Source organism: Rosa rugosa, chromosome 4 (genome assembly GCF_958449725.1).
Source record: "Rosa rugosa chromosome 4, drRosRugo1.1, whole genome shotgun sequence".
Classification (NCBI taxonomy): domain Eukaryota; kingdom Viridiplantae; phylum Streptophyta; class Magnoliopsida; order Rosales; family Rosaceae; genus Rosa; species Rosa rugosa.
The window spans coordinates 49,746,947-49,806,870 of record NC_084823.1 but is presented as its reverse complement, the minus strand read 5'-3'; the positions used below and the strand labels follow the sequence as shown (position 1 = coordinate 49,806,870).

General features: G+C 38.9%; 5 protein-coding genes and 1 non-coding gene across 9 annotated transcripts in view; 4 read left to right on the top strand and 2 right to left on the bottom strand.

Moving 5' to 3' along the window:
- The first annotated feature begins 3,440 nt into the window (after window positions 1-3,440).
- Window positions 3,441-6,341, top strand: LOC133746231 (malate synthase, glyoxysomal). Its single transcript, XM_062174408.1, has 4 exons — window positions 3,441-3,972; window positions 4,395-4,723; window positions 4,825-5,155; window positions 5,569-6,341. The coding sequence occupies exons 1-4, from the start codon at window positions 3,571-3,573 to the stop codon at window positions 6,226-6,228; spliced, it is 1,722 nt and encodes a 573-aa protein (XP_062030392.1). The 5' UTR covers window positions 3,441-3,570; the 3' UTR covers window positions 6,229-6,341.
- A 1,597-nt stretch (window positions 6,342-7,938) lies between these two features.
- On the top strand, window positions 7,939-8,017 carry LOC133707567 (small nucleolar RNA J33). The gene has a single exon (XR_009845183.1). It is a non-coding gene; the product is annotated as a small nucleolar RNA J33 (small nucleolar RNA).
- Window positions 8,018-20,462: 12,445 nt separating this feature from the next.
- LOC133745287 (uncharacterized) lies at window positions 20,463-21,535 on the bottom strand. The gene has a single exon (XM_062173345.1). It carries the CDS (start codon window positions 21,479-21,481, stop codon window positions 20,657-20,659), a length of 825 nt encoding a protein of 274 aa, XP_062029329.1. The 5' UTR covers window positions 21,482-21,535; the 3' UTR covers window positions 20,463-20,656.
- A 12,218-nt stretch (window positions 21,536-33,753) lies between these two features.
- LOC133745131 (transcription factor GTE10-like) lies at window positions 33,754-40,166 on the top strand. Of its 4 annotated transcripts, none has more exons than XM_062173125.1 (11): window positions 33,754-34,073; window positions 34,611-35,946; window positions 36,070-36,112; window positions 36,227-36,385; window positions 37,987-38,060; window positions 38,169-38,238; window positions 38,321-38,401; window positions 38,484-38,599; window positions 38,683-38,749; window positions 38,865-38,995; window positions 39,074-40,166. In XM_062173125.1, the coding sequence occupies exons 2-11, from the start codon at window positions 34,642-34,644 to the stop codon at window positions 39,719-39,721; spliced, it is 2,694 nt and encodes an 897-aa protein (XP_062029109.1). In that variant the 5' UTR covers window positions 33,754-34,073; window positions 34,611-34,641; the 3' UTR covers window positions 39,722-40,166. The 4 variants fall into 4 exon arrangements, with proteins under 4 accessions (XP_062029109.1, XP_062029106.1, XP_062029107.1 ...); XM_062173122.1 differs by having other exon boundaries at window positions 36,070-36,118; XM_062173124.1 differs by having other exon boundaries at window positions 33,759-33,896; window positions 36,070-36,118.
- A 429-nt stretch (window positions 40,167-40,595) lies between these two features.
- Window positions 40,596-43,544, top strand: LOC133745133 (3-oxoacyl-[acyl-carrier-protein] reductase 4-like). Its single transcript, XM_062173126.1, has 11 exons — window positions 40,596-40,921; window positions 41,027-41,169; window positions 41,262-41,315; window positions 41,583-41,663; window positions 41,752-41,797; window positions 41,884-41,978; window positions 42,070-42,102; window positions 42,192-42,326; window positions 42,553-42,646; window positions 43,064-43,146; window positions 43,251-43,544. The coding sequence occupies exons 1-11, from the start codon at window positions 40,759-40,761 to the stop codon at window positions 43,281-43,283; spliced, it is 960 nt and encodes a 319-aa protein (XP_062029110.1). The 5' UTR covers window positions 40,596-40,758; the 3' UTR covers window positions 43,284-43,544.
- A 14,035-nt stretch (window positions 43,545-57,579) lies between these two features.
- Window positions 57,580-59,924, bottom strand: part of LOC133746121 (protein PLASTID TRANSCRIPTIONALLY ACTIVE 10) — a 4,570-nt gene continuing 2,225 nt past the window's right edge. The window contains exons 8-12 of the mRNA XM_062174282.1: window positions 59,691-59,783; window positions 59,377-59,553; window positions 59,249-59,299; window positions 58,450-58,601; window positions 57,580-58,230 (exon numbers count right to left, since the gene is read on the bottom strand). Of these exons, the coding sequence (XP_062030266.1) occupies window positions 57,804-58,230; window positions 58,450-58,601; window positions 59,249-59,299; window positions 59,377-59,553; window positions 59,691-59,783 (900 nt within the window). The 3' untranslated portion in view covers window positions 57,580-57,803. The remainder of the gene's footprint in view (window positions 58,231-58,449; window positions 58,602-59,248; window positions 59,300-59,376; window positions 59,554-59,690; window positions 59,784-59,924) is intronic.

The following is a 59,924-nucleotide window of genomic DNA, read 5'->3' as shown; positions in this document are numbered from 1 at the left end:
CATAAAAACACTCCTGATTCCCTTCCTTACCCTATCCCTTCGAAATCTCTCCTCCTAGATTTCGATTCTCCTCCTATAATCTCTCCACAAGATTCCACTCCTCTATTTTCTCCACAGCTCACGTTGCCTCCTGATTCTCCTCCTTCAACTCAACCCAACACCACCTTTTCTCCTACCTCTTCCGCTGATAATTCTCACGATCTCCTTTCCTCTCCTAACTCTTCTCCTCCCTCTCCTCTTGCCACAGAATCTCCACCTTCACCCACAATCTCGACCTCACATCCGCCAATCTCCACGTTACCAGTTCGACGCTCCACTCGCGCCACTAAAGTCCCTACGGTACTGCGCGACTTTCATGTTGAGGCGGCCCTCCCAACACGTTCCGTCACTTCATCTTCTCCGGGCGAGGTCGTCAATTCTGGTATGGCTCACAGCCTCTCTCATGTATTGTCTTATTCTCATCTTTCTACACCCCATCGGGTTTTCACTGCTAACATTAGCTTGCACCGAGAACCATCCTCTTTCTCACAGGCAGTACAAGACCCTAAATGGAGAGAGGCAATGCGCTTGGAAATAGAGGCATTACAAGTCAACAAAACGTGGAGTTTGGTGTCTCCCCCAGCACACAAGCAACCCATTGGATGTAAATGGGTCTACAAAATCAAGCACAATCCGGATGGAACCATCGAACGATATAAGGCGCGCTTAGTGGCCAAGGGTTATAGCCAAGTTGAGGGACTTGATTATCGCGAGACATTTGCTCCTGTTGCCAAGCTCACCACCGTGCGTGTTTTGTTAAGTTTGGCTGCTCTCCAAAATTGGCACCTCCATCAATTAGACGTCAACAATGCTTTTCTGCATGGTGATCTTCATGAAGATGTTTATATGCAATTGCCACCCGGATTTGAACGAAAGGGGGAGAAACCCGTTGTCTGCAAGCTACACAAGTCGTTATATGGACTGAAACAAGCCTCTAGGCAATGGTTTTTGAAGCTTTCGGCAGCACTCAAGGCTGCCGGCTTTCGACAGTCATGGTCAGATTATTCTTTATTCGTTCACAATCATGGTGGCACCTTTACCGCTCTCTTAGTCTACGTGGATGATGTAATTCTGGCGGGAAATAGTTTGGATGATATCACAAAGACTAAAGCCTTCTTGTCAAGTCAATTCAAGTTAAAGGATATGGGCAACTTGAAGTTCTTCCTTGGATTAGAGGTGGCACGATCAAAGCGAGGCATTGTATTAAGTCAACGGAAATACGCCTTAGAAATTCTGGAGGATACGGGGTTTCTAGGAGCCAAGTCTTCGCATTTTCCCATTGAACAAAACATATGTCTCACGCAAGGTGATGGAAAATTGCTACAAGATGCATCAAGGTACAGAAGGTTAGTTGGACGTCTCATCTACCTTACTATCACAAGGCCAGACTTGGTTTATGCAGTGCACACTCTTAGTCAATTCATGGACAAGCCACGAGAGCCTCACTTGGAAGCAGCTTATAGAGTATTACGGTACCTTAAACACACTCCTGGGCAAGGCATACTTCTACCCTCTAGTGGGTCTTTGGAGCTAACGGCATATTGTGATGCGGATTGGGCAAGATGTAAGGATACAAGAAGATCAATTACAGGATATTGCATATTTCTTGGTAATGCCCCAATTTCATGGAAGACAAAGAAGCAAAGCACGGTCTCTCGCTCAAGTGCTGAAGCCGAGTATCGTTCCATGGCAACAACTTGCTGCGAGGTAACATGGTTGCTATATATTTTACGTGATTTGAATGTTAGGCAAATACAACCAGTGAGCTTATATTGTGACAACAAAGCAGCAATTCACATAGCTTCTAATCCTGTATTTCATGAGAGAACAAAGCATATTGAGATTGATTGTCATGTGGTGAGAGAGAAGATGCAAAGGGGGATGATAAAGACACAATATGTTAAGACCCAAGAGCAGCCGGCAGACATTTTTACAAAGCCGTTGAACTCGAATCAACTTCTGACATTGTTAAGCAAGTTGGGAGTGATTAACATCCACTCCAACTTGAGGGGGAGTGTTAAGAGTGAAGATTCTTAACATTGGCATTACATTATTTCATCACATGTTCCTACTGTTGCTTTCTACCTTTTGCTTTTCCTTCGGCTACTTTTACTCTCCCTTGTCTCCTGCTGCTTTTGTTCCCTTTGTCTCCTCCTTAATTGAAGGAGGGTTGTAACTCTTGTATATATTGGCAGAGCCTTTAATCAATTAAAGACATAAAAACAGTTAAGCTCTTTCTCTGTTTCTTTACGTTATGATGGTTTTGGGAGCTGGCGGGTGAATATATAGGTCTTGGTGTCGGTTGGAATTTACATGTATTTTGCTGTCATATAGTACTTTTCTTAACCGTCAAGGAATAGGATTTTCTGTTTAGCCCAATTTGTGTTGTCAAGAAATCATATAGACAGGGGAGGATCCAGAGCACCGACGTGCACTTGCACCAACATGAATGGATAATTAGATTACACTAAATTCTTGATTATTAAAAAAAAGTTTGATTATAAATATCAAAGGTTTGAGATCACCTTATAATAATCACTTGCACCGTCAATGTGTATGTAGAAAAATTTCTAGTTGTGGAATTCTATTGGTTGGATAACCGTATATCACTTCAAAAATAATAAAGTTGTAAACAATAATTGATAAAATTTGAGCATTTCGATTACTAATTGATTTTGGGTTGAATGTATAGATGCTTGTTTGTGATATTCAACGACATTATGGGGCTCGTGTATACATGTATGCATCTAGTCATTTGTTGAGAGGGGGTGTTGGAAAAGTGTGTAACAAATCTTGCAAATGTAAAGCTTGAGATATCTTTTGTAATGAAACTCAAATAACTCACACATTAAGAAAATTATCAAAACAATTTGCTTTATGCTAAAACCATGTTTTGGTTACTCTTCCATCCTTCTATACTTGTTTAGCGAATTTGAGGTTGGGTTCCTAATAATGACCATGTCATTTTGAATTTTCTTAACTTCTTTCTATTTGAACCGCCTCATAATTTCATATAATCTCACATGCATCAAAATTGTAAAGTTTTAACTCTTAATATATTCTCCCTCACAAAAATTATTCGATAAAATGTCTCTGAGCTTCATCAAATTCCCATAAAAACCACAAATACTGTTTGCTAGTTAAGCATGTGCAACACATTATCAACAGCATCAGAGTTGAATTGCTACTCCTACGGTCCTATCCAAAGGAATGATAAAACTTTTTTGATGATATCAAAATCATCAATACACCAATCCTCTATATCCTAATTGTCTCGACCCCCTAGGCAGGCACAAAATTCAAGGCACCGCCACCCCTTATCTCCTCCTCCATGATTTAATCACTTGCATCACATCCCTCATCACCTTACGCACATAACGCCATGCACCGAAACCATTCAGCCCATGACGATAGTACTCTTCGCCCCTATCCACTGCTTCACATACGCCTCTATATATCTGACTATACCATTCCTCATTTCCACTATTCCATAACAAGCATAGCATAGATTCTTAGAGGGGAAGGGAAAACATGATGGGAGTTGGCTCGTACGGGTACCCTGCACCAGCGACGAACATGAACACCGGTGCAAGAGGGGGCTACGATGCCCCCGATGGAGTTGAAATTTGGGGACGGTATGACCAAGACTATGCGAAGATTCTGAGCAAGGAGGCTTTGCAGTTCGTGGTGGAGTTGCAGAGGGAGTTCAGGAACAGGATTAAGTATGCATTGGAGTGTAGGAAGGAAGCTAAGAGGAGGTACAATGAGGGTGGTCTACCCGGGTTTGACCCCGCCACGAAGTTCATAAGGGAAGGGGATTGGGTTTGTGCACCAGTCCCGAAAGCGGTGGCTGATCGGAGGGTGGAGATTACAGGACCTGTGGAGAGGAAGATGGTCATCAATGCTCTCAATTCTGGAGCAAAAGTTTTCATGGTGAGAATAACACACTTTATTTATGATCAGTTTTAACTTTGGTACATATATATTAGTTAATCTCTATAGGTGTCACGCCTTGCTGAGGTGTTTCCGCCTGCACAAAATGACAGGCATAGTAAAATTTCAATAATAATTTAGATATTTCTTCATTACGTGTTTATGTTATACTCTTTTAACACATTTTAGAAGTTCTATCAATATTTTATATATATCTTCAAACTCTAGACTGACTACTCGATAGTTAATACTTTTGAAGAATTTCTTAAAAATCATACCGTATTTACCGACTATATCTATTTCCTGCATGTAAGACCCACCTAGCTAGAGAAGTGAATATAAGTACCGAGTATGAACTCAAGTCACAAATAATCATAAACTGATGTTAGTACGACATGAAGCGACTTTTTTTACTTGGTTAGGCTGATTTTGAAGATGCACTTTCACCAAGCTGGGAGAATCTAATAAGAGGCCAAGTGAACCTGAAAGATGCTGTGGATGGGAGCATAACTTTCCATGATAAGGCCAGAAACAGAGTCTACAAGCTCAACGATCACAACATAGCCAAGCTTTTTGTGCGTCCAAGAGGTTGGCACTTGCCTGAGGCTCATATTCTCATTGATGGAGAGCCTGCAACTGGTTGCCTTGTCGACTTTGGTCTCTACTTCTACCACAACTATGCAGCATTCCGCCGCACCCAAGGTGAAGGGTCTGGACCTTTCTTCTACCTCCCTAAAATGGAGCATTCACGGTAAGGAATATTCATTATTTATACTTGTTTGTTGACAGTTCAAACAGAGTTTTCCAATTGATAATGGAAGACTGACACAAGCTGCACAATTTTGGCTGCAGGGAAGCGAAGATATGGAATTGTGTGTTCAAGAAGGCAGAGAAGATGGTAGGGATAGAGAGAGGAAGCATCAGAGCCACTGTTCTGATCGAAACACTTCCAGCTGTGTTTCAAATGGATGAAATCCTGTATGAGCTTAGGGATCACTCTGTTGGTTTGAACTGTGGAAGATGGGATTACATTTTCAGCTATGTCAAGACCTTCCAGGCTCACCCTGACCGCCTATTGCCTGACCGGGTTCTAGTTGGCATGAATCAACATTTCATGAGGAGTTACTCTGATCTCCTCATCAGGACCTGCCATAGGCGCGGTGTCCACGCCATGGGAGGCATGGTATGTGATTCTTGATCTCCATTATTTGTGTATGCCTAGCTATAGGCATTTCTGTCACACATATATAGCATCATTATGCAGTCATACACAGGCTCTGTGCATTTCATACCGGTCATAATGGCCTAAAAGTCTTTATTCCCTGGCTAATCGAATGATATGGAATTACAAAGTAATGTTCCCTCGCGAAACAACCTAGTATGTTAAGTTGTTAGACTAAGGATCCAGACCATAAATTGAAGAAACAGCCATGGATATGCAGAACCATATACAAGCTTTGTGCATCTCTTGTAGTCGTACACACGTATGGGACTAGCTAGTTCTTTCTTAGCTATATAAAGTTTTGTTGTTTGAAATGTTGAATACATAATTGCATGAGTATTAATGAAGGATGTTTATTTTGAATTGATGAGCAGGCAGCTCAGATTCCAATCCGAGATGATCCAGTAGCAAATGAAGCAGCATTGGATTTGGTGAGGAAGGACAAGCTAAGAGAAGTGAAAGCAGGACATGATGGAACTTGGGCAGCACATCCAGGACTAATCCCAGCCTGCATGGAAATCTTCACAAACAACATGGGCCACAACACCCCCAACCAAATCCAAACCATGAGGCGAGAAGATGCATCCTCCATAACCGAAGAAGACCTCTTGCAGAGGCCTAGAGGAGTCCGAACCCTGGAGGGTCTCCGGCTGAACACCCGGGTGGGAATCCAGTACCTGGCAGCATGGCTAACTGGAGCTGGTTCGGTGCCACTTTACAATCTCATGGAAGATGCTGCAACAGCTGAGATAAGCAGGGTTCAGAACTGGCAGTGGATCAAGTATGGAGTGGAGTTGGATGGAGATGGACTTGGAGTGAGAGTGGGGAAGGAGCTGTTTGGTAGAGTGGTGGAAGACGAAATGGAGAGGATTGAAAGAGAGGTCGGGAAGGACAAATTTAAGAAGGGAATGTACAAAGAGGCTTGCAAGATGTTCACAAGGCAATGCACAGCACAAACTCTAGACGATTTTCTGACTCTCGATGCTTATAATCATATCGTCTTGCACCACCCCAAGGCATCATCCAGGCTCTAAATGCACCTCATCAACATCATCATCATCGTCTAGTTTTACCTCTGTTGTTGTAGTCAAATCAATAATGTACTCTCTCTTCAATAACTGGATCGACTTTCAGTTTTACATAATGGAGGATGTGTAAGACCTTATTGAACTAGACATCAACACTTTCTGCAAATTGACATTGTGAGGAGTTTTAGAGTTTCAGTTTGTAACATCAGAGTATTTAATAAAGCTTGTAATCGAAAATAGTTTTATTAATGCAGTCTGTTTTTGAATTTGAATTCAAACATGTATGGTTATTTAGATTAATCCATTCAGATAAACATAAGGAAGTTATAAGGCAGTTGCTTAATGGAAGGAACTGCCACAACAGTTTTTCTGATATAAGGAGGATTACAACGTCCTCATTTGATCCCTGCTAGAACACCAAACCTCAAACAAAATTGTCCCATTAACAATCTGAGATTGAGGGTGCATCTAGGAGAAGCATCAATGGATTCTGGAACTACATCCTGTTAGTATCATATACTTTTATCAGTTTTGTTTTCTAGATATAATGTTCAATATGCAGCAGATTCTTGATTCATGTTGTTCTAGAATTACAATCTTATATTTGGCATAGCCTTGTTAATAATCAAGTATTTAGATGTTCAGAAATAAATTGCATTCTAACAATTGGTATCAGAGCCTACTATGCTCAAATTAAGATTGTTAAGATATTCATGTTTCGGTTCAAGTCTCATGATCACATCTTACATATTGCTACATAACAGTTTCATGTTCTGGAATCCTTACTGTAATTCAAATTTGTTCGATTAATGCATAAATGTTGCTTATATATGTTCAATTTGTGATTTTCAATTACACTACAAGATTGATAAAATCATCATGCTTTATTTATGATACATATCTCTGCAAGTTGATTAGATGGTGTATTACAATATTCCTGAATATGTGTTTGACAGAATATAATTTCAGAAATCGCTGCATATATGATCACAACATAGTATGCTGCCAAAGTAGCCATGTATTCATGATTATATGCAAACTGAAGTGTTTTCTGGATCATGATTATGCATATATATATATCCTGCCATCAAAATGGTTGTTATGTAAATGCATAAACTGATTCATTTATCAACAGAAAACAAAAGACTAACTTATACTTAAAATTAATTTGATTCTAGTTTCCAAAGAAATTAGTATTCAAACATTTGGCTATTTGAGTAGCATATACATGTCATTAGACATTCATATGATATCAAAGAAAAGTGTGTCACAAATGACACCAAAATTCTTGAAAATACCATAGTCTGCTGATCAATGTATTTGCACTTCATTAAAATGTTGTTCAAAATTTGAATTAACATTTGGGACATATATTTCTAGTGCATAATTTCAGTTTTACAGCACTAGTATGACTGACTTAGATTGAATTGCATACAGCCATGCATTTTCTTATAAGTATCAATCAGATTCAGTTGCTCAATGAATTGAACTTAAGAAATAGAAAGGTGGAGTTGAACTGCATCTAAGAATCCAAGATTTTGATCATATGTTGAGGGAGGAACCACCTGCAAAATTAATTGTAAATAAAGCAGATGCAAGAGTCTAACATGGAGAGGATGCGTCGAGAAGGAATAGGCAATGATGATGAGATACGGACAACGATGTTGAGGGAACTCAGGCTTTGGGCATCTTAAAGAGGGCATACACTTACTCGAACTGTAAAGGGGATGATATATTATTTTTGAGCTCTTAAGATGTTGGTTTTCTGGATTCTGCATTAGAGATGGACATTCGGGAAGGTTCACAAGAAATTGGTTCTATGATGCGAGACATTGGTTTGGACGGTTTGACCTCGGAGAGGTCACATTCTTCCAGGAGTTTAAGTAGAACAAGCAGTTGTGTGAACTCATTGTACAAAGGTCATGAAGTTGGAACTGCTTTGATGAAATATATATATATATATATATATATATATATATATATATATATGTATATGATTGCATGCCAGATATATGGAAAACAAAAGGCAAAGAAAGATCTCCATGCTGATGAAATTTTATATCTGATGAAAACTAAGGAAGCACTTCGAATTGCCTATATTGATGAGGTTTCAACTGGCACGAATGAGAAGGAATATTATTCTGTTCTTGTCAAAAAGTATGATAATTAATTAGAGAAAGTAGTTGAATTCTATTGCATTAAGTTGCCTAGTCCCTTAAAGCTCGGAGAGGGAAAACCAGAGAATCAAAATCATGATATTATGTTCAATCCTGTTGATATGAACCAAGACAATAACTTTGAGGAGGCATGCAAAATGCAGAATCTATTGGAAGAATACAGGCACTATCATGGTATCCGGAAGCTTACGATCTTGGGAGTTAGGGAGCATGTCTTTACTGGTTTTGTTTCACACTTGCTTGGTTTATGTCAGGTCAGGAAACAAGTTGTCATCTTAGGACAGCAGGTGTTGGTAAATCCTTTGAAAGTTCGAATGCATTATGGTCATCCAGATGTCTTTGATTGATTTTGGTTCTTGAATTGAGGTGGCATCAGTAAAACTTTCAGGGTGATTAACATCAGTGAAGACATTTTTGCTGGCTTTAATTGTACTTATTTGCATGGAGGCAACGTCACCCACCATGAATACATCCAATATTTGGACTATCTCAACTAGTGCATATTTTATTGAACATTCAGAAAAGTCAAAAATTTCAAATTCTGCAGTTCAGAACGAGGGATAAGAATTTTTAGAACTCATAGAGCAACTTGTTATAATGAGATGTTCGACCAAAGTGAAATAGAAGAAAAAAAAAAAGAAGTTCAAGAGCAGAACATACAAACCAGAGTTTAGAAGAAATGAAATGTCTCACAGTAGCCCAACTTTTGTGAAGAGAGATGATCGATAGATGAAATTGTTTGAGCAACTGTGCAGCGAGCTATGCGCTCTAAAAGTGGCCTCTTGATATTAAGAACAAGTGATATGTCTTTTGCAAGAAGATATTTCTGAGCATCTCAAGAAATAGATTTCTCCACCAGAAGGATCAGGGTGGCGTGCTTCGATCTTTGCTACTGTCATCTTTAAATGGTCCATCTCCTGCTGTAAAAGAGTATCAAAACTTGACAATAGGTTAGAAACTCGCTGGTACTCAAGACCACCACCAAGAATCATGAACCGAGGTTTCTCCATTTGAGATGAAGAGAAGTTTTTACTCTTCGCATAAGCACTCAATGAAGGTAAGAATGAAGCTACAACACTTCCTCCTGGGCACTTCCACGAGCATAATATTTCAGCAGCAAGCCAGGATCGAGTCGGCTTTTCATTTGTTGCTTCCACAAAGAGAGGGAGAGTATATCTAACATAACCCCCAACAGCTCTATCAATCCCAATTTCTGATATCATCTTGTCAATAAATGAAATTAACTTGCAGTGGCCAAAGTCTTGGATAAAAAAATCCTTGGCAATTATTCCCTCTGGCCTGCAAAAATTATGAACTATCAACAAAGGCCATCTATCACCTCAGCAGAGAAGTTGGTCCAGCAGATTTTGTTCCTTATAGGGACCCTGAGAGAGACAGTCCAGAATTTCAAGCTGATTATATTGTGTGAAGTACTATCAGGTAATGTATCTTCTTTAGTCGATCAGTCAGTCATTTATGAAGTCATCATTTGATATCTATCATTTGAATAAAATTAAGTTTCAACATTTGGTTGCTGTATAGGTAGAACATGTACATATGCAAAACCATGTACATATAAAGAGCCTGATACTGATATACTAAATCAGTGAATATGTACATATGCAGAAAAACTTGATACTGATATGCCAAATCAGTAAGTTAATACAGCTCTTTATCTAGTTGAAATTAATTTTGGATCAAACATGTTTTACAAATCGATTACTGTAAATAAAGTAAACATGTACAAGATCATACTTGAGGTAGTTTCATGTAATTTTACTTGCTGCATTGTGATCATAGAAGACTAGTGATTTTCCAATTCATTGTAATCTTCTGTAGTTCAATGCAGTTTAGCAAAATTGTCAGGACTTTGAAAAATAGATGATGTCCTTGAACTCTTGTGCACACTTAAGAAAACAACTCAACAATGTAAGTTGATTTTGTATGATATCTAGTTCAGTGGGAGATTGTAAGACCTTATTGAACTAGACATCAACACTTTCTGCAAATTGACATTGTGAGGAGTTTTAGAGTTTCAGTTTGTAACATCAGAGTATTTAATAAAGCTTGTAATCGAAAATAGTTTTATTAATGCAGTCTGTTTTTGAATTTGAATTCAAACATGTATGGTTATTTAGATTAATCCATTCAGATAAACATAAGGAAGTTATAAGGCAGTTGCTTAATGGAAGGAACTGCCACAACAGTTTTTCTGATATAAGGAGGATTACAACGTCCTCATTTGATCCCTGCTAGAACACCAAACCTCAAACAAAATTGTCCCATTAACAATCTGAGATTGAGGGTGCATCTAGGAGAAGCATCAATGGATTCTGGAACTACATCCTGTTAGTATCATATACTTTTATCAGTTTTGTTTTCTAGATATAATGTTCAATATGCAGCAGATTCTTGATTCATGTTGTTCTAGAATTACAATCTTATATTTGGCATAGCCTTGTTAATAATCAAGTATTTAGATGTTCAGAAATAAATTGCATTCTAACAGGATGATCATATATATATGGATACATATGAATTCCTGTTGTTATGTGGTATGATTGAATATAACATATGATCAATGATATTGATATTTTCATATTATCAATGTTTTTAATTACATCATTATTGTTTCAGTTACTGGAAAATAAAAACAAATTTTTTTGAATGGTTCTAACTTGAGAAGATTCTGTTCCTGAACTAGAGATAATTTTTTTTCTTTGCTGTAAGCTTGTGGTATTGGTAAACACATAGGGCTCTTAGTCCTAATGATAAGAATCAAGTTTTCTGGTTGAAGGGAAAATTTCAAGAAGAGTACATGAAGTATTGGTCATTCTAACCTTTCGTGAATCAACTTTTGTTAAAATCAAAACGGTACATCAAGTTCAAATTTCTACCTAAGTTTGGTACATGCCGTCATCTTTTTCGTTAGCCTTATGTAATTATTCATTTATTAAAGGGTAATATAGTATTTTTACAGTTTTTCTTTCTCTCTCTCTCTCTCTATCTATCTCTCTCTCTCACCCCCCCCCCCCCCCCCCCCCCACAGACCCAACCCCTTTCTCTTCCTCCATGACCGCGACCACCACATCTCCTCCACCTTCCAAATCCACACCCACCAAACCCAACTCCCCATCTTATCAAACCCAGAATTCAAATAACTCATTTTGCATTATCATCCCTTCTTAATCTCCCAAACCCAACTCCCCATCACTACCAAATTCATATATTAATTCAATTATGAAAATAGGATCACCCATCAGTAAGTTGACAACCAGTACCAAATTCATGTGTTAATTAAGAAACATGAGCTCACATCAATGAGAACAGAATCTGTCCATAAAGGAGAAAAAGAAACAAAAGAATGAACAAAATTATTTTCTACACCACTACCTACAACATCAACAAGGAGTTGCTCAATTCATGCAATTGAGTTGTCAGGAACTCTCGGATTGAGCATCTGAGCAGTACCCGCTCGGGGGTTCAGCTGGAATTTGTGATCCATCTTCTGGATCAAGTTCCGGCGAGTCAAGCCCAGGCCACCATGGAGTACAAAACGACGTCGTCCAGTGAGGAGGAGGGTGGAACTGAGAATGTGGAGGATTATCCCATGGTGTTGTTGCAGATCCTTATGTACAATGAGGGGCCGCAGGACGAAGCCTTCCGGGGGGTCGAAGATGGCGTCGTATTCGGGATCGTCGGTGGAGAAGAAGGTGGTTTCGATGGGTGTGGTTTGGCATTGGGGATGGGGGTGGTGGGTCGTGGAGAGGAGAGGAAGAGATAGATGGGTGTTGGGGGTTTGGGAAAGGAAGTGGTGAAAGGGAGAAATAATATGTTTGTTTTAGTTAAAAAAAAATTAAATAAAAAGGGCTTTCTATCGTTTTGATTGATTTGCCCCTAAAAATTTAACAGAAAGTACACTCACTAACGGAACCCGTAACGGCATGTACTCAAATTGGGTAGAAATTTGAACTTGATGTACCGTTTTGATTTTAATAAAAGTTGATTCACGAAATGTTAGAATGACCAATACTTCATGTACTCTTCTTGAAATTTTCCCTCTGGTTGAATAAGGACTCCTAATTAATAAAGGAATTGGTTAATTGTTTCATTTCCCTAGTCATCCTAGCTAGGTTTATTGTTATCCCAGTAGCTTATGGCTTGTGATGGACAGAATCTCTGTGCCTTGCAGATCACGTCCAAATCTTCTAGTTGATTCCAGTCTTGGAGGCGAAGTCCACATGCTGCCTAAGTTTAGTTCTTTGTAAATCTCTAGTGTGAGATTTTCCACAAATTTGAAGATGGTATCAGAGCCACAAAGCTAAATTTTTCGTTTGCAACCCTTACCCTCAGTTTCAACTAGCACTGCTAGATCTATAGATAGCACTTATCCTTAGTTTGCAATTCAGATTTCAGATTTCAAGAATAAATAATAAAACCAAAATTCCGCTTAGACCCTTGTTGAGCTAGCCTTATTTTTTTCCCACTGGTATTAGAGATTTATGTGGAAGAAACAAAAGAAAAGAAAAATGTGAAGTACTATTTGTACATGCAATTTAAGAAGCACGTTAACAGGTTGAACCTTAACATGCTCAAGGAGCAAAAGGAGCCTCCTGACTTGGAACTAGCGGCAGATTTTCTCAATAAGGAGGGTCTCCCCATTGGAATGGGTGCATTTTTACAAGATTCTAGTAAGAGTAAAATGTCGTACATGGTTGGGGGAGAGAGAATTTGGAAGAGGTGGCCTAGCAGTGGCCTACACAGCCAAAGGACTAGTGGGGTTGCTTGCGCGCTACTAATGGCACTCTGCACCGTCAAGAGATACCGAACTGCACTTTCTGAATGATAGGCTTCCATCTCCGGATCAGTATCAGTATCTCTTTTGCGGAAAAGTCTGCTATGCAGGTGACAACAAGTTCTGTCTCGATCATTTTGTCTGGAGAAATTAATCGTACTTCATTTTCATAAGGTGTAGCAACATTTGATCGATGTAAAATTTAAAGCTGATGTTCCCAGTGATGATGGAGGAGGAGGGAAACACTTCTACCACGACAATCCACTGTGTTATTATCAATTTGCCGATATTGATTCACGGTTGTCAAATCCACGTCGATTCGAGGAGAACTACAAAATTCCAAGGCTTTATGATTACCACATATTCCACTATTCCAGGATGCTTTTGTCATGTACATTTGCTCTCTTTCTCCCTCTTCCTGTTTTTTTTTCAGTGATTTGAGCATATATCAACTGTTTTTTTTTTTTTTTTTTTTTTTGTTAGCGAATGAAATTTATTAAAGAAAAGAAGGTTACAAAGAGAAATGAGGTAGGACAAGCATAAGGAGCGCCGCTAACCTCCTATAAAAAGAATACAAATTAACGAAATCGAAAATTAGGAAGACCTAAATGGTCCCTATTACAATGACTCATCATAAAATCTGGAGTTGAATCCCACCAAGTAAAGCCATCTGATGAAGCACCATAGTTGGCAAGGGCATCAGCAACTTGATTGCCTTCACGAAAGATATGGCTAGATTTGAAATGCATTTGAGAGATACGATGCAAGCAATTGCTCCACTGCACACGAAGCCTCCAAGGCACCAGATGAGGAAAACGGAGAAAAATAAGTATAAGGGAAGAATCCACCTCTAACCATACATACTTCCAATCTCTAACTCAAGCTAGTTCAATAGCCTTAATGACCGCCATGACCTCTGCAGCCACAGAACTAGGGATATCAAGAGTAGAAGAGAAAGCACCTATAACCAAGCCTTTATAGTCTCTATAAACACCACCATAGCCAGCCTGGTTGGAGTCCACTTTCCATGCACCATCAGTATTAACTTTGATCCAACCAAAAGGGGGGGGTTAACCAGTTTACTTCAATAATTCGAGGCGCCCGACGAGGTTTGCATATAGCACCCATTCTTTTAATGACACAAAGCTCCTGCACATTATTGAACATGCAACCCGAAGACAACCGACTTAAGGCGGCAACATTACTACAAATTAACCGGCAAGCTTGTGACACACTAACTTCAATACCCTCATATCGAGCCCGGTTTCTGCAAATATATCAACTGTTCTCATGCATTCTTTCTCATCATTTTCTTTTCTATTACTTTCTGGTGATTTGTTGGTTTTTACTTTTATCCATCACGACTTTCACCTGCATTTGCTCGACTATGTGACAGGACCCGCCCCAGATTTCACCCTGAAATCCGAAGTGGCCCTGCGGGGCCCACTTCGGATTTCAGGGTGAAATCTGGGGCGGGTCCTGTCAGTTGGTATCAGAGCAATACTAATCCACTAGGTAACAAAGAAAACAGAAATAGAATGAGTACGCGGAAGCAATGCTGTTGGCTATGCCTCGACTCCATGTACGCCCGACCTCAACTAATTTCGCCTGCAAACTGGGCAATTGAAACCGAAGGGCCCAGGGGAAAAGTATTGAAAAACACGTTAGCGTGAATGGACAAAAATAAACAAATTAAAACCAAATGTATTTCATACTTTCCCACATTTATTTCTTTAAAAATCCCGATGCATGCAACAATTTAAAGAAACACAACTTTAGTTCAGCTCAAGAAAACCGACTAGCCCCGCTAGCCACAACCAAGCAAATAGGAAAGAACTCTGATACTCTTGGCGTGTGGGACACGTCGTTGGAAATGCATTTGTGAGAGATGGGGGAAGCCTTATGTATTTTGGATTTACTGGATTTTCGGTTATGTTTCCCTGTGCCATACTGAGGGGTGATTTTATCATGCTAGCATTGATTTTCCGCCTTTGTGGCGCGGTGATGGGATCACCGTAGCCCTTCCGCCTTTGTGGCGCAGGTTACTGTCTCTGTGACAGTAATTCTGTAGCCCAGTATCCTATCGCTACACTTAGTGGCGTAAGGGTATATTACGGGAGTTATGGGAGTTCTTTAGCCTGGGAGGCTATCACCCAAGCCTGAGTGGCTTATTCGTATGGCTATCATCTTCCCCTACTCATTATATTATTGCTGGGCTAGCGGGGTCTAGTCCGATTCCCTTAACCAGCGGGGCTGGTCTTATTTTTGGTCGAATTTCTTCTAAGGTGGGCCCCGCAGGGCCACTTCGGATTTCACCCTGGTGAAATCCGGGGTGGGTCCTGTCACTATGGCTATGTTTGGTATGGCTGGGCTTTTCAGAAAAGCTGGTTTCTGCTTATTTATGAGAATAAGTGGCTGAAAAGCAAAGCAGGTAAACGGGCTTTTTATAAGAGTTGTCAGTGGCAAAGTGTTTGGTAAACTCAAATTGGCTTGTGTTTTTGATTTGTGGAATGACCAAATTGGACATGAGAGATTATTTTGCCTTGATTGTTTGGTAATACAATGTTCTTTAAATGCTCTCGTTATTATTTTTAATCTTTATTATGTCCTTATTAATTTTTGTTAACTTTCAATTTTTATAAATCATGGTGACCATATGATTAATATTGGACAATTTTAAAAATAACTTATACAAATATATTAATAACATTAATAACAATTGGTTTCTGATTCGCTTCAAGTAACCACAAAAAATATCATAACATATTCAAATGTTCACATTATTACGCGCATTCATCAAACTTTGAGTAATGCTATTTCTTATTGTTTCCATTTCTTGTGCACCATGACCATGATATTCTTCTTCTACATCATCATCAATTTCTATCCCACCACTTGACTCATAACCTTCTCTTTCTTCACTGCGGACAAAATGTCTATCACCATGTGCATCTCTCTGTATATAATTATGAAGTGTCATGGTGGCAATGACAATCTTTACTTGCTTATTAAATGAATAACCTTGCATGTCCCTTAAAATCTTCCACTTTTTTTTCCAAACACCAAATGTGTGTTCTATAACGCTTCTAAGGGAAGAGTGTGCTTGGTTAAATACCTCCTTTTCATTTCTTTTTTCTTGCCTACGGTATTCTTGAGCTATTATAGCAAATTTCCGAAGTTGTAGGATTTTAGAAAATCATTTAGAGGAAAGAAATTACTATGGTACAATCCTAGCCATCCATAATTCCACCGATTCATCACAACCGTCGGATATTAAGTAGAAGAGGCCTATATCTGTTGGACCACATCAGAACAATCTAGGAGACGCGAGAGAGAACCAGAGTTCTCTGACCCGAACTGCAACCCGCGACCCGATCACTTGACCAGACCAGAAATCGCTCCTCCGGCCACCTCTCCGCGGCCGACCACCGGCAATAGCCTCGTCTCGCCGTCACCTACATCCTTGCTGTCTCGGATTGTACACGCATCGACGGTGAACGGAGAATCGACGACTGGAAGCTTCGAGACTTCTCCGGCGATTCCGCGAGTTCCGGCGACTCCGGCCACCTTCTGGGCTGCATTTGGTATGAAATCTCATCTCCTCGTCATACTCTACAAGCCTATACAATTAGATTTTGAATTTGATCGAGTTTTGACAATTTCGTTTCTGGGTTCCTCTCGTCACCGACGCCGGCGACTTCCCCGGCCTTTTTAGGCTTCGTTTCTTGCTCGGCTGCACCTACAGGCCAACAACCAAGAAGCTGGTTGAGTTGCTGGCGTGAAGATCATCCGTTCGTCACCATTCTAGTCTCGGCAGTGAGTTCTGGGAACTGAGTTTGGGTCGATTGAGGTCGATTTCTGGTTTAAATGGCGTCTGTGATCAGAGGGAGATCGAGAGACTGATGCGGCATCTAGATATCAATCGAGGGTTTCATGGCAATCGAGTGTAATTGCTTCAACCAACGGAGGGTAGAAACCGGTATTAGCGAAACCTCATTAATCTACAGTAACCAGCGCCACAATAATCTGCCAGCTTCTGGCTTCTAAAAGCAGGGGGGAGTCTGCTTCTCCTTTTTGATAGAAGCCGCAGTAGCTTTTGGAAAAAGCTGAGGATAAGCTGAGTTACCAAACGTTTCTAGCTCTTCTGCTTATAAGCGAGGGAGCAAAAAAGCCCCCCCAAACGCAGCCTATATCGATCAATTCGGTAGATATATTCTGTTATTTAATTATTTAGTTTTTTGTCTCAGGTCCGCGGAACCTAACAGTGAGCGTAAAACCATGAGCAAAAGCTTGATTCAGATTGCATCCATGGAATAGCAAATTATGATTAGGTAGATTTGATTCTCTAGGTGTGGATTGTCCAGGGTTGGGAGGGGTGAGATAAGGCATCCGCAATCAACTACCTTTGTTGATGATCAAATCTACATGTTGTTGTTGTTGCCAATGACAATGGAGGCAAACTGTAAGCTTTTACAGCAAGAGTCCACTGTTTTACCATTGAGTTTGACGATATTCCTACAAGGTTGCAATTCCTCATCGGTTCAAGGACTAGGTGCTTCCAAAGCTTTATGATCACGGGTAAAGTTATGGTATGTTAACATTTCTCATACATGTCATATTTCATGTAATATTTATCACTTTAAGGATTCATGTTACCATTTTAAGGATTCATGTGGTAACTAGAAAAAATTCTCATTAAGATAAATAAGGTCCTCGTTAAAGTAAAGTAGGTAACTAGAAAAAAGTACTCATTAAGGTAAATAAGAGCATCTTTAGCAGACATTCTATTTTGGCTCCTTAGCTATTTTGGAGTGCATGTTTAGTTTTTTATCTATGTTAACAGCTGCACTGGACTCCTAAGTGACTCTCCATTATAACTTTTAGCTATCTCACTCCTAAATATAGAGAGGGAGATGAAGCTCTCTATAATTTAAAACATTCATTTTAAGTTATTTCATGTAATTTATAACTGTATTTAAACTATTTAATCTTCATTTAAAAAATAATATAAATTCAAAACTATATAAAATAGAGAGCATTGATGCTGACGTATTTCTAAAGTGGCTAGTCGAAATGAATTTTTAGCTATTTTGGCTAAAATTTTACAAAAAAAAATGACCAGCATTGCTTAAGTCCCTACATGTGTTGTGTAGGGCTAGTCAGGCTTTTTGCATGTGTATGCACTCAAAGTGTTTTGTCTGTTCTAGGTAGGTGGCGAGCTCCTTGCTTCATCAAATGGTTGCTACCACCTAGTGGCAGGGTGAAGCTAAGTGTCGTTGGATTTATCTTCCGGCGTAGGAAAGCTGTGCAATTGGTAATTATGCTACGTTGTAATCGAGTTACATATCGAGTTATATTTCCGTTATGTCACCGCCATGTCAAAGTAAATGGAGTAGCCATTAGTGCACTCTTTGCTAGTTGGTGCTTGGTAGAATACATGTATTTTGTAGAGATTCTTGATATCATTTCGGGACATACTCTAGATGCTTATTGTAATCAGGAGTTAGGCTCAATGTCCCCCCTTGTATTCGACAATTTCATTAATCAAAGCTTGAGGGCAGCTGCACCAGCCCTTTATTAAAAAAAAAACAAAAACAAAATGACTAGCATTGCACAGATCTGTGGTTCTTGTTAGAGTTAAGTAGGTTTTCATTTCAGTAACTAAGCGGATGTTTCATGATGTTTCATATATATGGAATTGAACCGGAATTATTAAAGCTTATCTATTCGATCTATTTGAACTTAAAAAAAAAAAATCAAGTCCTAAAAAATGGTAACTATAGCAACAGGTTCTTATTTAAGTAATTAAGTCTTAAAAATTATAATTGTATATATGTTATATGTTAACATATTGTAAAATTTCCTTTATAATTACATGAAGTTTCAAGATATTTGGTCCGCATGGGGAAGATAGAGGTAACAAGCATATTATGGTTGGGGTAGTACATGCATAACCTGCAAGCCTGTAATTTCTTTCCTAATTATGTTACATTCTATACTCTATAGAGGGCTGAGAAATAGTTTGATAGCTTCACTATAACAAGGAAATTTGACCCCAACCAAAAAAAAAAAAATTGAAACAAGGATATGCAAATATTTTTGGAGACCATTTTGGAAGCTTGTAAGGAAAAGAAACCAGAGAGCTTAGCTACTACTATAAGAAAAGATAAATAAAATAAATAATAAAAATGAAACCTAAATTTGTTCTCTAGGTGCCTATTGTAATCAGGGGTTAGACTCATTGTCCCCCTCTTGTATTCGCCAGTTTCATTAATTAAGGCTTGAGGGCAGCGGCACCAGCTCTTTATTAAAAAAAAAAAAAATGAAACCTAAATTTGTCTAATATTGAATTGACAAGCACAGTACCATTTGGTCTAGTGACATAGTTTTTTCTTTGTAAGTGAGAGATTGTGAGTTCGACTCACGAAATACTAGTTCTAGCATTTGAGTTGTTTATCTGATCAAAAAAAAAAATATCAAATTGACAAATATGGAATGAGAAGAGAAAACCACTTTCAGAATTTTGTATATTATGTTTTTACCCTGATTGTAAATTTTCCATGGTGAATAGATAAGTAGGATAAATGATAATTTGTGTATCATGTTTTTTCTTTGATTATTTTGTAAATTTTCCATGATGGATAAATAGGATGAAATATTTACTGAACAGAAGTTTATCCTTTGTAAATCTTTCCCCAAACTTATATTTTAAATCGGATAAAAAATATATATATATATATATATATATATATATATATTTTTTTTTTTTCAAGCCATTAGTTACTTATCTTTTAAAAATTGCACTGTAAAAATAAATTAAGATGTATGATCCAGCAGAGGTTCAACGTGGTTCAATAAAAAAAGACCATTGAAGATGGAGTGATGGAGGCAGACACTTTAGCTCAGACTTTCATAGTGAATCCCCACACAAAAACATATCCAACTCAACTCATCCACCTGTCCCAACAACCCTCATGCAACTCTTTGATTCCAACCCCAGCAAAATTTAAGCATATGCAGCTTTTTCATTCCTAACTAGCTAAAATCAGTTAATCAGACTCTTTGATTCAGATCAATCCAAACACGTGTAACCTTTAAATCCTTTACTTTTCCTCTACATAACGTGCCAGAACAGTGCATGATGAACAGTCACAACTAGCTCTTAGGAGTTGGAGAATAATAAAATTCTGTGTTTGTGTGCCCGAACTGCTAGCCTAGTATTATAATAGCTCATGCGGTGTCGTACCAGTTAAGAACAACAACTCAGATGATGAAATCAAATATTCAAATCTGCTTCTCATTATCATCACCGCATGTATATACATATAAACAAAAATTTAAGCAACCCAGGAGATAAACAAAGCAGAATCAACGTGGAGGAACAGAATCAAACATATTCACAGATTATTAAAACGCCGAAAGCTTAGCCACTAGTTACTCTTGGTCAGTTTAGGAAGAAGGTTCATACGGCTTTGGTGCTATACCGGCCCAGACACAGCGCAGCTTTCACGTCCAACCGCCACGCAAACCCGCCTCCCTCCATTCTCCACACGTCACAAGGCAGCGTGATGGATCCACACGTGTACTGCACTCTCACTCTGCACGTAAACGCCGGGTGAGCGAAGGCCACCGCCATCACAGACGCCGTCTCCTTCACCACCAGACACACCGTCACCTCATCCGTCTCGTTCGCCTGACCCACCATGCTTCTGTACGCCCGGTTCGTCCAAACAACCCTACAATAACCGTCCGATAAGAACCCCGGACACGTGTCCGTCTCCAGGCTCATCCTCCTCTCCTCGTCGGTAAACCCCAGTCCTGCTCCTTCCACCCACGTATCGGTGACGCAGTCCACCGTCACGTACGACTCGACCACTCTCACCGGCCGCAAAGCCGGCATGTTCACCACCTTATACTCCGGACCGGTATTCCCGGGAAAAATCTCGAAGCTCGGCCACGTGGCTGAGCTACGCTCTTCCGGAGAGTACTTAGGTTCCGGACTCTCCGGCAACAGCGACAGAGTAGTGACAGCACCTTTCTTCTTATCAGGCGGAGAAGAAGCCTTCCGCTTTCTGTTATTGCACCGCTTGTCTCTCACATACCTTGATCTCTTTCCCCTTCTACAGTTCTCGCTATTCTCCGGTGTAGATCCGCCGGAGACTGACCCTCCAACCGGCTTCGGAGCGATTGGACGGAATCTCAGCATTATTCTATCCAGCTTCGACATATCATAAACGCCACCACCTCCCCCATACCTCGCTATACAACAACCGCCTCTCCCGTCCATCTCTATCTCTCTTAACTCTCTCTCTCTCTCTCTCTCCTCAACAAACCTCAAGTGTTTCAGATGGTCACGCAGTGGAGGTAGAAGAGTGGGGCTGGTCCGGGGGGTTGCATTTATACGGAGGAGGGAGTCCCTCTGCCTCGACACGTGTGGGAGCAGACACGTGTGAGTACAGTTGCAGCAACAGCGCAAAGATGGGATTGGTTGAGAGCCGAGACGTGACGATGGGGCCCATATGACCGTTGTGATTGGGCCCCGTAAAGTGACCAATGGGGGAGCGAGAGGTGTCTGGTCACATAAAGAGGTGGGAGACCGCTGTGCATGGGGTTTTGGGTGACTGAAAAATCTGAAAGCGGCTTCGAGAAGGTGGACACGATGCGCTGAACGTTTTCAGGGTTTCTATTATCTGAGAGTAGGACCAAGTGGACGGTTTTGATGAGAACGTGGAGGTGAGATTGGGGTTCGGCCGTTGGATTTGGTTTATTCTGTCTCTGGACTCCGTGATTGGAGAAAGGAGAAAGGATAAAGGTCTATGAAGAACTGCCTGTTAGTGAGTTGACGGTATTGCCCTCGTGTTAGATCTTGTCTGGCTGGGTATGGAAAGTGACATGATTTGATTCTAGTGGTGGTAGTTATTGTTTACTCCTTGTGGTAAGGTTTCAGCCTACGACATAAGAAAAACCAAGAACAGGAAGCACTAGCGTGAGAGTCCATGACCTATGACTGTGCTTCTGTTGTTTTCAGGATAAAATGATAAATATGGGTAAATGGGTCTTTTTCAATTATGTGTATTGTTTGGGATCGATCGTTAATTCGTTGGCAAATACTTAGGTGGGGTTTCCCCACCACGTGTCCCTACGGCAGCCCAATCAGGAGGAAGAAATTTTTGTCTTTTCCGAAAACACCCCTGCTCCTTAAATATATAATACCCAAAACACCCCCCTGCTGGGAGGTGATTGGTCTGCCGTAGGGACACGTGGTGCGGGTGCCCCACGCAAGTTTCTCTTTAATTCGTTATTGACTCACCAAATTAATAATCACTTACGAGCAATTTTCTTCTGTTGTTACTATGGGGAAGCTGCAAAGACTTCCTTTTAAGTGATCCACAAATATGAATCATTATTCAAGTAATTTTATCTTCAATTTCTGGTTATAGTAGGGGGAAAATCATAAAATTATAGAACATGAAAACTGTTCAAAATCTTCAATTTTCTATAACGCTTTCTCACAATATGAATCCAAATAAAACATAAAAAGATAGTTTAGAGATTCATTCTATCTAGCTATATCAAAAGTGTCCTTAAATGACATTTTGTAGTCATCATATAAGCCGAGAAGTTTAAATTGGGTTGACTAAAAATATATGACCAGGCCATGTTAGCATGATAATGAACCGACCTAAATGAGTATAACTACAAATTAGGAATTACATAGAAAAATTCAACCTAGGACAACTCTAATAAGCAATCTTAAACTCAGTTTCACAAGATTCAAACACAATGTTTGTGACAAGTGGGTCGCCACAAACCTGCGTTGCCAATATCTAGGTGGCTTAAACCCGAGAGGTATTGAGTGAATTAGTAAGGTCAAATACGTATGTTTTCCTATGTAAATTATAGTTAAAACGTGAATAATCGAGTTAAAATTGAAATCTAAGACTTCTGATTTTTTGTGTCTATTCTAACAAAAACAATAACAAACATTAAATGTTGTAGGGGCACTTTTGGTAGGGGTTGTACGGCAGTGAAATCACCATGACCAAGCCCAAAATCTATCCCTTTTGTCTGAGTTAGCGAAGACTAGGCCCAGCAAACTTCGAATGACCTGAGAATCCTAGGAATCTTGCTGTTGTGTTCTTCCCGGCAACTTCTTGTATATGCACAACAGTGAATTGAACATTCCAAAAGAGGCTTGGCAAAATGCGTGTGGCGTGGGAGCTAGAAAAGTATGAGTTTAAGGAGAAGAGGGTCCCAATAATGTTGTATACTAGTTGAGGTTTGTGAGATAAGGGGGTTTGGACAGAAGGTGAGTTTGAAAGGATGGAAAACTATGGATGGATGTGGGAGAGAGGAAGCATGGGAGAAGAAGAGTGCTAGAGAGCTTGCTAGCACACTCCATTCTGATCTCTTTCTTGGTTAATAACATTGTTATTTATATGCAATTCCAACAGCTAAAAGAATCTCGGTGGAAGGTCTCTACTGCTAGGTAAAGAGATGGCTTGGGTTAAACGTGTGTATTGGATTTTGCAATGTGTCTTGGTCTGTCAGGTTTTGTCTAAAGAAGATTATGGAATAGGTTTGGCAGATTTTCTACCGTGATTTAAGCAAGATTTGCTGCTGTGATTGAGTCCCGTTGTTACACATGTAAGAGTAAAATCAATGCTGTGTAAAAGAATGCTACATTTGAGAGGAAATCATTGTTTGTGTAAAAAGATGTTGGTTGTTTGGTTTGAAAGAGAGTTGTTATTATGATAAATAAGGCTTGTCAATTTGTGATATCTCTTCTTCATTTACCCGTATTAAGAGTTAGGTCGTTGTGCATGAATTTTGGTCCCAAGTCCAAAATTATCAACGAGCCTAAAACTAATAACGGGACTCATGCAATTCTGTTACTTTCCACACCACACCCATTCTTGTAAGCCTCAAGTGCGTGAATGTGGCTTGGGTCCACGTGCGTGGTGTGATGTTTGCTGGTGTAATTTGCCTCGAAATATGAATTGGGCTTGTTAGCTGGATTTTTGGGTGTCAACAAATGCAAAAGTATTAGATATTCCTCTTGGGAGTAGAAGAAGGATAATGATTGGTATAGATATATCATCAATGTCATGACATTATCATCTAAATAACTAAATTGACCTTTTGGTCCACAATCCTAATGCATTAGACAAACAATGCTCCCTTTGAATCGACATTAGTGGCACATAATTTTACATATGTACATCAATAAAAAGTCCTTTCTAATTGGAACAAATGTTAGAGTGATCTACCACTATCAAAGCACTTAAAGGGGTATCGATCCATCATCTCATAGGGCGCTTAAAAGAAGAAGTACACGCACTCTTCGAGTGATTAATTAAAAAATAAGTTATTTAGAAAATATCTGTGCATCTAAATATGAAATTACGCATCTTTCCTAACCAGTAACTTGCTCCCTACTACAAACAAAAATAAATATCCTAAAAACCTAGAGAGAGCCGCCTCTGCAGTCGACAAAGAAATCTGATTCTCGTCCGGCGGCACGCCCTCCTGGCGTCGTCGTCGGACGGGTTATAGTGGACCCAATGTCCAGATGTGGATGTCCCCTGATTAATACCAATTGAAGGGAAGGCTGCATGATGTTGGTGATGTTGTCCAGATCGCGGGGAGGCTCCGTCAGGTTCCCGTGCAGACGGTGGGACGGTGGCTGGTGGGTTTTGATCTCCCCAAGATTGGAGTGCAGACGGGGGGAGGGGAGGTTGGCTGGTGGCGACGAGTCAGTGGCGGCGAGGTGGGGATCTGAAGTGCTGCGATCGGATAAGATTGTTCCGATCTGGTTTGGGCATGCTTCTATCTTGTTTGGAGCCGCTGTGTGGCAAGGGGTGGAGAGGAGATGATTCTTGCCGGCGTGATGGGGTTGAAGGACGGACGGAGGGATGGTCGACGCCTGCTCGGTGCGACGGGTCTGTCGCCGGTGGTGGGACGACGGGGTCTCTGCATGCGAGATGGCGGCATGGTGACACGAACAGCCTATGCTCTCGGAATTATGCTTAAGTTTGGGCCCACTGTTTGGGTCCGGCCCAAGTTGTTTTATGTTTATTTTTTACAATTTTTATTTGTTTAAGTTCTCTAGGTTGGATGTGTTTTATGCAACCAATAAAATCCTACATATATTGTGTAGGCCTAATCGGGCTTTGTGACTGGGTATGCACTCTACGTGCATTGTCTGCTCTAGGTCGGCGGTGACTTATTTGTTTTGTCAAATGGGCGCTACCGCCTAGTGGCCAGGTGAGACTAAGTGTCGTCGGATTTACTTTTCGGCGGCAACGTAGGAGGAAAGTTGTGCTAAAGCAGGTAATTATGCTATGTTGTACACGAGGTACATATCGAGTTTTCTTTCCACTATGTCACTGCTATGTTAAAGCAAATGGAGTAGCTATTGCACTCTTTGCTAGTTGGTGCTTGTTAGAATACAAGTCTCCTGTAGAGTTTTCTGATATTATTTCGGAAAATATTCTAGATGCTTATGGTAATCAGGGGTTTAGGCTGAATGTCCCCCCCTTATATTCGACAGTTTCATTAATCAAGGCTTGAGGGCAGCCGCACCAGCCCTTTATTCAAAAAAAATATATATGAAATTACGCTGTGAAGAAAAATATATATATATATATATATAAAAACAGTAAGATGGTTGAAAGCTTGAAATGTGATTCGTTTTCCGGGCATACTATGATGAATTGCTCTATCCCATGATTCCCATCATTTTACACTTCCAAGTTGGGAGGAGGACCGATACTAACAAGTAACAACCAACCACATCCCCAATATAGTTAGGGCAAATCTCACGTCAGTTATTACTAATTAATCAATGGGTGTCGTAATCATGTAAGCCACGTGTTGAGAAGGAAGCGGAGACACTAGGTTAATATTTTCAACACTTGACTGAAACCCCTACCTTCCCTCTGCGGAGTCATAAGGTCAGTCTTTCCAGCTGCTTGAAAATAGGAGCCAAGCTAGAGACAGTCCAAAACGTACGCTCAACATTTCCAGCAGCTCATATTGGTCAGTCTTCCATAATTGCGCCACAAAACTTTGCCAGATCGAGATGTTTGTCGTTTACTTGCGTGCATTGCTTGTTGGATCAAGTTTCTGTAGTTTCTAACTAAACCCCACATTGGATGGTTTTATAGTTCATGTAGATTATTCCATGGGAGATGATGAAGACGATGTGTCGATCATGCTTAGAGCAAGTGCACCCGTAGTCAAGAAAAGGTAAAGTCGAGAAGTCAAAAATTCGACCAGTCAAGTTACTATTCACTGCCACTGGACATAGGTTTGCACTCGTTTTTTTGCCTGGGCAACACTGTTCACTTTATGTTTTTTCTGCCTTTTTTTACTGTTCACTTTTCTGCTTTTTTATTGTTTACTTTTCTGCTATTTTACTGTTTACTTTGCTCGTCTGACCCGACCCGCCTGTTTCTCCCTCCTCCGGCGTCCTCCGTCCACGGACCCGGCTCCCCCGAGGTCGCCTCACCTAGTCCGGCCACTCCGTGGCGTCAGCCGGCCCAGACGCTGCCCCCAGACCGAGATCGAAGCAACCCGAGGTCGCCTCACCTCATCCGGCCACTCCGTGGCGTCAGCCGGCCCAGACGCTGCCCCCAGGCCGAGATCGAAGCAACCCCAGGCCGAGATCGAAGCAATTCTGTGGTGGCTGTTTCTCTTCTCTCTCCGCAGCCCCTATGAGGTCAGCCACGTTCTGTGGTTGGCCGAGCTGGCAGCCGGATGACTTCGGGCAAGAGTTTAGTCATGGGCTTGCCCCTTTTTTTGACCTCAGTCATGCAAAGCCAAAGTTGGCTGGTCAAGAGTTTGCCGGTGGAAGGTTGTTTCTCTCCATGCCCGGTCACCACATCATCATTCTCTCACTTTGCCCGGGCAAAGTCATACCGGTGGACTTGCTCTTATAGCTCACTGTGGTCCTCTAGGATCTTATTTATCTGAAACATAAATACGATGAATCAAATGTTGAAAATATGATCGCGTATAATATACTTCATGAGTCTAATTAAACCATAAAAAATTATATACTTATTATATACAACCAATGTTTTTGTGTATTATTTTTGAGTAATCTCTTATAAATATCAATAAACTCTATCAACATTTCACATTTGAATTAATTCTCAAACTTTCTGACGTTTATGCAAAAATGATTCTCGCAATTTGTAATGAAACTAGATCTACCTAATCATGGTCCGAAAGTAAAAATTCAGAAAATTAATTGAGCGCTAGCTAGGTTATTAATATGAATTTATTTGGCCTTTATGCTATGCTAGCTACCTTTGCCCGATTACATCTATCCTATGTGGATGTTGTGGTATAGGGCTTACGAACGTCTATTTCATTTTCATGGCATTAGAGGCTGGTATAGAGTGGAAAGACTTTAGAGAGAATTATCAGAGAACTAGAGATATGGATTAATTGCATATATAGTTGTATACATTGACTCCATGATCTCATCTGTGACTGTAAAAGAGACCGAGATGCATGTCTTAGAGATCAACTATATCTGACAGTGACACGTTTCCTATTGGTTTAGCCCTGATTTTTTTCGAAATTAGGTATACACTATGAACGTACGTCATGAGCCAGTGTGCTGGCCTGTGAATACATGCCATCTATTCCGTTCTCAATCATATTACTTAATGGATCAGACTGGATTTTATATGTTTGTAACTATTCCCATTGAGGGGTGAGAATCATTGATTAAGTAGCTAGATTCTTAGTGTCGTACCATCTAATTAATTAAGTGTGATTGGGACTTCCTTTATCTCTTTTCAACCCGACAATTAATTTCAACTCTTTGTGTGTCTATTCGATCTTTTAGAAAGCGTACCAACAGAGAGTTAGGTCTGCTAAATCTAGCAACGAGATCTACATCACGCAATCCACAACTTATTGGCTACCTTTCACACATATACAGGCCTGATTCGAAGAGATGGATCTACTACAAACCTACCTTCCTAATATACGAGTTAATAATTGGAATTGGTCGATTTTCAATCCGATTTATCTATCGTAATCATTATCTATCAATACAAAACGAATTAATGAAATCATACATTATATAGCTATTTAATTGCGACCACCATTCTCATTTTGTATAAAGTTGTTTAAATCACTAAATGTGTTTTTACTTAACTAATTTTTTTTTGAAGATATTATTTCTCTAACTACCACGGCCATGGTGAGATTTTTGTTTTTCGGCATGTCTTATGTCTGTCTTATGTCTACATGTGTTTATGAATTCATCGACGGTGCCCTTTCATGGATTAAATAACAGAACCTAGTCCATGCAGCAGAACTACATGCTTAAGCTCATCTGGTTGAATGCCGATCATTTATTTGATGCCTGCGAGCTTGTCAAACTAGATTGACATATGAAAAAATTTCACCTTCTCGTTCTAGATAATATGTTCATGGATAATGTAAATATTCCTTTGTTGTTGTAATAATATGTTCATGGATAGATTATTCCTAGTTTCATAGTTTTCTCGAATCGCAGGTCCAGGCCCTCTTCGATCCGGTTGTATAATATATTGCAAAATAGGTCTCTTTCTTCGCGATCTGATATTGAAGCTCATCAAACAGAGAATATAAACAAACTGAAAGAGGAAATGTATACTACCAAAAGTTGCTTGTCCTATCTAGACATCGATGTCCCATAACCCTCTATTAGTTTAAAGGAACAAGACGCAAAACTATAAAAGCACAGTCCTCTTTGCCAATCATCTCTCTTCTGCTTTTAGCTGAATTAGCTTGCCCTAGTGCCCTACTAGAAGCAAGCGTTGGCCACCACGACCGGGCCATGATTTAAGCAGCAGGCTCCAATCTGCTTTCACCACATCGACGCCTGCCTAGAAGCTTCAACACTAAATTAATATATACTGAAAGCTCTACTATTTCTGTACGTAGCTATACTCAGTGACCTAAATAATTTGGGGCACAGATATATAGATAGGGGCCTCGAGTTGGAAGCTAGTGGCTCAGTTGTGCCACGTCTCGATGTGGTACCAACTATAGAGGTGCTGCTAGGGCTTCGGTGTTTGGGTATAGCTCTGTAATATATGCCCTTTTCCGGCAACATGAACTTAATTTCACCTAACCCTAGAAAGAGCTACCACTTTGCATCCCTTCAGGGCAACAATAGACATATGTAGTAGTTATGATTGATATATCCGTTCTAAAGTATTCTTATATATGTGTCAACTATACAGGGTATTATTAGTAACTTGCAATCACAAACACTGAGTGCATTAAGCTATTGACAATAGCTGATCGATCGATCGATCGACAAAAATTCTAATATGGACCAAGGTGTAGGTGGACCATAGGCAAAATGAACGGCAAAATGGGGCATTTGGTGGCAAAATATCTGATTTTTTTGCCTAGGTGCAGGTGGACCTTGGTCCATGGAAGTCTCTTTGATCGATCGATGAGTGATTGTGAGTCCGTAAACCCATGTCATAAAGTTCATTATAATTGATGATTGAGGAACTCGATAAAGCTTGTTGAGGTCTGACTATTTAAAACTAGACATAAATCATTCGTGTGCACTGACTAGATTAAGTGTTCGATTAAATATTTAATTTTAAATTAATATCTTAATTAAAGTAATTAAATTTGAAGATTTCTTTTTGCAAGTTTGCTCACCTAATGGATATTTTTAAAGGACTGTGAGGGATCGATGAGTGATTGTGAGTCCGTAAACCCATGTCATAAAGTTCATTATAATTGATGATTGAGGAACTCGATAAAGCTTGTTGAGGTCTGACTATTTAAAACTAGACATAAATCATTCGTGTGCACTGACTAGATTAAGTGTTCGATTAAATATTTAATTTTAAATTAATATCTTAATTAAAGTAATTAAATTTGAAGATTTCTTTTTGCAAGTTTGCTCACCTAATGGATATTTTTAAAGGACTGTGAGGGACAAATGCATCTCAACCACATGTATTAAATATAAAAGCAGAAATTATAACAACTCAAAACCGTGCATTTATATATTTTCAGCTGTCAAATTCACTTGTTCCTCACAGTCTTTTAAAAACTGTCCCTTAGATAAGCATGTCTTTTCCTCTTTGTTATCTTAAGCTCTTAGGATTAGTTCAAGAGTTGAGGTAGAGGGTAGAAATAGGTCGGAAGTATGATGGATAAAAATTTCATCCCTTCAAATTTAAGAAAATATGCAAAAAAAGAAGAAGAAGAAGAGTCATATATATACGTACGCACTAATACATCAATTGTATGTTCGTACAGCTTCGATTGGAAACAGGTTGGAGCCTCGGTTTTAAGTTTCTTAGCTTTCTCTCCGTCATCCTAAGAAAAAACAAACTCTGAATGAATATATAATGTATTCTTTTTAAGGCTGGTAATCCATCAAAGTTCCATTACACTGTAACTTTGCACTTCTTAAATACCCTCAAAGTCAGATTTTTTGTTCTTTTTCTTTTTGGGTCCTCTCTCTTTGACCCTTCTTTCTCAGTTGGGTGGTGCTTCCATTATAATAGCTTCATCAAAATGAATTCCATCATAGAACATGAAACTCAATAAATTACACACCCAATATGCAGAAAGTGTACTTTATCATTAGGGAGAAGTGAGCTTTGCCACGTATAGAAGATGAGAATTTTTGTTTTTGAGACTCATTTTGCACCATTGATTCTAGCCAAAAGACTTCAAGTTCGTGAATTATAGGTTAGTCTGTACCGTTTTGATTAAGCTCAAGAACCCAGAAAAACAAGAAGTAGATTAAAGAGTACCTATTACTCGCAAACTACAGTTCTATAAAACTGCTGCAATCCATCCAAACTCAGTAAACTAGAAAGTATCCCCAATCAACACTACATATCCATCAAAACTACAAGATTAATCTCATTGCTCATTCAAACTCTGCAATTGCTTTATTAAATCTCACATCCCAATCTTAAGTGAGGTCACTTGATCAATCAAGAAACAACCAATCTGAGAAGGATTGAAGGTCTGCCATGGCTCTGGTCTGGGTAGGACAAAAGTGAGAAGAGAAAGAAAGAGAAAGAAGAAGAGTTCTTTCTTTTTAAAAAATAAAAGATAGAGGAGTTTGCGGCTATCAAATTTACCAGTAGTCGACTGGGTTCGCTATGTCCTCTTCCAGCCCAGCGCCGGTTCGCCGGATTTGGCGACCAATCTCCATTACGACAGCATGCTCTTCGTCCAAATCGACGCCGTCAGATCCATATGCTACAAGAAGCTTCCGGTTCACATCTTCGAGGCTGCCGACCGCCCCCTTGCTCTCATTGACCTCACCCATACCGAACAATAAGAACACTGCCACTGGGTCAGATTCAGGTTTGGTACCAGAAATGGAGTTGTAGATGCTTCGTCGGATTCTGGTGAGTATGTTTCCGAGTGCAGCGCCCAATAAACGGTCCCGCATCATCAAATTTAGTTAATAGCATTTGGTATTTGGGATTTTGAATTGAGTTGATGAGAGAGAGAGAGGAGTAAGAGTGATCGAACAGACGGTTCATTAGCCCAAAAAAAACTTGTCAGAGTTTTGTTGTGGTTTTGGAGGTTTGAGGGTATTATAGGAAGTGCAAAAAATGTTGAGTTGAAATATTATTAAAAAAATAAAAGGGTGTGTGGTTTGCAATTAGGGGTGTGCAAATTTCACCCCCTTAGGAAAAGTCAAAACTATATAAAATGCTAGAAAACTTGTATCTAAGACATCAAAATAAAACCGGAAACACAGTTGTCCAATTCTAAGGCATAATAGATACATATTCCATGGGATCTCCGTCCACAAAGAAACTCATCTCCCAAGTTTTAGCATGTACTCACATTTTCACATATTCAATAAACAATGACGATATACCATGAGGATAAATCTCCGACTATGTATTTCAACAACAAATTTTGAAGAACCAAGTTTTCTAGACCTAATTATTGCCTTCAGATTACGGAGATGGTAGAATGAAACTTGAGGATGACCGAGAGTCTTGAACTACAGACCGTCTAACTTTTAACTTTCAGGTATTTCTAAGAGTGTGTTGGGATGAGGGAAAAAAATGATAGAATTTAATTGAAAGTGAGGATTTCATAATTCCTAAAAGCCAATTCTCTCGTTTGGCACTATCAGATTGGAAATTTTAAATTTCTCTGTGGAAAATAAATTTTTATTTAAATTTCCCACTTCAATTTCCACCAAAATAGGTGTCATTTACGAATTCCTTTGCAGTATTCAATTTTCATTTCCAAAACAAGACTTTTTATATTATATTTTTTTATTTGTTTTAAGGGTTATTATCATTTTATTTGTTTTAAGAGTTATTATCACAAATGGTACTTGAACTTATCTTCTATTTTATCGATGGTACCTGAACTTCAATTTTGATCACAACCAGTACCCGAACTTTTCGATTTCCTTTTAAATGGTACCTAAGGCCACATTTGGTAACTATTTCGGCCATAAAAGCCAAATCTAAAAAAAAAGAAAAAAAGAAACAAGTTCAAGGCAAGTTTATTACCAAAAAATCATCACTATATATGATTGCAACCCTTGAAATCATAAAAAATCATCACTATGATTGCCTCCCATGCCGTTTTTAGTCGGAATAGTGACCGGAGATGGCTCTAGGTACCATTTAAAATGAAATCGAAAAGTTCGGGTACTGGTTGTGATCAAAATTGAAGTTCAGGTACCATCGATAAAATAGAAGATAAGTTCAAGTACCATTTGTGATAATAACCCTTGTTTTAAACTTTCTTAATTTATTACACATTTCAAATCGTAAATAGATAAAACCAAACAATAGAAATTGCAATTACTGGAATTTTAGATTGATGGAATTAAAGATTCCATCATTTATAAATTCCTACGGATTTCATAATTTTCTCATCCAAACGCACCATAATAAATCGAGAATGTACTAACATTTCATATGCAAAGAATTAATTTTTATTATGGGCTCATCCCATTTCTTACTGGTCCATCATCTTGAAGACTCGACTCAACGGGTCCAAAGCCCAATAGTCCAAGAAACCTTATTCAACATCCAAATCCACCCGAGTAATCTAGAAAAGCAGATATGCTGAGCTGGCAGCTTATAATCTACCACGTGTGAAAGCGGTAGATCGCTTCCTACGTCATATGGCGGTAAAAAGTCAAATCCAAACACGTGGTGGACACCGCCAGTAGCCTTTTGAATCTTCCCCAACAGTTTCTTCTCTTCGCTTACGTTCCAAAACCCACACTCGCTCTTTAACACGGCCCACGCCTCCGCGTAAATAACAAACAGACACGTACTAAAACCGGAGAGCGAGTACACGATCACTACACTCGCGAGAGTTTTGTTATCGCTGAATCTCAATTATTGAATTTTATAACGAAAACCGTCTGATCTGAATCTCGTGTGTGCCAATATTTTAAATCCGGACCGTCGGATGTGACAAGTTGCTTATGAACGGCTAGGATCCCATTTTTAGCGGCGGGCTTTAAGGCCCGCGAGGCCTTTAAGTAGAGGTGTGAGGGGAGCCCATTACTCACATCGTAGGCTAAAGATCTAGCCCCTCTCTCTCTTCTTCTTCTCGCTCTCTCTCTCCTCTAAGTTCTATTCAACGAAGGCTTTCTAGGGTTTGAGGTCGCGCGCATCTACTTCTTCAACGGCTCTGGCAACGAGATCCAGGTTTTAATTGGGTTCCTGCGAGCAGTTCTAGGGTTTTGGTTTATCAAGCGCATTGTATTGGTTGGTTCGCGCATTCGTTTTAAGCTTTCCATTTGGGGCATATCACCGTTCGCGATCTAGGGTTTTCAACTTGGGGTTTATACGTAGAGAGAGAGACCCAGTTTAGGTTTTGCTCGTGTAAGTTTTTAAATTCCTTTTCCCCTTTTTTTTGTTTCTTTGCAAATTTCTTGAGGGGTTTTGATCTGAGAAAAAAGGGGGGTAAATTGAGAGATTAATCAATTGGGAAAGTTTCTTTCTTCGGGTCTAGTGGTTCTTTTCTAGAGTCGCATTGCTTTGTATTGAGCTGGGGAATTTATCCCCAATTTTTCTTTGATTCCAAATCTTTCCTTTTAAGTTGTTCATATTGCCCAGTTATGCAGCTTTGAATTTTGAATTGAAATCGGGCATCCGGAGATCAATAGGCACTTTCCTTGCTGAAAGTTTTGAACTTTGTGACGAATTCGTTGAACCCTGGACATTTGGAGAGAACTAAACAGGCGGTATTAATACATATTTAGATTGGGTTTGGAACAAAAAAAAAAGGAATATATAAATAATTGGGTTGAAATTTTGGGGGTTTCGGATTTTCTGAACTGGAGGCGCTTCAATTTTATGCATTTTGAATTTTGGTGTCATTAAGATCAACTTATAAGGGACTAAAATTATTTGCTACAGTTGATATGTGCAGTAATTTGGAGTTTATCTTATGGCACCTACTGTTCCAATAGACTTCACTGGACAGAAACAATCAATGATGGGGAAGTCACGCAAGTATTCAAAAGGGCAGCTATCTGGTTTTGTGCCGGATTATCGTCACGCTGTTGAGACCATGGGGGAATCAGAAGGGTTTGGAAGCTCAGGACGGGTGGACGCAGAAATGACAGCTTCGGAAGATTCGTGTGCGCCTTCTAAAAGGAAATGCATTAGTTTGAATGTTGATGGTTATGATAGTTTTGGGTTGCCTATGCAAGTGCTTCAGCTGTCAAGAATGTCTCGGACTGAAAGGAAGGATTTAGAAGTGAGGCTGAATTTGGAGCTGGAACAGGTCCGGGACCTTCAGAAGAAAATTGCAGCTATGAGTTCAGCTATTGTGTTATCCCCATCTAGTGATATTCGGAGTTGCAGTGATGGGAAAACCAGACCTCCAGTCGAGGCTTACCATAGACCGTCTGAACCAACTGCGCCGCAGGGTAAGAAACGAGCTCCTCCTGGGCGTAATGGTTCACGCAACAAAAAGAGCTTATCTGCGCATGTGGAGTCCGTGAAGCCAGTTGCCGCTTCAAATGCTCAGTTGATGAAACAATGTGAGGGTGTGCTAAATCTGTTGATGAAACATGCATATGCTTGGGTTTTCAAACATCCTGTAGACGTGGTGAAGTTGAATATTCCGGATTATTTTACTGTCATTAAGCATCCAATGGATTTGGGCACTGTGAAGAGCAAGATGACTTCTGGTGGATACTCTAATCCATTAAGTTTTGCTGCTGATGTGCGGCTTACATTCTCAAATGCAATGACTTACAATCCACCTGGAAATGATGTACATATTATGGCTGAGACGCTCAGTAAATATTTTGAACAGAAGTGGAAGGCAATAGAAAAGAAGCTTCCTGTTGATGTGGATCCTTTGCCTTTTAGAGCAGCTCTTCATACGGAAATCATAGAAACTGCTACACCTATGCCACCCTCAAAGAAGAAGAAAACTATACCAAATGATAGTAGCTTCAAGCCAGTCAAGCCTGTCAAGCCAGAAACTCTTAAATGCATCATGACTGAGGAGGAGAAGCATAAACTGACCGAGGAGGTGGATTCGTTGCTGGGAGAATTGCCTGAAAGCATTATTGATTTCTTAAAGGAGCATAGTGGTGAAGGGCAAACCAGTGAGGATGAGATTGAGATTGACTTTGAGGTTCTCAGTGATGATACTTTATTTGCATTGCGGAAGCTTGTTGATGAATATCTGCTGGATAAAGAGAAAAGGCAGGAGAAAAATGAACCTTGTGAAATGGAGGTGTGCTCATCTTTCATCTTTTCTTGTTTTTTCGGTTATCTGTTCAGTAATACTTTTCCAACCAAATATATGCATTTATATCTTGTATGTATTTCATATTGTTGTACTGCTTTTATGCTGCAGATCCTTAATGAGCCGGGATTTAGCAACTCTTCACTGCATCCATGTAAAGGTTTTTCCTTTAAAACTCCACGCTTATTCATTTTTTGAACTGTGCAAAATGTGTTATGTATGGCACTTATTTCTATGAGCTGAGGTCTCAATACATTTAAAATTTCAGGCAATGACATGGTTGATGAGGATGTGGATATTGTTGGTGGAAACGATGCTCCTATATCAAGCTTCCCTCCTGTAGAGATTGAGAAAGATGCAGCTCATAGAAACAGTAAATTCAGTAGCTCAAGTAGCTCCAGTAGTGAATCAGGCTCTTCGTCTAGTGGTTCGTGTTTCTGTGTACTCTTCATCTATGTGGTTGTTTCCTCTTATAAAACAAATGTGTGGTTTGGAATTTTTATAACTGCTGTTCAAGTTTTGGTGCTTGTGAGCCTACTTTTTGTGCACTATGTAAATATTACTAAATGCTCTGTGACCTTGCAAGCTATGGTTCTTTTTTCTGATCTTCATTAGTGCAATTGTCATACATTATATTCTAGCTGATGTTCTTCCTTGAAAGGTTTGTTTGCATGACAGTAGTGTTAACTAGAATATGGTCTTAATAATTAGAGCAGAAACGAGAAGTGTACTACGAATCCTGTAAAAACCTTGCCTAGGTGGTTGCGTTTTATTGGTGTGTATGTCTCAGTTACTTCGTGCCTTCCCCACAGAGAGAAAAAAGAACTCTTTCCTCATACTTTAGGCAGTGAGATTAGCCTAGTAGATATAATGAGTACTGTTGAAGGAGATTTATTGAAGATTGCATGTCGAGTAGGAATGGTTGGAACCCATCATTTTGGTTGGTGTTGGGAGCTATAGAAACCTTTGGTAACAGGGTGACCAGCTCTAATTGGTTTTAGTGGCTGATGTTCAGTTTCAGGGTATTCTTCTTGGAGGGGGGTTTGGTGTTGATTACATTGAATTTCTATTTGGTGTATCTGATATATAGCTGCAAGTGTAATTCTAAAGGCTAGTAGATATAATGAGTACTGTTGAAGGAGATTTAATGAAGATCGCATGTTGAGTAGGAATGGTTGGAACCCATCATTTTGGTTGGTGTGGGGAGCTATAGAAACCTTTGGTGACAGGGTGACCAGCTCTAATTGGTTTTAGCGGCTGATGTTCAGTGTCAGGGTATTCTTCTTGGAGGGGGTTGTGGTGTTGATTACATTGAATTTCTATTTGGTGTATCTGATATATAGCTGCAGTGTAATTTTAAAGCCACTGCAAGAGGCACTCACATTGAAGTGAATTGTTTTGGAGTCTCACATTCCTGTATATGTGGACTTGGATTTGTCAGAGAGTGTGTGTGTTCCACTGGATTTAGAATACCCTGGTATTAAGTTTCTTTTCCTAGATATGTTAATAAATTTTTTAACGAATTAGGTACTAAGATTTTGAATAGTTGTTACATGGTAAAGAGTGGCAAATTCCATGGTGTATGATCTGTTGGATTTTTGATTCATTATTTGTAGCTTAGTTTATTTCTTGTAATCCAATAATGTCACAACAATGAACAGAAATAGAAGTTTTCAGTTTATCAATTGAAGAGCCTCTTACATGCATGATTTCTGGCTTCCATGCAAAGTATGGGCCAGACTGCATTTGAATGATTATACGAGGTCACTACGAGTTCAAACTTTATAATACCAAACACGAAGTACATTATGCTAACAGTATTCATTTTAATTCAAAAATACTTGTGATCTTGCTAGTTGGTTTGCTTTTACTAGCACGAGGACTGATACCCAATCTATTTGGTTCTTACTGAACTGCAATTAATATATTCTTGTGTGGATGAATGTTCCTGCATCTTGTTGCAAGTTGAACCATACCTTATTCCAAAAACAGTAGTGGTATTTTACTAACTTGATTTATACTTCTCAGATTCTGACTCTGCTAGTTCTTCAGAAAGTGAATCACGTGTTCCTAAAGCTTCACCTGCATTTGGTGGAGGAAAGGTACTTGTTTGGCAGTATCTGTTTGTGGGTCGTTGAAATCTCCCTCTCTCCTCCCTTTCTTTCTCTCACATCATTTCTGACATTTTTTCTTACCTCTTCCTTCGTTAGGAAAAGTTTGGTTCAGGAGCAAATTCAGATCAAAAGAGAAGTGATCTTGGTGATTCTGAAATTGGCAAGGGTGAGTTTTCAGGATTTATATTGCACTGGTTCTTGTTGGTACTTGTAATCCCTTCCCTGAAACTATCATGTATCTTTTGTAGATCCAATCAATGGGGTTGTCCCAGTTGAGCAGAAATCCCCGTCTAAACCAGTTTCTGTCGAGGAGGGTGAACGACAAGAGGGTAAGCATGAAAAATCATCGCAAAAAATTGTGTGCTCTTAATTTTGGCGCATCATCTTACAACTCATGCTGTAACATCGTAGAGGAGAGTGCTCCACCTGAGAGGCAGGTCTCCCCTGAAAAACTCTACCGCGCAGCTGTACTGAGGAATCGGTTTGCAGACACAATATTTAAAGCCAAAGAGAAGGCACTTGAAAAGGTTTGTTACCTTTACCTCACTTGGCAACATATATGCATACAATTTTTTTTTTCCTGTTAGTTATCTTCTGATATTTGGTCCAGGGTGATAAGTTGGATCCAGAAAAATTGCGAATTGAGAGAGAGGAACTTGAAAGGCGGCGTAAAGAAGGTTTGGCTTTCTATAGTTTAGTTATTTGACATGAGTATTTCGTTTGATGATGACAATATTAGTTCATGGTGAAGGGTGAGGGCTTTTAAATATTGAATTTACTTTATGTCATTAGAAAAAGCACGATTGCAAGCCGAGGCCAGAGCTGCAGAAGAGGCTCGGAAAAAGGCTGAAGCAGAAGCTGCAGCTGAAGCTAGAAGGCAAAGGGAACTGGAGAGAGAAGCTGCACGGCAGGCATTGCAAATGGTAAGTATGGATAGATCATTCTGAAGGGAAGCATCATAGATCCTTAATAAAGCAGCTGATAAAAATCTCATTGTGCAGATGGAAAAGACGGTCGAAATTAATGAGAACAGTCGATTCATGGAAGATCTAGAAATGTTTAGGGCTGGTGACGAGGATCATTTACCACATTTCATTGAGGAGACCAGCCCGGAGCATTCTCAGAATGAGCTTGGTAGTTTCAAGCTGCAGGGAAGCTGTAATCCCTTGGAGCAACTTGGTTTATTTATGAAGGCGGATGATGATATAGAAATAGAGGAGGAAGAAATTGATCCTCCCAGGAATTTTACAGAACCAGCAAACGAAGTTGACGGGGTCGAGGAGAGACCTTCAAACGATGTTGTGGAAGGACCTTCGAACGAAGTTGAAGAGGTACCTTCAAACGGAGTTGATGTTGAAGAGGGACCTTCAAACGAGGTTGATGTTGAAGAGGGACCTGGGAATGATATTGGAGAGGGACCGGGGAATGACATTGGAGAGGGACCGGGGAATGATATGGGAGAAGGACCTGGGAATGATATGGGGGAGGGGCCTGCTAATGATGTTGAATTACCTGCAAACGAGATTAAAGAGGTTTCTGCAAATGATGTTGAAGAGGGAACAGAAAATCATGTTGAAGAGACAGCAAATCATGTTGATGAGAGAACTGAAAATGAGGTTGAAGATGTCGAAGAAGGAGAGATTGATTGATTTATTGCTAACATTCTTTCTTCATGTTCCCTTTTTACCCATCGAGAAGCAAAAATGGTAAGATGATGATGAAGGCACTGGGCAAATGGCCTGGGATCCTTTGATTGGCATTGCATACCAGACAAGCTTAGAGCAGGAGAAGCAAAAAAGAGTTATGAACTGGGTGTGAGCTTGTGTTCTATGAAATGATTTTTTGATTTTGATTTGGGATATGGAGTGGGAACTTGGTTGGTAACGTCATTCAATCATTTTGCCCATGGATGATAAACCTGTGGGTTTTTGATCAAAGAAAGAGATGTGTTTTAATCAGGAAATTCAATTTTTGTCTGTAAAAAGTAAAGTTGCATAGATTTTATGTGTTAATAATAGGCAGACGGTCGGCTTAGAATTGTAAAATATCAGTCAGACTATTGTGACATTCTATCCGTTTTTCCTTGGAGAGAAATGTCTTCCATAGGTGTTTGTAGACAATGGTAGATTTGATTCAGAAAAAAAAAAAAAAAAAAAAAAAAATTCAAGTTTTGGGTTTTCAGTTTTTACTCTTTTGCAGAGGTATATAAATCCTCAAGATTCTCAATGCTAACTTTTTCAAATGCATTACTAATTTCAGTGATTTGCTTAAGATGCTTCATGCCTCGGACTCTGAACCCAACTAGAGTGGCACCAAGAGCCATGCTCTAATACTTTGTACTTAATTGCCTCCGTTGAATTTAGATTGAAGAAATTTTCAGTACTCAATTATCGTTAAATAATTTAAATTTAAAAGTGGAGAATAACGAGCATGCCTTAAAGAATCTAAATTCAAATAAAAAATAAACACGACCGAGACCTTACAAAAGCGAAATGTCGTTTGGTCATGAAAGCGGGACTTCCAAAAACGGAACGTCGTTTTTGTCGTCCTCATACACAAAGTCACAAAGCATTATACTCTCTGGAACGCCAACAGCAGAGTCTGTTATCTCACTGCGATTCTTCTGCTGGCGACCTTTCTCGGCTCTCTCTCGTCTTCTTCTGCTCCATCCATTCTCAGGTTCTCAATGGCGGCCACGATCGCCTTTAACGCCGTCGGAGCTCCGGCGCGCCTCTCCCGCCAATTGTCTCACCCGAGCCGCCGTCTCTATCCGCTTCTCGCCGGACTCCGACTCCGTCAGGCCGTCCCGGCGCGATACTCGAGCTCAGTATCTTCGTCCTCTGGCTCAGGTAAACGGATCGCATTTTCGTTTTCCTGTAGATTATGAAGTTCTTAATTACAAGAATTATGAAGGTAGTGATGGACCGAGTGAAATTAATGGAATCAAATTGCAGGAATTAGGGCTCATTCTGTCGCCGTGGAGTCACTGAGCGCTGCTGCAGCTCCGAAAGTGGAGGCTCCTGTGGTTATTGTCACCGGAGCTTCTAGAGGAATTGGCAAGGCTGTTGCCCTCGCTTTCGGAAAATCTGGTTGTAAGGTCTCTCTCTTCATCATCATTGTCTTCATCGTCGTAATGCATTGTGTTCTTTGAGTAGTCAGACACTTATGCTGCATTTTCAATGTTTACAGGTGCTTGTAAACTATGCAAGGTCATATAAGGAAGCCGAACAAGTTTCCAAGGAGGTACCTTTCTTTGTAATGTAATCAGAGAGTGCTGCAAATTCCTTATGATTTGAATGTATGGACGTGTAGAGATCACTTCAGACTTGAGAAATTTAGTTAAATGTTACGTTTTTTACATTACATTAAAAATGTGGAGATTCTGGGAGCTACGCTCAAGTTCTTTGATTTATATGCATAGTGTCGAATAACACACCAACAAGTAGGTATCGAGTCTTAGAGGAGATACCATGTAGTGAATACTTTGAACTTACATGTTTTATTCTGTAGATTGAGGAATCTGGTGGTCAAGCTCTGACGTTTGGGGGTGATGTTTCAAAGGAAGAAGATGTAGCAGCAATGATTAAAACTGTAAGCAAATGTAGCATCAATCATTTGGCTAATAGTTTTGTTTTTTATTGCATTTCAGCACGACTTCATTTTAGTCAAATGATTACAGGTGGTTGATGTGTGGGGAACAGTTGATGTCTTGGTTAACAATGCAGGTTAGCATCAAATTACTACTTTTGTTATGGGATCTTGTTGTATTCTTCATTTCTTTTTCAACTGACTCTTTTGCTAACCTATTCAGGAATAACACGGGATGGCTTGTTGATGAGAATGAAAAAATCCCAATGGCAGGAGGTTATTGATTTGAATCTTACTGGTGTATTTTTATGCACACAGGTACCTATATTGGGGAATATTTTTATTCAGTAATTGTAGTTTGCTAGCTACAGTATACAATTCTTTAACTAGTGATTCGTGGTTTTTGTAGGCTGCAGCCAAAGTTATGATGAAACAAAGAAAGGTAACTACAGTTGTTTCCTTTCCTTTTGCTTTCTGTGTGAAATCATGATTTTGCTTCTCGATTATCTTAGTCTATTCATCATATTGCAGGGAAGAATTATCAATATAGCATCTGTTGTTGGTCTTGTTGGCAATGTTGGACAAGCCAACTACAGCGCTGCAAAAGCAGGGGTAATTGGCTTCACAAAGAGTGTTGCAAAGGAATATTCAAGCAGGAACATCAATGTATGTACATCTGATTCAAGCTCTTACTCTTTTGATTTTTTTTTTCTTGGGAAGATCTTAGAGCCTTGTGCATTGCTGTGGCAAGACAAAGGAATTGGATTAACACTGCATCGCACTTGACAGTTGTTATGCTGTTCCCGTTTCAAAACGTTTTTAATATGCAAATAGTTTCCACTCATACACGATGGGCTGAAGCAACTATCTAACTATATTCTTTTTTCCATAGGTCAATGCTGTAGCTCCTGGATTTATTGCGTCTGATATGACTGCCAAGCTGGGAGAAGACATAGAAAAGAAAATCATTGGGTCCATCCCCTTAGGTGAGAACAACTAGTTAGTTTCCAGTTATTGAAGCATTATTATTATGTGCATCATTAATAAGAAATTACATGTTTTCATTGGTCAAGTGAGAACTTGATATTCATAGATTTTTGATTCTGTTTGGTCTGCATGAAATGAATTCTAATATCTGTACATTTGTCCCATTTTCTTGGGACTGTTGTCAGTGTCAGCCAACTCTTCTCATTATGAGGATTGGCTCAGTAGAAAGTAATAAACTAATAACAGTATGTGGTGTTTCACAGATTGTACTTCTGTTGCAATCTGCTCTAAGATGATTGAAATATGGATCCCTATTCCCCTATATCTTCTTTGTTCACCTCAACTGAAATCCATGAGTTTGAAGACTGAATTATAAATTATAGACAATGCTTATCCAAGTTGTGATATTCTTACAGGGCGATATGGTCAACCTGAAGAAGTTGCTGGACTGGTGGAATTCCTGGCTCTTAATCCTGCTGCTGGTTACATTACTGGACAGGTAAATTCATTTGAAATATACCATGTGCCATCTTTAAATAGGAAAGTTGCAATTCTATGTTTAAGTTGCTGTTGGCATCGATATGAAGTTCTGATCTTTTGTAGGTGTTGACCATTGATGGAGGAATGGTGATGTGATAAGCTGAGACCGGCACCCCGATGCAGATAGTTTAGAATGAAGAAGAGCTTTGTTTGAATTCCATAGTTTCTACCAGTAACTGAATACAAAGTAGAAAGGTTACTGTAGTTTTCTTTTGGTTTAGACAACGTAAAAGGGCTGTTAATATTTTTTCTCTAACCACTTACGAACCACGCAAATGAACAGAATTTAATAGATCTTATTTTGTGTAATATGAAGTTGGGGTTGGACATTCATTGAAAATCTATATGCTTATATGATATGCTACTACAGTATATCAATTTATTAAGGAAAAAAAAAATCAAAAATACAGTAAAATTTTACAACTCGTAACAACATTGCATTTCTTTAGTTTCCATTGTACATCACAAAATCATCCTGCAATTCTCTATAATCATAAAGCATTGAAAACTCGTAGTTCTCGTATGGATGAAGATTGCATTTCTGTGAATCAATGTCATCGAATTGATGATGACTAGTGTACTCTTGTAGTAGAAGTTTTCCCCTTGACCATGATCAAAGAACAGACCTTGGCAAAGTTGCACATCAAAGATTGCCACACCTAAAGACCATGTAGGTTTTCCAATTCTTCCTGACAAAATGAGACAGAACTTGTTGCCGTCTCCACCCACATAATAAACTCTTTCCCCATATGTATACTTATCTTCAATTAGATTGTACAAAACAAATGGCCACTAGGCTGTCGTCTAGGTCACATGCAAATATAAATCTATTGAAATATAAACTCTTTTTATTTTTATTTTATCAAAGATAAATTTCATTACTAAACTTGGTCAATTACAACCATTGGAGTTGAGGTGGCCTCGTCCAAAACCTTGCTTGATCAGAGCAAGTAAAAAAGAGTACCACCCTCCATACACCAAGAATTAGATGATATAAATATACATCGTCAAGCCACGGTGGTCCGGCTTCCTTCCAATATCTTGCTCCCTCCAAATTCAAAGCTTGCCTTGCAGCCATATGAGCTGCTTAGTTGCAACTTCTATAGATTGTCCTCCACTGCAGAACCTCAAATTCTGACATCGATAATCAAATTTCATCCAATATTGATGGCCACCATCATCTCTCACAATAATTCTAATTCCAGAAGTTCTTAAACATGCAGCATCTACGTTGACCTTGACATTCAAAGAATCAAAGCAGATGGAGGAGTCCACTTTTTAACCTTATTATTGGACTTATTCTTTAGCATCACCTGGGAACCATCAGGAAGCTTGTTTGCTTCAAAGAAAGACTCCAACCACTCCTTTGCATTATAAATGATTTGTTGTCGCTCTATTCCCTTGTTTTCATTCTTAATACTATTCCTGTTTTTCCAAATTAACTACGCCACCACTGCAAAAAGCTGCATTTCTTCTTTTGTTGAAGTTTGATGAACATGAGTAAAGAGATTGATGAAAGTGAGCTCCCTCCAACTTTTGTACACACGACTCAGAAAGGAATGCTTCCAAACTAGTCTTGCCTTTTCACAATTCCACAGAGAATGCACAGTAGTCTCCTCCACTCTCCCACACAAAACACACAAAGCCGAGCTGATCCGGCGCTTCTTTGCAGCACAAGGCAGAAAATTGTGACAAGCCCTCCATAAAAACAACTTCACTTTATTGGCTACATTCAGTTTCCAAATTGAATCCCAGACCGTCCTATTTGACTTGCTCCCTTCTGCTACTACTTTCAAGCGTTCTTTGTGACACCTGCTTTAAATCTGCAGCTAGCCAACTATTAGAAGTATGGTCGCAGTATGGTTGTTTCTGTTCACTGATGTTAGCACATTACCTTTTACTGTTAATACCTTACCTCAGTTGGAAATATGGTTGCAGTATGGTTGTTTCTGTTCACTGATGTTAGCATTACCTTTTACTGTTAATACCTGACCTTAGTTGTTAGAGTTGTTTAGATAGTTATGGTTGGGTTGTCCCTTTTCTTTGTGTCTATATAGGATAAAGTTTGTAACCAGTTTTTCTCAATGAAGTAATATCAGAAAATCTTCCACAAGTTTCTGTCTTGTTTTCTTCACCAACAACCTGACTTGAATGTGTAGGCACCATTTTTTTTGTAATGCCAAACAATAGTGTCCGCTCGATGAGAAGGAACTGGAGAAAACAAGTGGGAGAAAGATGGAAAAGGGGCGAAAATGAGTTGTTCCTAATCCCTATTAAGATATTTACTAGTATTAGGAATTGAAGTAGAAATGTACAAGTGAAGTTTGTGCTGTGTGTGATATCAAACTTTTGTTTTCCTTCAGCTAGAGACCGAATTGTCCCCTTTTTAGAGGAAGATCTCATTCAATTAGATTAAGCTGTTCTTGATGATCTTACTTACTCAGTCTGTAGCTCTACTTATTACACTTTGATCTGTTAGCATGTTCAAGAGTTTTGCTTTAGGTATAGACTATAGATCGTATTAGAGGAGATAGTTAATTTGTAAGGATTCTAAAAGGAGATGACATGCATTTTCAGGAAGATTGGCTCTGTTAGCGCATTAAATCAAGGCCTAGATATGAGCAAAAAAAATTATAGTTTGACGGCTAATATTAGATCAAGGCCTATTAATTCAAATCTTATCCCAAAAAATGAAGAAAAAAGATCTACATGTTGGAACAGTAATTTTTGAGAAATTCTATAAAGACCATTGCATTATTTCCCAACTCTTCACACCAAACATCCTCCATCTCTTCTAAAATTTATTATTTACTCACCAATCTTCTTGTTCTTTAATTTTTTCTCTCGGAGAAAATGAAAAAAAAAGAGGAATCTTGGAGGCACAATGAAAATGCTTCTTGCCAAAACTAAGTATCATATGAGGCCACTGCATCCAAGATGCTTCTTGCCAAATCTAAGTATTGTATGAGGCCTTAGCCATCCGGTGGGACATTTTTTCCACTGTTAGTGCATACAATCAAGGCTCCCGACCATTACTGGGAGTTTCCTTTCTGCAGCTTTGTCGAGCAGCCTTCGCAAATCTATCTTTGTTGGTTAGGTATGTCTCATGCATGGTACAAATTTTAGATTGCTCTCATGAAGTGTTCTAGAATTTAGATGTGATAGCTCTTTTTAAAGCTATTGATTTTCCTTATTCTCCTGCAAATATGTCGATTGTAATATAGGGAAATAAGGGTCTCCCGCAGAGGATTAAGATAAACTAAAGGCTTCAACAAAAGTCACAAAAACGTGACTGCAGCTCCTACTGAACCGCAGTAGAAAAACAAACTAAAAACCTAACTAAAACAACCCAGAAAAATACGAAAATTTACAGAGATATACTAGACACGTAAAGAGTCTAGCACACAAAATTTGGTGAATTTTGGAGTTGATTTGCTATGGAAATAAAATACAGAAAAACAGAGAACAGAAAGAAAAATGAAATTGAAGCAGATTTGAAGTTGGTTGAGATCAAGATAATGAAACTAGCTAGGAAGGAAGTATCCACCCCCAACAATAACACACAACACACTTTGTCCAATTTATCACCAATTAACTTAGTTGAAGATACTCAGATTGGCTCGGTACGCTTGAACACAACTTATTACTCTTTCTTACCTTGTACGCTAGGCAGGAAGTGCTCTACACCTAGACTATTCCCAAGCAATGCAACCTAAAGGTACGTTTATTAGATTAAACATGCAGAGATCATTAAGTTTGAAAAGAGTTTGAGCAATCACTAGGCATCGCAAATAACTTAGAGCCTTGCTAAACCTAGGATTTTGTTTACTTGCTAGTGAAAACTACCAATTACTTCTCTAGATAATTTGAGGAATCCAACTATTGATCCAGGCATCAAACCATCAAAGTATTAGAACCCTAGCATGCATACTAAGTAGTCCTCCAAAGCATACAAACATAGAATTCATCAATGAGAAATTGGTAAACAAAACCTCAACTTTATTAATTGAAAACAAACCGAAAATCAAAGCATGTTATGGATCATGTCTAGGGGCTTCAACAGCTCCCTAGCTACTGGAAATTTAGTTACACATAATTGGAATCAAAAACACAAAGGAGTTCATGAGAAAGGAAGACAACAAAAATCAGAAATTGGGAAAAATACGATCAATGATCGATCTTTGAGAAACAGTGATCGATCGTCTCTGGTGTGATTTTGCAGTCTTGCTTCTTCTTCTTCTTCTTCTTCTTTGGTGTGTCTCTGGTTCTTTTTTATGTGATATGGTCTGTATGTGGTTGGTCACTCTATTTATAAAATATGGAAGGAGGCCCCTTTATGTAGGAGTTGCAAGTTTCAAGGGCACTCTTGCAATTAGGCCAAGCTTGTTTACTTGTTCTATTTGATTTTCTCTTCTTAGGCTGAATTCTTTGACTTGTAGATCCTTTACAGCTGATATAAAACATGCTAACAGCTCATATAAAACGTGTATAACTCAGCAAAGGATCCCCAAGAAGCCTCAAAACAATCTGCCAAGAGATAAGGAAGGTGACTTCCTTATCTGCCTCACTTAGGATTGCCTTTTTAGCCCTTCTTTTAACTCGGTTTTATTTCAGCTTTGAATGTGATTTTTAACAAGATAACAGCCTTGATGTTGATCTTTAAGAGTGTATAAAGATCTTCTAAAAATCCCCTCAACTTGCTGCCCAAAAGCAGCCTTGAAAAGCCTTCAAGATAAGGTCTGTCAGAAATTTCCAGATTTTCCTTATCTTCTGGTCAATTTTATGGGCTTGTACACCGACCTTGTAGCTATCTTTCTGAACGTTTCTTAGGCCTATAATGCCCTATGATATCATTTATTGACGTCCAAACAATATCCTTCCAAAAGACTTTCCAAGAAAGTCTCCAAAAGACAGCTCCAATATGCTTCATAGATAAGACTGAAGGTGGAAAGCTGATCAGGATGCCTACTTTGTGCAACGTTTCTGACTTGATCCTTGACTATTATGATCACTTGATTTGGCTTTATTGTAGTGAAATATCTGGTTTTCACATGTAGTCAAGAATTGCTGCCATGGTGCACTCAAAATATTTTCAAAATGGGGTCCAAATATAGAAGAAAATAAGGCAGATTCCAGTTTTCATATTTTGCTTCTCAGCAACTGTTTTGCACGAAGTTTTCCACAAGCTTCCCTTCTTGTTTCTGACCACATAAATGGTTGTCCTTCATCTTTTGCATCAGTATTATACATCTGAGCCTTAACTTGCCACAATTGAGCTCCTATTTTTCCATGGTTGATCCACAAACCTCCTAAGAAAATAACAAAGTTAGTTTGATCTTTTTAACGAAATAACTAAGCAAAAGTGTAAAGGATTAAACTATAAATTCGTCGCATTTTATGCTCCTATCAAGATGGCAATGGATTCTGCTATGTCTAGGAACTCATCGCAAAAGTAAGCAGTTCAGTCATATGCAAGCATCCTCATGGCACATATCAACTTTTAATCAGTAGAAAAACTAACTATCTCGGAAGCATCTAGGGTGGGGTGGGCTAACGGTAAAAAAAAAAAAACCTTATCTCGGAAGCATCTCTTGAGTGGTTAAAATATAAGCCACAGTTGGCCATGTCATGCATCATCCTATCAAAGACCCAATGTTGCATTCTATATCACCCACGAAATATGTTTGGTATTCATACCTGCACGGATTCTTGAAGTACTGAGATTTGAGTCGTCAATCTATAAGCTCTCAATTTTTTCAGACATACTCACGACCTTCCAAATAACCACCCCATTGTGAATCCTCATATTCCATAGTTTGGATTTGCAAGGCAGCGACAGACATCATCATGGATCTTTGACAGTTTTTCGTGATGGCATCTTCTTGATTTTTCATAAAAAATTTCGTCAATCTATTCATTGTAGAAATGAACCAAGAAGATCGGAAGAAAAAAATATATAGGGATTTGCAGTATTTGGATATGAGAAGTGTTAGTGAATTTGTGAGAGATGAATGTGACAATGACTATATTTATGAACGGTTTGGAAGGATGTCATGAGATATTATAAGATATGTGGCAGATAAAATATAATTCATAATGTGGACAACCACTTAGAGTTTGAAACTTGGCAACAAAATTCATGCTAAAAAATATTATCTATGTAACCGGACATGTGGCCAAAATATCTTTATTTTTTCAGTGGTGGAGCTGTTCAAGAACGTGCACGTAACATCCAACATCCGGTTATATTTTTAACATCCACATAGGATATTCATAGAGCAAACAAGCAAACCCATTTAATAAGGTATCCAAGTCTCATTAGAATAAGAGGATGAAAATTACAATTGATGACAAACCCAGGCATCCATACATAAAGCTCATAACTAGGAGCTCAAGACCAAAACATTAACAAAAGCAGTTGATTTTGCATGCCTCATCATTCCTAACTACAAAACATAGACAATGCACACCTACTTAACAAAAACAAGTTGCACTTTCACTATTAGGTTCAAATAAGGAAATGACAAAAGCATCCTGCAAATTTTTGTAATCATAAAGCATTGGAAACTTGTAGTTCTCCTCGTATAGATGAAGATCAGCATACTCTGAATCAATGTCATCGAATTGATGATAAGATAATTCAACTTGGTGGAATAGACCATAAAAAAAAGCCAGACTAAAGATTGCCACCGCTAACGATCATGAAGGTTTGTCAATTTTTCCTGACAAAATGAGACAATACTTGTCACCACCCACATAAAGAAATTTTCCCCCAAACCTTATCTGATCTGGAGGTGGAAGACGAAGATTATGATGCTGGAGCAGCTGTTGAAATAGCAAGTTGCCATCATGATCAAAGACATAACCCACCAACCCTTTAGCTGTGTAGCCAACACAGCTAGGCCAAATTTCCCTGGTTCTGCAAAGCAAATTGAATGGTAGGGATGAACGGGTGTCAAAGGCATCGAGTCATCGTCCTCGGGCTCCCTTTCTACCTCTTCTTCTCCATCTGAATGGTAGTGCAAAAATTCCAAATCAAGCATCCACTTTGAGTCTCCAACCCATTTCCATCCTTCAGTGGGTTTATCCACATTGAAACTAAAGAGTCCCCCTAAAGTGTACAAATAAATCCCTCTGCCAAACACAAAATGATAATAATATCTGGTAACAGGACTCTGCACGGACTTAGGAGGGTCGTAATAATCAGGAGGAGCAGGCAGCGGCTCCCACCTATTTTCAACAATATCAAAGCACTCGAACGCTGGATCTGGAAGTACACCCCAATAGTACGTATTAAGGCCGAGTACCAAGTACGTACACCTTTTGATCAATGGTAGCCAAGACTTTGGCATTGGTCTTTGCTGCATTTGCTTTAGGAAAACTACAATCAATTGTGATCTTTCTGGTAGAGGGATCCAAAACAAAAACATGAGAATTGAGGGCATCGGATGGCTTGTATACTTCCCAATCTAGTTGATATTTCCAATCATACTCAGCATCGGGTATCTTACGAGTCCTTTCTCCCCCAACAATGTACTTTTTACCTGAAATCTCCAAGAATGGACATATTCCAAGGGGAAGTCCCTCGGTTCGATAATCTGCCACTAGTTCCAATTTAGGTTCCTCCTTTCGCTCGAGCTTCTCAAGATTGATCCGGTTAAGATGGTCATTAAATTGAATGTACAGATTGAGTTGCCCCTTGTACGAATACGAACTCAGACCCCGGCTCTCGTTAATAGAGACGACTTCCATGGAACTCTCCATTCTCACCACTACCAAGAGTGCCTCGTACTGATTCTAAAAACCCCCAAACAAAGAAACAAGGAAAGATAATATTAGAACAGAAGGATTATCGTGTAGCTTTTGATTCATAAATGCATTCTATCTGTTGTTTTTCAGAAGCAATTTTAATGTGAAAAACAAAACATAATTTATTACCTGCTGCCGTCCTGAAGATTTTCCACTGTTAGTGCATACAATCAAGGCTCTTGACCATTACTGGGAGTTTCCTTTCTGCAGCTTTGTCGAGCAGCCTTCGCAAATCTATCTTTGTTGGTTAGGTATGTCTCATGGTACAAATTTTAGATCGGAAGACAAAAAGAAAGGGGATTTGTAGTATTTGGATATGAGAAGTGTTAGTGAATTTGTGAGATATGAAGGTGACAATGACTATATTTATGAACGGTTTGGAAGGATGTCATGAGATATGATAAGATATGTGGCAGATGAAATATAATTCATAATGTGGACATCCATTTAGAGTTTGAAACTTGGCAACAAAATTCATGCTAAAAAATATTATCTATGTAACCGGACACGTGGCCAAAATATCTTTATTTTTGCAGTGGTGGAGCTGTTCAAGAACGTGCACGTAACATCCAACATCCGGTTATATTTTTAATATGAGGCTTTTGGAGACGATTTTGGTGAGAAAATAAAAATATGCGATTTTAATAAAAAAATCGTGTGCTACGTATGATTGGCAATATGACCTCAATTAAGAAATATACAAGCCCTCCGATGCCCTCAATTCTAATGTTTTTGTTTTGGATCTCTAACGGAAAGAAAACTGTTGATCATAATTTTCCTAAAGCATATGCATCAATTACCAATGCCAATGTCTTGGTTACCGTTCACTAAAAAGTTTACATACTCAGTGTTTGGTCTTATTACTATTGAGGTGTGCTTTTAAATCTGGCGTTCAAGTGCTTTAATATTGTTGCTTGCTTCTGTCAAGTACCACTCTCACTCTTCGGTTCAAATAAAGACATGACGAAAGCATCCTGCAAATTTATGTAATCATAAAGCTTTTGAAAGTTGTAGTTCTTCTCGTATAGATGAAGATTAGCATACTATGAATCAATGTCATTGAATTGATGATAAGATATTCCAGGTTGAATATTGATTTTGCTTTAGTTTGGTCTAGTTTAGGTGGTAAGGAAAGAGGTTTGGGCTTTAGGTCTTGGGCCCAGTCCAATCATACCTTCTAGGTTAACTACTCCTCCTTATTTATTTTTCCCATTTATAATCGTTACCGGCTAAGTAAAATATTGACTAATGTATTTCTTTCTATCAAACTATTGTTCCAGACTCAATCCCCCACTTTTACTTTCATAATCAGTAGGCTCTTGGCAGGAGAATGTGTTTACTACAATTGCAATCTAATAGGGAATGCAGACAATTTCGTTTGTCAATTCCGGCCAAGTTGCAGGATTCCAACCAAATCATGGCACATTACATTCACTACAAAATACTTCAATGAAAGTATAACAACAACAAGCAAGTATGTTTTACGAGTGTATTGCCAGAGCCGAATAGAGATAGTGATTACTAATCTTTTTGGGAACAAAAGCAAAGTGAAGACATTTACCACAATTTTAGAGAGTTTCGACTCCACATTAGGTAAATATTTTAAGCAAAAAGAAGATGTAAGGTAGCTCACAACACCAAGAAAGAATACAACAATGGATGATGTGGGTGAAGTCATCAGGTAATTAGGGTTAAAACTCGTTTATATTATTGTTTGTAATGTCACTGAGTGGTTTCTGAATAAACATCCAGGGATATCTTCACTGGTGTCGACGAGTTATGGAAATGCGGCAAGAGTCACAGCATGGGCTTAGATCAGATCTATGTGATTGGAAGAGAAGTCAAGTTTTTTGGATTTGATTCTAATAAGAAAGATGCATATTCATTCCAAGATGTTGTTTTGACTAGTCTCCGAAGATTGCTGGGACCTAACCTAACCGGAGAACTCGACCATTTTTCGACATTAGACCGCTTGTGTTCTAGGTAAGACTAATTATTAATCATATGAAATATTCTAAATTTCTAATATCTTTCTTTGTTCAACATTTATTTTCTTATAAATGTAGAGAAGAATTTTGTTTTATCGATTGCATCCAGGGATTTCAAATGGAAGACGGCGTTGTGCTTTAGTAACGATTGCGTATGACCTAGGATGGATAAATGGCTTTTGACCAAGCACAATTGGAAGTTGAACATTAATTCACATATATTGTAGTAATTGGACAGCTATATTCAGGCCTCCGTACCCACAGTGGATGCTCCTGAACCCCCAAATGTAGTTTAAGATTTTGTAGTGTTCATGCATGCTGCTTGTGTTATCATTCAAATGATAATCCACGCTTGCACGGTCAGACAATCCACATTTGGCGGTCACCCACTTTCTTTTCTTTATCTTCTTCCCTCAAATAGAAAACGTTCACCATTCTATTTTGAAGTTGTTGTTGGCATTGATCAAGTTCTACTGATCTTTTGTAGGCGTTGACAGAACGTGAAGAATCCAATCAAATTCTAAGAGGCATATGGAATTCTGGTTGGATTTGACGAGTAAAGAGACAAGACAAGAGGAAGAACGAGTCAAGAATGACATTTTGAGATGATTAATTTTATCTTTGTTCTTAATTCAACGAAACATTCTTGTAAACATATTAGAAACCTTATGGTTGACCAAAAGATTTTTATTTGTATACTTTGAAGCCACTCTTATAGTTGGCCAAAAGATTTATTTTCACACTTTGAAGACACTATTTTGTTTCAACATAAATGAATCTACCAAAGGATGAGAACGAGTTGGGGATTAAAAATGGTTGCCTTTAGTGGGTTCATCCACTTTGAAACAGAAGAATGCTTAAAAATGAGCAAATAAATCTTTCGCCCAACCACAAAATAATAATAATATTTAGTAACAGGATTCTACATTGACTGAGGATAGTTGTAATAATTATGAAGGCGCAGCCAGAGTCTCAGACCTATTTTCAACAATATTAAAGCACTCGAACGCCAGATTTAAAAGTACATCCCAATAGTAATAAGACAAAAATTATTAAGATTAGACAAACAACCTACTTATTAATAATTTGCTTCTTTGTGTCATGTTTCACGCTATCTGCCTCATGTTTACACTTGTCCTTAGGCTCAATCTTAGTCACAACATACCTGAGAGAAAATTAATAAATAGTTACATGACAGAACAAAGTCAAACAAAATGTAGGCAAAAGTCAAAATGGATGAAAGGAATAAAAACTAAAATATCTATCAAATTGATATTAAGGATGCATTGTGCCAAACAGAAAAGGATGAAGGCAACAAAAACTAATCCAAGTTAGAACCAGACCATATATATGTAATACTATAAAAAAACTAAAATATCTATCAAGTTGTATTTCCTGCAAAGATCACTATAACAATGGTATGTGTTGGTAGAGATTTTCTATTTGAACATCTACATGCATTAGATTTTATATCACAAGAGAACCAATCACATGCAGTTTTTTTTTTTGGATGGAAAATTATGCATATTGAAACATGAAACTATTGTTTGAACAACAGAAGACATATGAAACTATTTAACAAGTAGAACATAGAGAGAAACTGCATTCAAGTGTTACTCTTATGATGTAAAACAGAGAGAGAATGATTGATATATATACGAAGATATGTTTGAATAAAAACGAGAAGGAGAGGGAGAGACTGCACGTGACGAAAGCATCCTGCAAATTTCTCTAATCATAAAGCATTGGAAGCTTATAGTTCTCCTCGTATAGATGAAGACTAACATATTGCGAATCTCAGCCAAATGGCATGAGTAGCAAGTCTTTTTCTTCTTCGACAAGAATAGATTCAATCAAGAGTATTTCGACAGATGGATTCAGCAATTTAAAGGTAAAGGTCCTACTTACGTGCGCGTTGGCTCACCTTTAGCCAAAATTGTTATAACAGAATTATACTTGGTAAAAGTGGAGACAACTAAACTTAAAAGAGATGTTATTTTGAAGAGTGGAGTTGAAAATATCAGCCTATTCCCCAGCCGGAGAAACCATATAGGTTTTCATGGGCTGAGAGAATACAGATTTGAGGGCCAAACCTTCTATTTGACTGCACCATCACGAGGGTTGTTGGAGAATTTGGTGATGGAGACCAAGATAGATGAATGAGATCTAATTCCTAACGGTGACAAAAAATATGTGGAATGTGTGGATAACCCATTGTAAAGCTGGATTCGCATTAGAAGAGATTTTGCAAGTTATCAGATTTTGCATTGCTTTTCCTGCAACTTTTGTTTTCCTACTTTCTTCCATGTTGTACTTGTGTAAGTCTCATGGAGAATAGAATCTGTGGATACTCTTCAACGTTTAATTTAGGGGTTTTAATCTTCTTTTGGATTGTGAAGGGAAAAAAAAAACATTATGTGAATCAATGTCATCAAATTGATGATAAGATAGTTCAACCAGTTGGAATAGACCATAAAAAGAAAGCTAGACTAAAGTTGCCACAGCTAAAGACCATGAACGTTTGTCAATTTTTACTGCCAAAATGAGACAATACTTGTCATCATCCACATAAAGAACTTCCCCCCCAAACCTTATCTGATCCGGAGGAGGAAGATGAACATTATGATGCTGGAGCAGCTGTTGAAACGACATGTTGCCATAATGATCAAAAACATATCCCACCAACCCTTTAGTGGTGTAGCCAATAGCTATACCACATTTTCCTGGTTCTACAAAGCAAATTGAATTGTAGGGATGAGTGAGTGTCAAAAGGCGCTTAGGTTTATTTCTGAATAAACCTACTAAATAACAATTTGCTTCTTCGTGTCATGTTCCATGCTATCTGCCTCATGTTTCCGCTTGCCCTTAGGCTCAATCTTAGATTCAACATACCTGAGAGAGAATAAAAAAACAGTTATATGATAGAACAAAGTCACACAAAATGCAGGCAACAGTCAAAATGGATAAAAGCAAAAAGAGAATGACTGTACATGACGAAAGCATCCTGCAAAGTTATGTAATCATAAAACATTGGGAACTTGTAGTTCTTCTCGTGTACATGAAGATTAGCGTACTGTGAATCAATGTCCTATTAATGGAAGATAAGATAGTTCAATATCGTGGAATAGACCATAAAAAAACAGCATAGTATATGTTAGCTGAAAGGTTGCCACAGCTAATGACCATGAACGTTTGTCCATTTTTCCTGACAAAATGAGACAAAACTTGTCACCACCCACATATACAACTTTCCCCCCAAAGCTCATCTGATTCGGAGAAGGAAGACGAGCATTATGATGCTAGAGCAGCTGTTGAAACATCAAGTTGCCATAGTGATCAAAGACATATCCCACCAACCCTTTAGTGGTGTAACCAACAGCTAGGCCACATTTTCCTGGTTCCACAAAGCAAATTGAATGGTAGGGATAAGCGGGTGTGAAAGGTGCCAAGTCATCGTCATCGGGCTCATGTCCTAGTTCTTCTTCACCATCTGAATGGCAGAAATCAAGCCGCCATCTTGAATCCCCAACCCATTCCCATCCTTTGGAGGGTTCATCAACGTCGAAACAGAAGAGTGCCTGTAAGGTGTTCACATAAATCTTCCGGCCAACCACAAAATGATAGAAGTATCTAAGAGCAGCACTCCGTGTCTTTGGAGGGTCGTAATAATCAGGAGGCGCAGGCAAAGCCTCCCACCTATTCTCACCAATGGCGCCTCGTACTGATTCTAAACACCCCCCCCCCCCAAAAAAAACAATAAAAAAGAGGAAAATCAAACACTATCTAATGATTAGAACAGAAGGTTTATCATGTAGCTTTTGATTCATAAATGCAATCTATCTGTTGTTCAAGATGAAGAGAAAATTTCAGACGCAATTTTAATGTGAAAAGGAAAATATAATTTGTTACCTGCTGCCGTTCTGAAGATTTTGTGCGTGCAATTAGGGTTTGGGTCGCGGCCAAACACTATTATATTTAGGCCAAGGTTTCCTTGTCCATAAGGGAATAAGGCCGACTCTTGTGCAGAACATATTGAATACTTGATTAGATTAGTCTCTTGTGCAGTCCTCTGCAGTACAGAAAATCTGTACCCTCTGTATGATCTCACAGATGTTATTAAACCACTTCAATTAACTAGCATAACTTCTAGTATTGTGACGTTCCAGAAAATCTGAACCTCTTTTGGTACCTCTGCAGTCCTTTGCTAGAAGATACCACAAGCTCTTTCTGAAGTATAGAAGTAGTTGTATTTCACAAGCTACCAAAAAAATAAAAATCATGTAAAAGATGAGACATGCAATCATGTGAAAAGTGATAAGAACAACTGAATCAGATAGCAAAAACTTTGCTACTTGATGCCCCAGCACCCAATTCTTTTCTCACCTCAAGCAATTAAACATGCCTTCTCTGCATCTATCACTATGGTTTAATAAGGACCATGCGATTATATGGACGATTGAGATTTTACGAACTTCACAAAACTTCATCAAAAATAACTTTAGAGGAGCCAGATCCCTTTATATATGCTTCATGGATTAATTCCTATAAATGCGGACAAATTTTCGTTGCCAAAAGCCAGAATTAGTACATTAATATACCAAAAGCAGACCCCTTATTTTAATTTCCTCGACATCTTATATAGGAAGTAAACACCTGATCCAGATTCTTCAAAAGATCAAAAGAAATGGAAGTTATGCTGTCTCCTAGTCCTAGCAACAAAAATTGGATTTGCCCTCCGCAACTCTGCCTCTCTTTCAAGTCACTTTACTATACAGATAAAAGATACAATGCTTCACTTGAGCCATGTACCAGTAGTGACTTAATCCTCAAATATGCCCTCATCGGAAATTGTAGGAGATTCTGTCCCATTAACATGGGGCTGGGAGGTCATATCAACAGTTTCATTCAAGAAGCTGAAATCAAAGTCGTCATCGTCGTCTTCATCATCGTCACCTGTGTTTGTATCTTCCTCATATTCTCTTGGTTTTATCCCCTTGGCTTCTCTTTGCATCCGCTGTTTGATGCAATCGTCATATGACATTTCATACCACACGGTACTCTTTCCAACAATAGCTTTGTTGTGAGCATCTGTCAGCCGTTCTTGCTTGCTCTTCTCTGAGTTTTTCGGTTCTCCCCAGTAGTCATACCGGTATAGAGCGTTGTCCGGGTCATATTGATCCTTTCCAAAATAGCTGTCTTCCACATACCTCCCCGGCTCTTCCAGTGATAGACCAAGAGCTTTACGGCTGTAGGAAAAACCTTACAGTTTTAGCATGCAGGTTCAGTGTGTAAATGAAATCAAAATATTCAAGTTCAATAGAGGTCCAACATGGGTGACACTCATATATCCACAATGGGGACGGGAAAGTACTGATTGACCTAAACAGTAGTAGAACAATGAATGTAAAACTTGTATATAGATAAAATTACATAGCATCAAAAACATATAGAACTTCTTGCAATACCAGCTTATATCTCTGATCAAAGCTTCTCTTTCCTCCAATGATCGACGCCAATGTAAGAAGTCATACTCATCCATCTCAACATTGCGCCTCATTTTGGTAACTTTGTATTCCTCTCCTCTCTCTTCTGTCTCCCTTCTTAGTGTGTTACGTAGCTATAGGAGAAAAGAAACAAATGGGAAATATTAATATCATTGCTAAAATTATTATTATTATTTCCCCAGCCTGCACTACTATTTCTTCAGGCTGGTCTGGTGTTAACATTTTTACTTTGGTCAACTAAAACATTACCAAAAAAAAGAAACTCATTTTATTTTCCATTCAAGATCATCACTGGTAATCAGAAATTACAGGAGCTGCTTACTAACCAGACTGACCTTTTCATATCAAGTTGGATCAAATGACAGCATATTTGCAAAACATGTGTTTTATGTATAAAGACGTGAAAGATGAAATGAGACCGGGCACGACAACAAGATGGATTGAGGCTGAATACCAAACTACCGTATAAAGTAAAGCTGACCTGTTTTAACAATCCTGACTTATCAAACTTTTGCAGGTCAGTTATCCATACTCTCAAGGAGCAGTTTTAAAAGTTAGACATGTGATGACATCAAGATTTTGGCCCAGAGCAATCGATTGAAATTATGTTTGAACGAATTTTCTAGCATGATTCATCAAAAAAGGTGCAACGTCCATTCTTGACATGAACCACCATAGAACAAACCGGACAAACAAAAGCTGAAAACCAAAAGGTGATCAGAAAACTTAAGGACTGGAGATATAAAAGTATGCAGCTGACCTGACGCTCAGCAAAGGCAGCCTCCAGGTCAAGTTCTTTAACGCTTGTTTTCTGCAAACAATTATGACAACAGAAAGTAAGTGCCACAGCATAGAACCGAATACAATGCCCAAAAGAGAAGTGCTCACCAGAATCACTTTTGGTACTAAGGTTTTCTTATAATAAGCTTTTGTATATTCAATACTATTTTCTTCATTCAAATCTTCAGTATCAGTTAACTCTGATAGTTTTTTGTCTTTATATTTCCCAGGATTAGCCTCCACATCATCCAAAATCATCTGTTCAGCAACATGTATCTGCCACAACTGCATAAATCCAACAAGGCAAGTCAAGAATCACAGTGGTCACAAGACAAGTGAAATTACACTCATAACAGGAACAAAGTATTTCATGGACATGAATGAATTATGGCATATAGATACTTCAGATCTCAAAGATTTACCTTATCAACATAAGGGTGATTTGACAATAACGGTTCCTCTACGGGCTTATCTTTTGGATCCTTCCTGGGCACAGGAGGTCTTCCACAATCACGCTGAGAAGTGAAACAGGGCATATCAAAACCATAAGCATGTGCTTATATTAGACGGTAAAAACTGTAAGAAATGACTGAAAGCTGGGAAACTAAGTAACATAAGAATTAACCCAACCCCTCCCCCAAACAGTTGTTGCAATA

Excerpts from the sequence above, each read along its gene's own strand:
- LOC133746231 (XM_062174408.1), top strand. The coding sequence starts at position 3,571 with ATGATGGGAGTTGGCTCGTACGGGTACCCTGCACCAGCGACGAACATG. Across the intron at positions 3,973-4,394 it reads CTGGAGCAAAAGTTTTCATG|GCTGATTTTGAAGATGCACT; the intron begins GTGAGAATAACA and ends TTACTTGGTTAG. Across the intron at positions 4,724-4,824 it reads CCTAAAATGGAGCATTCACG|GGAAGCGAAGATATGGAATT; the intron begins GTAAGGAATATT and ends TTTTGGCTGCAG.
- LOC133745287 (XM_062173345.1), bottom strand. The coding sequence starts at position 21,481 with ATGGACGGGAGAGGCGGTTGTTGTATAGCGAGGTATGGGGGAGGTGGT.
- LOC133745131 (XM_062173122.1), top strand. The coding sequence starts at position 34,642 with ATGGCACCTACTGTTCCAATAGACTTCACTGGACAGAAACAATCAATG. Across the intron at positions 38,239-38,320 it reads TGATTCTGAAATTGGCAAGG|ATCCAATCAATGGGGTTGTC; the intron begins GTGAGTTTTCAG and ends TATCTTTTGTAG. Across the intron at positions 38,600-38,682 it reads AAGAGAAGGCACTTGAAAAG|GGTGATAAGTTGGATCCAGA; the intron begins GTTTGTTACCTT and ends TATTTGGTCCAG.
- LOC133745133 (XM_062173126.1), top strand. The coding sequence starts at position 40,759 with ATGGCGGCCACGATCGCCTTTAACGCCGTCGGAGCTCCGGCGCGCCTC. Across the intron at positions 40,922-41,026 it reads ATCTTCGTCCTCTGGCTCAG|GAATTAGGGCTCATTCTGTC; the intron begins GTAAACGGATCG and ends ATCAAATTGCAG. Across the intron at positions 41,798-41,883 it reads TGTCTTGGTTAACAATGCAG|GAATAACACGGGATGGCTTG; the intron begins GTTAGCATCAAA and ends TAACCTATTCAG.